This window comes from Dioscorea cayenensis, chromosome 6 (assembly GCF_009730915.1).
Source record: "Dioscorea cayenensis subsp. rotundata cultivar TDr96_F1 chromosome 6, TDr96_F1_v2_PseudoChromosome.rev07_lg8_w22 25.fasta, whole genome shotgun sequence".
Lineage (NCBI taxonomy): Eukaryota > Viridiplantae > Streptophyta > Magnoliopsida > Dioscoreales > Dioscoreaceae > Dioscorea > Dioscorea cayenensis.
The window spans coordinates 18,825,419-18,897,159 of NC_052476.1; the positions used below are offsets into that span (position 1 = coordinate 18,825,419).

Below are 71,741 nucleotides of genomic sequence, written 5' to 3' on the forward strand. Positions count from 1 at the left end.
ACCAATATCAAGAGTGCTTCTCATGGACTATTTAAAAAAAGAGAAACGCATTCCATTGCATTGAGGAAACGCGTTTTTCACATAATATGAAATAGGATATGACCATTTTAAATTCATATATACACATATATATTTGCTCTAGTTATATTTATATATATACATTTACTTATTTATTTAAAGATTATATATATCAAGAGCATTTCTCATAAAAATTTTAAAAAATGAAAGCGCGGTTCCCAGCAGTCAAATTTAAGTTAGGAAGACGTCAATAATTTGAAAGTAGGATATGGGGGAGACTTTTTCACATTTTAAATTCATATGTACATATATATATATATATATAATTTAAAATTAATTAATTAATTAATTAATAACTTATTAGGCAGCAAAACAGGAAAAAAAATGGGGAAACGCGTTTCCCCATCAGGGAAAAGGTGCTAGGCCGGTTTGGTCGGTTGTCTAATGGGCCCCCGTTGGGCCCATTTGCACAGTCCAAAAAGTTCCTTAAGTGAGCTCTTTTACCAAACTACCCTTCCTTTTTAGTACTATTTTCTCTTTATTCAGTCTTAAGTTTTATAATTATGTTATGTCCCATCTTTTACCAAAGTACAATTACTTAATTGGTTTTTTTTTTGGGGGGATTTTTATGTTTTGAAATAAATTGTATTAAATGTATACGGTTATGAATTTCATAAATTTGAATATGTGGATATAACTATGAAATTGGAATTTTAAATTATATAAATAAAGTTATTTTCATAACCTATTTCATTTTTAATTAATCTTGTTTATCCCTCCTTATGGTGAAATAAATTAAAAAATATATATATTTTTTTAGAAAAATATTTACAAAAGAGCCTCCTTTGATTTCTTAAATAAAAAAAAACATATGATGTATTTCTTAAATAGAAAACACCCTTGCATAAGAAATTAGATAGATATAGATATATTACTGTTATGTATGGCTTACATTAGTGATTTGGATTCTGTTTGATCTATTTTAAGAAAACATATGATGTAAATCTATTGAGAGAACTTAGGTGATTGTGTACTTAAAAAATGACACAGTCAAATTTGTTCAAAAAATTTAAGCTATTAGACCACACTTAATAAGTGACAAAGTTAAATCATAATTCAAATTAAATCTACTATTAACCTAATTTATAATTAACTTATTTAAATATACTTTAAAGTTTATTATGACGAAAAAACTTTAATGAACTAAGCTATTATCATTGCATTCATTTTTTAATTTAATGAAATTATTATTTTTTTTTTTTTGTGCGTACGTTTTTCAATATTAGATTTTTTTTACTTATTCGTTGTTCAAAAAATTTATGCAATCAGATCGCACTGGATAAGTGAAAGAGTCATGCCATAATTTAAATTGAATCTAGGTTAATTCAATTTATAATTGACTTATTTAAATATATTTTAAAATTTTATTACGTAAAAAAACTTTAATGATCTAAGTTGTTATGATTGCATTTAGTTTTGAATATAATGTAGTCATTTTTTTTTATGTTAGTCTTTTCAATATTAGATTTTCTATGTAAATTTATGTTTTTTTTAAAAAAAAATTTTAGTTATTATTAGTTATTTCTTTTGGGAGTGCACACATATAATTTGTGTGAAAATGAACCGGAATAGTTTTTGTTTAAAATTTCAAATTAAAGTCAGTGATTTTGATGAGATTCTAAGGTCATGTTTCATGAATAAAATAAACTTTTTACAGGATGGTAATGAAAGTTAAGGCTTTGTAATTATAAATCATGATGAAAAGTTAATTCAAACTCTTGCTTCATTTTGTCAAACACACTGATGATACCCATCTTGAATTATTGAGTTTGTCAATAGTTTCAAATTTTAAATAATTAATTACATTTGAGTTATCAGTAAAACAAAAGTGTATTTGGTACTCTTATTTTATAAAAAGTACATATAATAAAAGTTAAATTATTGAAATTATCAATTATTTGAAATAATAATTCAACTTTGAAATTGATATTTTGGAATTATTTTGCACTCAAGGAAGTGTGCTTCCAAAATTTTCTTTGCTTTCAATTATATATAAAAAGTTTTCATTACATCTGGATGAACTACATCCAGAAGTGTACAAATTATCTCGGGTGGACAGCTTTTGTTGTTTTTGTAAAAAAAAAAACAATATTTTATATAGTGGTCATTATAAAGATATGATAATTTAACAAAAAAAAAATAAATACAAAATGGACTTCTTGCTCATATAAAAAAAATAATTTTTATATTTTTAATAATTTAAAATATAGCTTAAAATAAGATGAATATTTGTATATGCTACTAATAATTCATTTTCAATATAAATAAATATAGATTTTCATAAATATTCAATAAGTATAAAAAAACATAAACAATAAAGAGAAAGAAAATACACTGAATACCCTTAATTCTACTTCATATCTTTTTATTCATTTTTCTCTATTTTTTTATATCTAATTTTAAAAAAAATTAAAGAGATATTTATAGTCATCCAAAAAATAAATAGATAATTATAATTAATTCGATCTAAAAATTCATAACTCATTAATAGGTAGAATAGTAATAGAGTTAGCTGTTAAAATAAAAAAAACATATAAGTGACTACTACAATAATGTCGGTTATCTGTATTAGGCATCCATTATTTTTATTGTATTAATAATAATAAGTTATTAAAAAAATTATTAAAAAAATAAATATGAAAAAAAAAAACCCAAGGGTATTACTGAATGAATCACCACTCAATGGCAAAAACGTAATAAAACTATAAAACATGGGCCAATATTCGTTATTACATTCCAAGTCCGAAAGGCGGAATTCCAAGCTGGCCCCGATGAGATCCTCCGCGGTATCATCACCGCCCACCTCTTCACCCTTTCCTTCCTAACTCCCCGCTACGCTCACCTCGGTGATCATATAAAAACATTCACCGCTCTCCGCCGTCCTTTATACTACTTCTTTGGCTTCTCTCGTCTCTTTGAAGCCAAAGCCAGCGAGAGAGAGAGAGAGGGATTGAAAGGGCGATCGGCTTTGAATCTCTGGGTAAGTGATTGGAATTCCTCAACTTGTTTGAATTCCTTGTGATCTCGATCGAATCTTTGCTCTTTTTTGCACTGAATCGAGGATGGATTGAGTTTTTCTCTTGCTGTGTTTGTTGATTGAATTAATCGACTTTTTGGATCTATCTCGGATCGAATATGCTTCGATTCTTTGGTTCATGAACTGGTGTTTTTTTCCACGGAGGTTATGTAGATCGAAGTGATTTCTCGCATCGATCTCATCTGGAAATGGTTTGTTTTTGCTTTGGTTCTCTTTCCCTCTGTTTCGATCGAACTTTGGATGATCATTCGGGAAAGAGAGGGAAACCAAGAAAAACGATGAAAATTTTCTATTTTTGTTTCTTTGCATATCTTTGTGTTCTTCTCTTTCCCGAAAAGCCGTGCTGATATATTGTTTCATTGCCTCGATTTTCATGAAAAAAACTAATTGAATTTATTGCTTAATTTGTTACAAATTAGGTATTAACATTTTTGAAATTTTATTCTTGTTCATGTGTTTATCCTTGTAGAAATCTAGGTTGTTGGAATAACAAATTCAAGGATTATTCCAGTTTTCTTTAAATCTTAACTAAAAAAAATCCTTTTTTTTCCCCGGAAAACACTCTCTATATCTTCCGGTTTTCCACTTGTCTGCAAACAAAAATGGCGGGCCATGTGTGTATGATTCTCTTTGTTCGCTTAGGTTGGTGGCGCACGATTTTTAAAGTTGCTTCTTTTATCATCTGATTAACAGGAAATCAGCAGACCCTTTGATCACTCCTCGTGATCAGCACTATATGCATCATACGGGTAGAAATGGAATTTCAGGTTCCTTCTCTGCCAGCTGTGACACGTGTGTGTCACGTGACATGGGCACCTCTTGGCTTTGAGGATGGCAATGGGTCCGATTTGTTTGCTTTTGTCTGTTCCAGGGTTTCATGCTTTAAGAGAACGCATCAAAACCCTGTTAAAATATCATGACATGTATGAGTGTTTGGTAGAATTAGTGTTTTATTATTTAAGAAACTGTAGTGAAATTATTTATATTAAATGTAGATCAGACTTATTTAATTGGCTTAAGCTTGCTGTTTTCGTATAAATGTAATTTATATTTTTTAATTTGGCACTAGTCAGTAACTTTTTTTTTATTGTAAAGTTGTCATGAGTAATCACAATCTGTTTTCTCGATTTTATACTTTTGGTTTTTCCAAAGCTATTGTCTTTTTCCTATTTATCAGCATATTTGTATGTTGATTAATTGATAAAAATCAAATTTTGAGGGGAAAAAATTAAAAGAAGCATGTAGTAGAGGTAGTGGTTATTGGTATTTGTGATGGAGGTTTGGAAATCTTATTCTTGTGAAGTGATTGGTTATTTATATTCAATTATAGAAATTCTTATTGTATTTTGTACTAAAATTGTGGTTTATAAATATTTTGAATCTATAGTTAGAAATTATTTACACAGTTTTTGCTGCTTCAATTACCTGGGCCCCTTTGCTTTAGGGGCTGGGGTGGGTAATTTAGTGTTCCCGTAGCAGTTCCATCTTGAAAGCTAAAGTTGGTTTTATATTGCTTTCTTGACTTTTGCTTTATACGTTATAGCATCTAAAGGTGATCAGTTTGATGAGAATGCTCTATAACTTCTTTACTTCGTTTTGAAGGTCTGGACTGGGCGTTTTAGTGCACAATTAAATGGAAGGAGAGACACAGGCTAGCTCTGCAGAGGTTGAAGTGCAGTTGCCCACCAAGCTTGAGGTTGAGGTAATGCATGCGTTCTTTATCTTAGTTGATGTATTGCAGCTGATGTGCATTACCAATATTATTTTTAAGCTACATTATGTGTCTTTTGGTTGCCAATTTGTTTGTATGTTTTATCTTATTATTGTGAATTTTAAAAAAGGCTGCGAATGTACTCTCTCTACTCTTCAATGTTTATTCATATTCATGGAAGGACGCTGATTGCTTTTTCTCTAGTATTGGTTGGGACTGATAGTTCTGTTGGTTTGCACAACTATTTGACTGCTGATTATGAAATCAAATGAAATAAACTGACCCACACTAACAACAATGTTATGAATTCTCAAGAGATATGAGATGGAACAATGTAAATTGTAAATCAAATGACAACTAAACATATAAATCAAACTTATGTTTCAAGACACTGAGTGCCACTTCTCTAGGATCTAATAGGTTACTCCCTTAGCTTGCTTATAATGAAGATTTCTTTGGTCAACTATATCTGATGCTTTTGATGCTAATTTGATTGGAATTGGATAAGGAGGACCATATATTTAAATAGGACAAGAAGGCTATAAAGCATAATGCATAGTTGTAAATTATAAACGCTATTAAAAAAAAACAAGCTCAAAGAGTTGAATGTTGTAGAAATGAGAATGCTCACATGATGAAGAAAAGTTCTCTATTAATCTCTCACTCATGTTGCTGTTTCTTGCCTGCCTCAAAAATGGGTTGCATGCTCAAATGTGAAGTGAACACCAACATATGCATGATTCTGTGAATGCCTATGTGAGTATGGAGCAACCAGTTGCAGACGCTATCGGTGATGATTGCATCTGATAGGTAAAACCAATAACAAAGTAATGGAAAATAGAATTTCAAATCATAGGAAAACCAACTTTCTCCAAGGCACAACAAATGGGAGTGGGCTTATGATGATACACAGAAAATAGTGAAGAATAATTAATTAGTTTGTGAACACTCTTGGAGGTTCTGTTGATTATCTCCAAAAGAGTCTGCTTATATGTGTTGCTTCCAGGAAAGAATTAACTTTGTTGGAGGAAAATTAGTTGTTGGTTATTTTAATGTGTTTGTGGGTGTATTAATTTTCTTGAAGTTGCTATTGTTGACAAGATGTTGACAATAGCTTTCCTTTTCTAGAGCTTACAGGGATTTTCATGTATAAATAAATGGATGTGTTGAAAAGTAAAAGCTACAGGAAATTGATATGAGGGACTGATACATAGTTGTAAGGTAGGATGTTAACGATTGGTGCTTTATGACAATATAAATAATGCAACTCTTTGATTGAGATATGATATTTTGCTTGTTTAAGCATTTTGCGAAGACGATATCCCAACAATCAGTGCACTTAAAACTATGTCTGTGATTCATTTTCTAATCTTGAAGAAAGGGACTAATTTTATCAGTGAAGTTGCTTCAGCTACTTCTGACTTAATAAATTGGCCTATAATGGTTTCCCTCGCCATAGACAACAAGGCATATCCTATGCAATCTTGTGTATTGGTTCTTTAGATTGACTTATGAGGGTTAGATACACTAGATAAGTCCTATGACGTTGGTCTGAGTTGTAATCATGAATAACTTTCTTTGGTCCAAGGTATTATTTTCTGATCATCTAAGTATAGCAAAGAGAATGTTTATTACATTTAGCTATTGTTAAGAATGATATAGTTAAAATTATGCTGCTGAAAAAATTTAGCTTATCCCAGGGTCAGGGATCTTCCTTCCCCTTTATACAAGAAGGATTGGCTTCTTTGAAGAATCCTATCAAGATCAATAAATCATCCATAAAAGTTAATTAAAATGCTTATAAGGTGTATATAATTGCTCAACTAAATTTCAAACACTATGCAATACATGTTGCCATTCAATAGTATTTAATTATACCTTACAGATATTTTCTTCCACAGGTTAGGAATTCCTTAACGTGTTTGAGTATGAAAATGTAAGAAACTCATGCATGCTAGGTCTGAATTAGCTAAACTTCATGATCACAGCTTTGTGATTCTACCATATCTACACTTGCCCTCTTAACAATGTTGAAGTTATTTATGGAAAGCAAATGAAGGTGTTTAGATCTTGTTTATTCATTCCTTTTATGTAAATTGTGTATAGATCAGAAACCATTCTGCAACAACGTATAGACTAGTTTTTGACCAAGGATTTTCAAAATTTAATGTCTAATTGTTGAGGGAAGTCGTTCATCCCAATATTTTATTATATTTAGCTTGATCTACTTTTCTGTCAGTTTTTCTAAAAGCAAACATGTCAGCATCTGTTAACACTTAACTTCCTTTATCCTTGTCTTCTTGAGGAAAGGCTCAATACCTGATTCAAAAGCTGATAGGTATTTGGGCATCTGCTGTCTTAAACTTAAATAACACAATTGTAATTCATTACTAATGCCTGCCTAGTTCAGCATGGAGAATTGTATTACAGAAAAAAGGATAAAAAGAAGAAAAATCATTCTTTTACTTTAAGCAGGTGCCATACTTAAACATGCTGTAAACTTGTCATGTAACAGTTTTTTTGTTGAGGTATTAAGTGAAGTGAGAATCTGAATTTCAAGCTTATTAATTAATGAAACATAAATTTTTAATTTAATTTTAGTTGTATTTCAATTGAATTCAACAACTACTCAGCTATTCAATAGTTTGTGACATTTCTAAGAACTCTTTACTTGCCATATTTGAAATTTGCAAAGTCATTAACATAGGCATGGTGCTATTTCTCTGATATACCATACAATTAGCTATTTTCATTGAAGGTTGTCTCTTGCAATCATAAACTTTCTTAGGTAAGACTGTTTATACACATGATGCTCACCAAATTGCAAGACTTCTTGCGAGAAACAGACAAACAATTTTCTTGCATATTAAGTTTGTGTAGTCTGTGCAGATGGTCTAAAATAGAACACTACTTTTGTGCCCCACCAAACAACTTAAATCAGCTAAAATTGCCTTTTCTGACAAGTACTCAATTACAGGTGGAGGGAGATGAAAATCTAGTCAATGGAAAGTCACACCTATCAACCAAAGGAGGTAGCAAAGAAGACATGGAAGAGGAAGTGACGTCAGATGATTTTATAAAGATAGAAAAAGAATCTATCGATGTGAAGGAAGTTCCGCATTCAGTCACACCAGTAGCCAAAGTGGATGAAATTCCGTCTGCCCAATGTTCGGATTCCAGCAATTTGGCTAAAAATGCCGACTTACAAGAATTTGATGAAAAAATTAAAGCCCTTGAACAACAACTCGCAATTGTTGCTAGACAACTGGAAGATTCAGAATCAGAGAAACTCCGATTCAAATCTGAGATTGGCCTTGCCGAAGAAAAGCTAGAAAAATTGAGAAGCATTGTGAGCAGCTTGAATCTGACCGGGTGAGCCTGAAAGATGAGGTTCTAGGAGCTGAACTAAAGTACAATAAGCAGCTTGAGTCACTGCAAGAGGCATTGGGGGCTCTAGAAGTGAAGCAGAAGGAGCTAGTTGATGTGAAGGAAGCTTTCAGTGGATTGTCTGCTGAGCTGGAAAATTCAAAAAAAGTGATGGAAGAGTTTGAATCAAAGCTGGTAATATCAGCAGCCGAGGCAAGAAAATTTGAAGAGCTCAGTAATGAGAAAAGCTCACATGCTGAGGTACAAGCAAAGAAGGCTTTAGAGTTTGAGAATATGCTAGAAGCTGCAAAACTTGGTGCCAAGGACATGGAAGATCAAATAGGCAATCTGCAGGAAGAGTTGAAGGGCCTATATGATAAGATTACAGAGAATCAAAAAGTCGAAGAAGCATTGTCTGCAACTGTATCAGAGCTCTCAGCTACCCGGGAGATGTTGCAGTTTTCAAATTCAAAAATAACAGATTTAGAGCAAAAGCTTGCTTCAGAGGAAAGCACTATTCATGATCTGACAGAACAACTAAATCTTCGGAAAGTTTCTGAAGAACAGATGAGAGAAGACATAATAGCTTTGGAAAGTCTGTTATCAGCCTCCAAAGAAGAGAGCCAAGCAAAGATTGCTAAGCTTGAGGAACTTGATGCAAAGCTTCTAGAAGAACTGAAGATAAGGCAAACTTTTGAAGAAAGCTTGAAAGCCCATGGAACTCAAACATCAAATCTACTGGAGGAGGTGGCTAAGTTGAGTGGAGAAAAGGAAGCTCTTGAGAACATCATTGCTGACCTAAACACAAATTTATCAATGAATAAGGAGTTGTGCAATGAACTAGAGGAAAAGCTTAATCTGGCTGACACAAACCTCGGCAACACAGCCTTACTCCTCACTCAGGCATTATCAAAAATTGAGGAACTCGAACAAAAACAGAAGGTCCTTGAAGACAACCTAGAAGAATCCAAAAAGAGTGCTGAAGCTGAAATTCAGAAAATTCTTGAGCTTGATGCTTTGCTTCAGGCATCCAAAGCATCTGAGGAAGATGTGAAGTCTCAATTGAAGGAGACTGAGGTGAAGTTGATGTCTACAGAGAAGCAGAGTACAGAGCTCGAGCAACAGTTAGCTTTGGCAGAACTGCGATTCACTGATGCAGATAGAGAAATAAATGAACTCAAGGAGAAAACAGCAGAGCTGACCACTTTGTTAAAAGAAGCTGATGAGGCAAAAGAGCTATCAAGATGCCATTTCCAGGCCTATGAAGAAAGAATTGGCCAATTGGAATCTTCTTTAGGTAGTTCAAGCACAAAGCACGATGCACTTGAACAAGAGTTGAAGCAACTCGCTGAAAAATGCACTGAACATGAAGGGAGGGCCAGTGAGACACATCAACGCAATCTAGAACTGGAAAATTTGGTTCAAGAATCACATTCACGAGCAGAAGATGCTGGAAAGAAAGCAAGTGAACTGGACCTATTGTTGGAGACTGCTAATTATCGAACACAGGAGCTCGAAAATCTAGTGAGTGTTATGGAGACAAAACATAGAGATGCTGAAGCAGAAGCAACGCGGCATGGTGTCAGAATTTCCGAGATTTCTGCAGAACTAGAAGCATTCCAGGCAAAATCAGCAAGCCTTGAAGTCTTGCTGCAAACTGCCAATGTGAAAGAGCAAGAGTTAGCTGATATGTTGAGTACCACTACTGATGAGAAGAAGAAATTTGAAGAACTATCAAAACTTTATGCAGAAAAAGTTGGCCATGCCGAGAATGTTGTTGACGTCTTACAAGGAGAATTAAAATCAGTGCGAGAGAAAGTGGAAAGTGTTGAAGAAGATCTGCAGGCTTTCACTGTGAGAGAGGCGGAGTTACTGGAAAAGCTAAGATTCACAGAAGAACAGTTAGAACATCATGGGCGGGCAGCAGAACAAGCAAATGCAAGAAGCTTGGAGCTAGAAAGCTTTCATAATTCATTTTCTAAAGAATCAGAACTAAAACTTCAAGCAGCATTAGAAAGTATTTCTCAAAAGGATTCAGAAACAAGACAGTTGCTCGAGGAAGTGAAGTCCCTGGATGAACAAGTTCTTCTATATCAAAACCAGGCTCTTGAAGCAACTGAAAAAGTTGCATCACTGAAAGCGGAATTGGAGGCAAATGCAATAAAATTTGTTGCTCTAGAAGAGACAATTGATGATCTCAAAAGGAAGCTAGCAGATATCGAAGGAAAAGCTGAACAGTCATCTTCTGAGAATGAATTATTGGCAGGAACTAATAAAAAGCTGAGGGAAGAGTTGGAAACTCATCAGCTCAAGGTCAATGAGCTGATGAGCTCCATTCACACCGAGAAGGAGGCAACTGCTGAACAACTAGCTTCCCACATGAAAACTATTGCTGAGCTAACAGATAAGCACTCCAGAGGCTTGCAAATCCAGTCTGAAACTGAATCCCGCGTGAAGGAAACTGAAATCCAGCTACATGAAGCCGTTCAGAAATTCACTCAAAGGGATTCTGATGCTAGGGATTTGAATGAGAAGCTGCTTGCTCTTGAAGATCAAGTGAGAATATATGAAGAACAAGTCAGAGAATCAGTTGCTGTTGTGGAATCTCAGAAGTCCAACCTAGAAGAGACTACATTGAAGCTACAGGACATGGACAAATTAGTTGATGAGATGCATTCCAAGGCTAAGCAATTTGAGACTGAGAACGAGACCTTAATCAGAACGAACTTGACTTTGACTCAGGAGCTAGCGGAGTATGAGGCAAAAATGAATGAGCTAAAAGCAGCGCTTGATGCAGTCAGTGCAGAGAAAGAACATACATTTTCACAGCTTGATTCTTCTACAAAAGTAATAGAGGATCTCAAGCAACAGATTGCTTCTGACAAAGAGAAACTTGACTCACAGGTTAGTATATTGAAATTTATTGCCTATTCTGAATACTCTATTGATGAATTGTTTGCTTGCCATTGATTGCTGTCTTATTCTCCAATTGTATTTTGAAATATTTTATTTCCCTCCAGAACATTTATGTCTTAGCTAAGTACATTCATCATCTTGGAAAAACTGTTACTGCAGATATCTTCTATCCAGGTGGAGAATAACTCACTCAATGAGATGCATGAAGCTGCGAAGCAGGAACTGGAAGAAGTCAGAGTTCAGATGGATGAAAAGTTGAATGAGCTCAAGGAAAGAGAGTCTTCTCTTGCAGTATATGGAGAGAAATTAGAACAAGGGCTATGTGAGAAAGCTCTTTTGGAGGCACGCATCACTGAACTTGAACAACAGTTGTTGGTAGCTGGAAGGAAATCTAATGAAGAGGTGCTTTGCAGTCCTTTGATTATCTTTTGTTAGATTTGTTCAATTTTGAAACTGGCATATGAAGCACTCAGTCATTTTTCAGATTCAAAGCAAAGAAGCAATACTATCTGCCATGGGGGAGCATGCAGCTGGTCTTCACAAGGAAGATCTTTTCCTTGAAAGTCCGAGGCACCTTCAGAAAGAGCAAGATCTCACTCAAAACACTATAGCAACAAAGGTTTGCACCTTTTTCTTTTCCTGAATCAATTGATGTCTGCATCATTTATTCTGGCAATTTTCATCCATTATCAAGAAATTTTCTGTTTTTTTTAAGGTAAGTAACGTGCTATTAAAAGTACTGATGCATATGATAAGATGAGACTTGAGATTCCCATGTACAGAAGCAGGAGTTTGGCCTTGCTATGAATGTGATGTAATTTAGAAGGTTGATATTTGGTCTGGGGGCATATGCCTTACAGCCAGTGTTTTCCGTACCATAAAACCCCTTTTTACATTTTTCTTTTTTTTGTTTTTGTCATGATACAAATTATTGGATGCATATAGCACAATTCAGTGAATGGTTTCATTCAATTCCACCAAGTGACCAGACTTGCAGGAATCTGCACATAGCGCATGAGCCTTGTATTGGAATATTGATTGCTTATGTAACTTGGGTTATTGATTAGAAACTAAGCTTGATTATGTGTTTCGCTACCTGCATATTATATACCATACTTAAGTTTGGACTAGATCCTTTTACTTAATAGAATGATTTAGTTTACATCATAAGCCACTGCATTTTCTATTAGAGGGATGAATTGGCCTACATAAAGTAATTTAATAATTGTTGATATGAACATGTAAATATGCGAGTTTGGGTTATTCATTGGAAGCTAGTGGAGTCAAGCCTGAGGATAACTGCATGATGGCATCTTGCCAATATGTTTCGAAGAACGGCATTGCCTTATGATATTTTGATAAGTAAATTGTTATTTTCATAATAATGTTCGAGTATGAAGTATAGAAATAAAGCAGATAAATAATAAATAAATGGTAGTTAAGTCTGTCTGGTGAAGTATACTTTGTTGATCAGATATTATATTCCTTCTTTGCAGCTGTGGTTTCCCAATGAAACAAAATTACCATGCAAAATTACAGTTGTCAACTGGATGGTAGTAAATATGATAATAGAAATCAATGAATTACAATTAACTTGTGCAGCATTGTTGGAAATTCAATGATAAATATGCTGCACAAGCCATCACGGCATGCTGGAAGACTATCATATCTGATTGTTTGTCATCTTGTTCTTGCCAAATGCTTGCAGGATAAGGATGCAGTAACAGAAACCACTGTTGGCAGTGTGGAGGTGAAATCCAGAGATTTTGTGTTGGGAACATCAACAACAACAAAAAGGAAGAGCAAGAAAAGAAGTGAGGCTGTGCCCAGTGAGACAATTCCAGCCCATGCATCGACCACAGATACTGCACATCATTCAGGCGCTATGGCCTTCAAGTTCGTACTTGGCGTTGCTCTGGTGTCCATGGTTATTGGCGTTATACTTGGAAAGAGATATTAGTATTGTGAATTCATTTATTCCATTGGATTAATATGCAGTCAAGAATGGTTTGCTATTGAATTTCTATTTACAGTCTAGGTCTTGGTGTTGCCAAGGGGGGAATGGATGAAAACCAGTTTGTTCCATTGAAGTTCTCTGGTTATGTTTGTAGTTCAAAAGCATCTGAGTTTGGGTTGGGAATTCACTTTTTTTTCTTAGTCCATTCCTAGCCAAATGCATTGAAGAAGCTGCTGCTTTGCTTGTAATTATTTTGCTGTATTTGAACATGTAAAACTTCTATGTATTGTAAGTAATTTGGATTTTGTGTCAGATAAAATGTTTTTATGTTTAGAGAGTGATACTGTGATACTGATAATTTCTTCATTCTTGCAGCAGATTCTCACTGAATTCTTTGCTTCTCTGATTAGTGAAGCATTGATTAGTGATTACGGCTGGATCATCGTCTTTCTTCTTCTGGAATAGAGAACTGGTATGACTATCAAACCTGTATAAATTTCTTCATTGAATTTTTGTGTTTAGAGTTATGACCAGGAATTTTTGGTTTTGAAAAACACTAAGTTCGCCTTTGATTGATGTAACTATTGCTGTTAGAGATAATAAACATTAAAATGTGTTCATAATGCTGACACAATTGAATCTATGAAAAATATGAAATTAGATTAGCCATTATTTAAGACAATTTGAGATACGCTTTGAATCTATTTCCTGTATACATGAGTTTGAGTAATTAAAGCTTGAAACAGATGGGTTATTTTTTCTTTTGGTGTACAAATGTGCACAAGTCACACCTCAAGAGTTTGCATTGATTTTTAAAATATATTATACGCCCTAGCGCTTGCCCTTACTTTTGATGCAGTGAAGAATTAACCTCTGGACTTTGTCCATACGTAGGGTGCTCGGTGCCAATAGACTAAAGTGTGATGATATTTTTATTATGTTTTATTTGGATTTAGTTTTCTGATGTGTTCTTCATATTGATTTTTTTTTTATAAAATTTTTGGGGTATTGTACTCTAATGCATGTTTGTTTTGTTTGGAATGCTTATTGATTTGATTTGTTTATGATGTAAAACCATGATATGCTAATGGAGCAGGCGCTATTCCTCCTTTATTTTACTAATTCTGATTTTTTTTTTTAATGGACAATTGGACATATATGTAAATGATGACAACATAGATAGATACCTTTGGGATGCACAACTAAGCCCAGGAAAGTTATTTTTCTCCAAATTTTTTTTTTCCTTTATTTATGCACACAAAGAAGTGTCTTATGTTTCACTTAGGTTTTTGAAGCAAATAATACGAAAATAATAATAAATGTCTATCGCCTCTCGATTTATTGGTACTGAATTTTCTGCGTGGGGTATTAGTGTTTTGTTGAGTAAATGGGTTTGAATTTTAGTTTAGACACAACTGTGCTGAAAAATTAACTTCATGTTTGAACATGTTACTTATGGTATGTCTATTTATTGTTAAATAATAATAATAATAATAATAATAATAATAATAATAATAATTCTTTATTTTATTTTTCTATAAATTATTTTTTAAAATAAATATTATTTTCATTTTTTGAATACTATAAATAATTTAAATAATTTAAACTTCAAAAATAGTATACTTTTATTTATTTTTAGATGGCATAAATATGTTAGCTCTAGTTTCTTAATTACATTACATAAATATTTTCTCAAGTCTACTTTTTCCTTTACATGTAAGTAAATTAAACACTAAAATAATTTTTTATATAAAAAAAAATAATTCATGAGATGAAACATAATAAAAATCAATTAATTGGTATTTCATTTTTTTCAAATTAATAACCGAGTCAAATTTATGACTTATATATATATATATATATAAATGAACGTCAATATGGTTTTTTAAAAAAGTGGATAAACCACAAATAGATTAAAACATCAATATGGTTTATGGTATGTGACATTAAATATAGTCATTTGTGATCAATGATTTTTTAGTCAATTGGCGTTCGGATATTCTAAGAAGTTGTTTGATAATTGACAAGAGATTAATTCTGTGGTATGTGGGTGCGTGTCTGAGAGCTGTGATTCCAAATCCCAAATTTTATATATGGGCTTCATGGGCTGCAGTTGAGGTACATGCCCGTCTCTGTCTCCCTAAAACCCCCAAAAAAAAAAAATAAAGGAATTTGTGGATGGCTCAGGTTCAAGTGATACACAAGGGATATATATATTTCTCCCCCATATGAAATGGGATCCAAGGAAATGCTACCTTTTATTTTATTTTATTTTTATTTTCTTTTTTTAATTAATTAATTAATTAATTAATTTAATCTTTTACATCACATGATTGGTGGTGTGCTTTGAAAATTGAGGCTATGAAATTGAGTCAATATTCCATTGGAATGTGCCAACTTTAGGGGAGCAACACCAAGATGCCCCCCCCCACAATTTCTCACCACTACCATATACTTTTTAGCATTTGTTGTCTATATTCTTTTATTTTACACAAATACCCCTCTACATGCATTAACATTACCCCTATTACTCTTGGTTTCTTGAAGGGTATATAAGTAATTATGAATTATTAGAAATATATATATTAAATATATTTAGATATGCTTTTATTATTAATATTAATATTTATTATTTATTATTATTTAATTTATTTAATGAATGAATGAATGAGTGAATGAATGAAAGGGAAGGCAAGGGTGGGGGACCCAAATGATAAGAGATACCCTCAAGTTGACAACACACACACACCCAAAAGAAAGGACAGGTCCTTTCCAGCTTGAATTGTCAGCCCTCAAATCCAATCTCCATCTTATTTACAGTGTTGCACTGCATCATCATCATATCATCATTTTATTATTATTATTATTATTATTATTATTATTATCTGAAGTTTGTTGTTGTTCTGCTCATTAATAGCATTTTTATTTTTATTGATTTTTTTATTGAGTTTTTGATTTTTATATATATCAATCAAACTTTGGAGTAATTCTTGGCATGTTACATGGTCTAGGATGCAAGGGTAAAATTGTCATTTTATTGAAAAATTCATGCGATTAATTGGAACTAATGAAACTTTCATAAAGTATTTACTTGGTTATGGTTGACAAGCACTACACCATGACACAAATGGGTGAAGTATTGCACATGTGTTTTGCATTTGTGTTTCTCCATATTTGATGTTTAATAAAATATTGCGTGTTAATCCAGGAAAAAATAAAAAATTAAAATAAAAATTATTATGATATTTTTTATATTATTTTGGTGATTGACCAGCGGTGATAACCGAATGATATTAGTGGTTGGTAGTCTGGTAATAGTCGAACAATATTAGTGGTTGATGGACGATCGTAGTCAAATAATACCAATATTCGGTTAATAGCGGTTGATGGTGGCTAGTAGCCTATCGACAACTGTCATTGATGACTAGGGTGAATGATGATTGAGATATCATTGTAATTTCTTATTTTAATTAAAAGTAATAATATTTTTAATTATTTTTTTCTCTCATTTAAACTTTTGTATCATGGTTATGATAGAAAAACAAAAATCAACTTGTACTATTCTTCACCATTTTTTTTTGACTCCCACAACATTTACAAATCCAATGAAGAAAAAAAAAAAGTGTTTTACTACTGTCCCCAATTTTTCTGGGTGAAATGCACCCTTAAGGTTTAAATTAAAATGTTATATATATATTGCAATCTTTTAATTTATCACTAGTTATTACATTAATTACTAGAATCACAAATATATAAGATTATACCTAGTATATCATAGTTGAAGTTTGGTATAATTGATTTTTAGAAGGATGCTAACTTTACTATATTAATAATGTTGAAAAAAATTTTCAAATTAAGTATTGTTCGATTATATTGTGTATTTATATAATTTATTTTAAAGTTTTGAAATAATAACTAATTAAACCTTATACTTTATATTTTAAATAAACCTTAAAAGTTTATGTAATTTGGGATTAGAAGTTTCAGTTACGAAAGCAAAACACAACTTGGAGTTCCTGAGACACCACACAAATATAGACAATTTCATTAAGGGTGTGTTTGTTTGGGTGTATTTGGTTTTACATGTAAAACCAAATACTTTATTTTATGAAATTCATTATTTGTTTGGGTGTATCTGCAAACCCTAATGTAATTGGGATTACATTACAATAGTTTTTTTTCTATTTGGTTTTCACGTCCAAATTGGGCATAAAACCAAATCCCGGGAGTTGAAAACCAAAGTATAAATGTACATACATGCATGCATATATACACATATACACATACATATACATTTACATATTTATATAATCATATATATGTATTTTTACACATATACATATATATATATACTCATATATGTATATATATAAATGTATATATGTATATATATATACATATATATATTCATATACATATATGCATATATACTCATATACATATATGCATTTATGCATATATACACATATATACATATATTTATACATATATATATATATACTCATATACATATATGCATATATGCATACATACACACATATATACATATATACATGTGTGTTCTAATTCCAGATTTACAAATCCTTCCAAACAAACATAAAATTTTATAATACATTAATTTCAGTTACATCCAACTAAACACAAGATTTGACTGCACTGTATTTTAAAACTAAGTATTTCCACTTACATTGTAACTGGAAATCCACTGCATTTAGAATTACATTCAACTAAACGCTACCTAAGGAAATAGTCTAATTAGGAGCTAACACGGTCGGCGTGCTTTTATCTCTCTCCACATTTAGGGCTGTAAACGAGCCGAGTATCACTAGGCTCGAGCTCGGCTTGAATATATTATTCGAAGGCTCGAGCTCGGCTCTAGCTCGTTTGAGCCATTTTTTTTGTGCTCGAGCTCGGCTCACTAAAAATCTCAAGTAGCTCGAGCTCGGCTCGTTTAAGCTCGAGTTAGGATAATATATGTATAATGTAAGCAATTTAATATAGTTATATAATTATATATTTTTATAATTAATATATAAATAATTTAATATTATATATATATGCTCGTTTAGGCTCGCGAGCCTCACGAGCTAAGTATGTTTGGGCTCAAGCTCGGCTCGATAACGTAAACGAGAAGCTCGAGCTCGGCTCGGCTCGTGAAAAATCGAATCGAATTCGAGCATTGACCGAGCCGATCTCGAGTAGCTCACAAGTAGCTTGGCTCATTTACACCCCTATCCACATTGTTTTGTTTGTTTTCGATGTTATATTTATTTATTTATTAATTTATTATTTAGTTTAGATGAACTACTTTTTTGTCATTGCTAGTTGGAGTAATTATATTTTCTGTTTGTCATTGATCAACTTCCACTTCAAGTAGACTGTTATTAATATGTTCAATCAGTTATCTAGTTATATTCTGTTTGTAATTCTAGTTTTTGTTGTCTTAACCTGGTTTATCTAAATTAAAAAAATATATATACTGAGTTATATAGCATGTGGCATAAGTTTTTATAAAATAACAATATTACCTTTGAACTTTCTACCATATAAATCTTGTTTGAATTGATTTATCAAAAAGTGTTTTTTTTTAGTTTAGTAGAAGTGCTTCTTGAAAAAAATGCTTCTCTAGAGTAAGTTAAACATTTTTTTTTTTTTTGTGCTTGAATTAATTTTTCTGGAGAAATAGAAGCTATAAAAATAAAGCTAGAATACAGGTTTTTTTTAAGAAGTTGGTCATGACTAGCTTATGAAAAAAAGTTGTTTATCTTTTTTTCCAAGCTTCTACTTTTCAGAAAAACCAATACAAACAACTTTTTTTGAACCTAGAAATGCTTAATTCATAAAAAAATATTTCTAAGTTTTTCAAAAATTAATCCAAACAAGCCCATAGACAATCATCTTTTACCATTGACTAATAAAGTTTATAGTTCAGTTGAGACAAACCAAAGTGAAAAGAATATTAGGGGCGTTTTGGTTCAGTGTAAATGTAAATACAGTGGATTTCTAGTTACAATGTAACTGAAAATCCATGGATTTTATAATACAGTGCAGTCAAATCTAGTGTTTGGTTAGATATACTGTAGATGTTGTATTATAGGATTTTGCATTTGATAAAAGATATTTATAAATTAGAAATTAGAAATTTGTTTACATTATAAATATTTTAATGATTTTAAGTATTGTATTAATTAATTTAACTATTAATTTTATTATTAAATTAGTTATTAAATTTATTAGTATATTTATTTATTTATTTTATTATATTTTATATTTTTTAAATTTAATTTTTAACCCAGTAAAAAAAGTATTTTGAACTTTTCATATATTTTTAGCATGTTATTAATGATTTTAATTATCGCATTGATCATTTTAACTCTTAATTTTTTTTATTAAATTAATTATCAAAATAATTATTAAATTTATTATTAAATTTTATAATTTTTCACTCCACAAAAATATCCATAAATATTTAATCATATTTGTTTTTCTTTAATTGGTCACATATAGGCATTTGAAGAAATTAAAAGATAAGGGATTTGGTTTTACGCCCAATTTGGCAGTAAAACCAAATCCCTCATTGGATGTAATATGAGTTACATTGGTTTTTGAAATCATGTGAACCAAACACTGGATTTCAGAAAATCCAGTAACTCAAGTTACATGTAACTCAAAACCCTCCAAACAAACTCTACCTTAGTGAAATATCCCAAATTCCATGGTACTATTATTATTATGATTAGGATTATTATTATTAGCATTAACATTATTGTTGGAGAACATTTCCTTGGAAAAAAATAAGGGTAATTTAGGAATTTTATAAATATACATGACAAGGAGAAACTTCCATGGACGAAAAGGTAAATATACAAAAGAAGAAGAAACTATTTGACAATTTAAAACTACAAATTTTTCATGGTAAAAAACATCCAGGATTAGTAAATAATTTTACCATTATTTTCCAAACATCCTTTTCTTTTATTATTTTTTTTTAAAAGGACAAAAACTGTCCATTTTCAAGATCCACTCATGTCTTTGTATTGGAGGTCAAGATCTTTATTTTGTAAGTATTCATTTATTCATTCATTTATTTTATTTTATTTTTCTATAAATAAGAGAAATAAAATTATGATGGTTTGCTCTCACGTGTTTCCATCTTAGGGCCCTCATAATCCTAATTTAATTATTAACATTGGACCCAATTGATATAGGATACAGGTTTGTTGTGTAATTTGGCATTCATTGGATGTCTAATTAAGGAATAAAGATGGTGGAGAAATAATCTCTCAAGTAAAACTATAGGGTGTTTTATTGATATAGGTTTGTTATATAGGTTATATTCAGAGAGCCAGATTAATATGATTTTTAACTGTTTGATAAATTAAAATAATGATTACCATATTTATTTATATTTTAATATATATGTATATATCATATTTTAAGAAATTATATAATTTTTTTTTACAAAGTAGTTTTTCTTTTCGATAATATAAGGTTTTTTTCAATTAACCACAAAAAAAACATATTAATTGTGTTAACTATTCCTTATTTTGCAGGGTAAAATTATTAATTCATTTACAAAGTAGTTCATGTGTCATGAAAACATTTTTTTTTTCTATTATTACTTCTAAAATTTCACTTAAAAAACTTTAAATTCTAGAAATTAAAGGAAATGTTGTTCGAGGTCATATTTTTTTATGCCACCGGATAAATTTTTAAATAAATTGACTCTGAAAGAAAAAAAGGATTAATTAATACCATTAACAAATTTTCTTTTTAACCATAGAAATCATATGTCCTTTAAAAAAAAAAACTGTATTTTTATTTCGCAAATATGTGAAATTATAAGTATTTTAATTTTCTCAATATTTTTTCCTAATTTTTAATACTAATTTTTTTTTATTATAATTCTAGAGAGAGATTAATATTTATAATTTTCAAAAAATATCACAATTATTATAATTCTAGAGAGAGTGAAGAGATACAAAGATACATACATATTTTCCATTTTTCAATATATACATAAATATTTATTGTAATTAATGTACAAAAAAGTACTAGCAGTTCCATGTTACTCTACTACATGAACAATAAATCCCTCAAATTTTATAAATCTCCAAAACGGTCCTCTGTGTTTTTGAAACTTTACTTTTAGTCCAACACAAGGTTAATTTACTATTAAAATTATAGTCAAATTCTAAAAAACTCCGACGGTAACCTTGTTCAACTCTACGCAAGAGATCTTGAGCTCTATGTGAACTAATTGGGAGTAAAAACTCACAATATCAAGAAAGATTAAGTGATGTCAGAAAATTCCCTCAAATATATAAGAATATTTTTAAGGATTCTAGATAATCTAAAAAGTATGATGAAATGTGAGAAAGATGATCCATAATGATGAAAAGTGTTAATGACTATAAGATAATTTTGTTCTTGATATAATTCTTGTGAGATGGATAAAACATTTATTGCAAAATAACATAATTATATGCATACATACATACACACAAAATGAAGTGGTTGAAGAGGGCTTAGTTAATTAATAACAGGTCTCATGTACGTGGTGGAGACCGGAGACCAGGGGTTGAATTCCCGTCGTATAGAATAAGAATGCATGGTATATTTAAAAAGCATGTGTATGTCCTTGGCACGTAGCTTATCTATATTTATAAAATAACAAATTATAACAGTAAATATAATTATAGAGGTGAAAGAAATAAAAATTATAAAAATATAAAAAATAAAAAAACCAAAAATAAAAGATAATGAATAAAATAAAATAAAATAAAATAAAAAAGATGAATAAAATAAGAATAAAAGGTATATAAAAAAGGTTGTTATTTTATTTGTCAAGAGAGAAGAGAGTGAAGGGTCCTCCTCCACTTCTTCCTTCCCTCCCTCTCTTTGGCAGTAGGCCTGCAACATGGCTTCCCTTTCTTGCTCCCCCTCCACAATGAGATTCCCCACAACCATCCTCCAAGTGTCCTAGAAACCCCTCTTCCTCTCTCCTCTTCATCCAAAGATTGGCCCTTTTTCCCTTTCTACCATCCTTTTTTCCTCCCATTTACTCATCCTCCCCTTTCAGCTTCTGCTGTTTCGGTGAGCTTCTTCTTCTTTTACTCTTTTCCTTTCTGGATTTTAAGTCAAGATAGGATTTTTATGTTGTTTTTTGATATTTGATTCTATGATTCTGTGATTTTATTCAGTATAGATGAGCTTTTTCTTGTGAATTTTTTTTTTCTCTATGAGTTTTTAGCTTGGTTCCTCGTGTTTTTGATTGATTCTGATGTTAATGTTGCTGGAATCCATCTCAAGGTGCTGCCTTTGGGTTTGGGTTGTTTGTTGGATGGTACTTGATCTGGATTTCTTTCCTTCTTTTTTTAGAATGCATTTGCATTGGACTTTGAGGGAAAAAGTTGTGATTTTGGGATTTCATCTGGTTGACTGTGGTCCCGTTCTTTCTATTTTTGTATCTATAATTGAGTGATGCATTTATTATTTGGCCTGGCATGTATAAAGGCTTCTTTCTTTCTTTCCTTCTTTTCTGATTCAAAATATGCATTTTGTTATTGTTTCTTTTTTATTTTTTTCTAATTTACCGCAATAGGATGTCTGAAAGTTCCACTCCTTTACTAGGCCTTTTTTTTTTAATGCCTTGAAGTCTTAAAGTCATTATCTTGTTGTGGTTAAATTGGCAGACAAGGTTCTTAGAAAGTAGATGTTCATTTCAATGCATTGATTTTGACCCTTTTGATTTGGAAAGTGGATATGTGTAGTATTCTTCAATTCTTTGATATGGAACCAGGCTATACATGCTCTGTATCTTGTCTCTTTTACTGTAATTTGTAGCACATTTCTTTCTCTGTTGATGACTTGCAGTCCTGTTCCTTTCCATCTGTCCAAATGGATGTTTTTTCTTTTCACTATTTTCCTTTTGTGCATACTTCCGCATTTCTGCTGTTATTAATTCCTTAGCTCATAGCTCTTATATCACCATTTCTTTCACTAGATTCAAACTTTATTGTAATGCAAAGCAGACATGACTTTTGCTGTTACTGTATTCCTTTTAGGGAACTTAGTATTAATGTTATGGATGGTTCTTTCTCTTTTAGCATTACTAACATCAGAAGCCCACATTGTGATGATTTGAATGAGGGCCAGGTGGCCACACCATCATGCACTTTGTTTCTTTCTTGCAGTCACATTATTAAATCTTTTCGATTTTAACATAACAGTTGTACAATCTTTGTCTTTTACTCACTTCACAAGTTTCCAGTTGCTGAATCTGAACTTGCTATGCTTTCTCACATCCTTACACTGTCATTTCCATTGTTGGATTCTCAAGATTTTTAATAAGGTTGTTATCCCTTAACTTGTGTGCCTCATTTTGTCGATGACCCTCTGTTGCACAATCTTTTCGATTTTAACATAACAGTTGTACAATCTTTGTCTTTTACTCACTTCACATGTTTCCATTTGCTGAATCTGAACTTGATATGCTTTCTCACATCCTTATGTCAATTCTATTGTTCGATTCTCAAATTTTTAATAAGGTTGTTATCCCTAAACTTCGGTGCCTCATTTTGTCGTGTTTCGATGACCCTCTGTTTTCTGCATAACTTTCTTTATGGTCTCATTTTGGATTCTAACTGATGATATTAATGTTCACACATGCTTGTATGCATGTGCATTGCTACTGGTGAATTTTTGTGAATGAAGTACTAAAAGTGCCTTCTTTTTTGGTCAATGGATTTTTCCATCCATACCTTTGGAAGGGGCAATGGATTTTTCCTGCATTTGCTTAATATAAGCTCTTCAGAAACTTATCATTCATAATTCCTGTAATTTACCTTATTTACTATGCTTCTGTGTGTCCCGATTCTCCATTGCTTTTATCATAGAATCGTATAAAAAGCACCATCATTGTGTCCTTCCTAGAATTTTATGTGATTCTTTTGTACCATGGAATCTTAAGAAAAGGATGGAGTTGAGCTTTAGTCACTTTCTTGAATGTATTTGGACGTAGGCGTAGTGAATAACAAGAACGATGAGCCATTCTGGCATTCGAGGTAACCGTGCAGGATCGATACAATCGGAGGAATCAGCCTTGGATATGGAGCGAACTATTTGTAGTCATGCAAACCATCCTTCTTCCAGTGCATCATTACAACCAATCACTTCAAGCGGTCAGCATTCTGAAAACAATGCTGCGTATTTCTCATGGCCTACTTCTACTCTATTGCACGGTGCTGCTGAAGGCCGAGCTAATTACTTCGGAAACCTTCAGAAGGGTGTCCTGCCAGGTCGTCTTGACGAGTTGCCGAGCGGGCAACAGGCCACCACATTGCTCGACTTGATGACAATAAGAGCATTTCACAGCAAGATCTTGCGTCGTTACAGTCTTGGTACTGCAATTGGCTTTCGTATTCGGAAGGGCAAATTAACAGACATACCGGCAATTCTAGTTTTTGTTGCTCGAAAAGTACATAGACAATGGCTCAACCAGATTCAGTGCCTGCCCACTGCCCTTGAGGTAAGAAGCTATTTACATTCTGGTTTGACTTTATCATTCATTATATTTGAAATTCCAAGGTCTGATTGGTTGTGTAGCCCTGAATTTCTCTTTGTCGTTTCTTGATTAGGGACCAGGGGGTGTGTGGTGTGACGTAGACGTTGTGGAATTCTCCTATTATGGTGCACCGGCGGCAACTCCGAAAGAGCAATTCTACACTGAGCTTGTGGATGGGTTGCGTGGTAGTGATCCATGTATTGGTTCTGGTTCTCAGGTACTCTGTTGGGCAACTCACCCCACTTCATATTCTTTGTGCACTCTTTGTTTATGATTTAGATGTAGAATTTGAAGTTCACTTCATGCCAGTGGAAAGAAATTTTTGTTAGTGGCGAAAAGGCAAGTGTATCATTTGAGTCATATAATCTTCTCCCCAAAAGCTTCGGTAAATTTTTATCATGCAAGGCTTATAACTTGTGCAAAAAATGTTTCTAACTTATCAATATTTCTAATTTTTCATAGTACAAACTCAAGCTTTTATGTTCAGTTACTCTGTGAGTTTAATTACTTGAGCTTTGAAAACTTTTGATCATCAGTGTTTACCTTCTGAGCTTCAACCGTTGAATTATAACATATATATTGATAGATCATCAGTGTTTTTCTACCAGCCAAGAATAATGTCCCTTTGTTGTGCCTTTTAACTGTTTAGGTGGCAAGCCTCGAGACATATGGAACATTAGGTGCAATAGTGAAGAGCCGAACTGGCAGCAAGCAAGTTGGTTTTCTAACAAACAGGCATGTGGCTGTTGATTTGGATTATCCAAACCAAAAGATGTTTCATCCACTGCCACCTAACCTTGGTCCTGGTGTCTACTTGGGTGCTGTCGAGAGAGCAACATCCTTTATAACAGATGATCTTTGGTATGGAATATTTGCTGGAACAAACCCAGGTAACAAAATTCCAACTCATCATTTCATTTGATTTCCCTATGTTGCAAATCATCGAGCATTGATTTAGCAATTGATGTTTGCCAAATAAGAAAATAATTCAAAGTTCTTTACCATTCACGACATAACACAAGTGATAATACTGGTTGAAACTTGTGTTCTGGTTTGAAGAATGCTTTTGTTTTCCAAACCATTGGTTGAATGAAGGTGTAATTTGATGAATGTGCAGAGACATTTGTGCGAGCTGACGGGGCATTCATTCCATTTGCTGACGACCTTGACTTATCGAAAATCACCACTTTGGTGAGGGGGGTTGGCGAGATTGGAGATGTAAAGATGATAGACCTGCAATCTCCAATAGGTAGCCTCATGGGAAAACAAGTGGTGAAGGTTGGAAGGAGCTCTGGCTTGACAACCGGGACTGTCATGGCCTATGCTCTCGAATACAATGATGAGAAAGGAATATGTTTCTTCACTGATTATCTTGTTGTGGGTGAGAACCAACAAACTTTCGATCTTGAAGGTGATAGTGGGAGTCTCATCATTTTGACAGGACAGGACGACGAGAAACCTCGTCCTATTGGAATCATATGGGGCGGAACCGCTAATCGAGGAAGATTGAAGCTTAAATCAGGCCAAGATCCTGAGAACTGGACTAGTGGAGTTGATCTTGGCCGGCTTCTTGATCTTTTGGAACTTGATCTCATAACAACAAATGCAGGACTCGAAGGTATGTATATTTCCCGCCAAACTCATATTGTGTTGCATTTTATACCGATATTTTAACTTGTCGTTTTCAAATCATTTCCGAGCAAAGAAGCTTTGCAGGAGCAAAGAATGGCCTTAGCCGGAGTTGATTCTATGGTTGGGGATTCATCTCCAACGGTGGCGAATCTCCCAAAGGAGAAGACCGAAGAAGTTTATGAACCACTTGGTCTTAACCTCCTGCCATTACCCATTGATGATAATCCCGTCCAGGAAGTGAATCCTCCTTCTATTGATTTCGACTTTAAAGTAGATACTCTTGATGTTGCAACTGCTGTTGAAGAGCATCAGTTTATTGTGAACCTCAATTATTCGCCTGCTCATCCAAACCAAGATGATATCTCAGAATCAAGATCTCTCTCTGCTTTCAGAGGTTCACCAGATGAAGACCTCTGTGTTTCTTTACATTTGGGTGATCGCGAGGCTAAAAGACAGCGGTCTGAGCCCGTGCTCGGTGTCAATTCTCCTCCAAAATGATCCATTGGTTTACAGACATGTTCAGCATACCGGCCTATCAAAGAGCTCATGCTTCCAAACCCAAAAAATTCTCATGGATTACTAGTTCAGTTTGGAGTTCTGGTTATCATGGAGCTTCATATATTATGCAAGTAGGATTCTGAAGACGCCGACGACGCAAACATTTAGCCATCCAAACAGTCATTTGTCCTGCAATTTTGCATGTTTCAAACAATGATTTACTTAGCTTCAATCTAAAGCTCCATGTCCATAAGTTTTTAATTATCAGAAGATTTTCTTGAATTGGAAATGAGAAATATCAATGCTGTAGTTTTTTTCTTCTTGAAATTAGTTTGTCTTTGAATCTCTTGTTATGTTCTTCCAAGTCCTTGAAGCATCTGCAATAGTTCTAAATTTCATCTTTATTTCTGCTCTTTTTTTTTTTTTTTCTAAAAAACTAGATTGAAATCCATCAATACAAAACTTTTAATTATCACCAATAAACTTATAATCATCAATTAAAAATAATGCATCTACCTTTGGAAAAGTCCATGTCTGTTGAAGACATTCATTCAACATCCAACAGAAATCAGACATATGTTTTGCATATCATTGCAAACATGTCTCATCAATCAACTTCTCAAATTGGACTAGACAGTTGACACTGACATTTTGAATCAAATTCCATTCTTTACTTTATTTTTACTAATACCCACCTCAATATTCTTCTTCTTCTCCTCCTCCTCCTCCCCTTCTTCTGCTTCTTCTTCTTCTTTCTTCTTAACTTTTTATCATCACACTTTATTGTGTTCCCTAAGGTCTAGACAAGTACTGTATTTTTGTTGAATGTATATGCCCATTATTCTTCAACCTAATCAAGCCATAATACTTTTCTTGTCAAGCATGCTCAACCACAAACTTCATACTTTTATAAGAAATACATTTTATCGATATTTGACCATCCCTATAATTAATTGAAGATGTGATTATAAGGTTGAGTGCAAACAAAGAATTGAAAGAATATATATATATATATATATATATTTGGTTTGCATCTAACATGGTATCAGAGTTCATTCATATGATAAGTGAGTTCAATCCGCTCATCCTATATAATATAGGATGAGCGACCAAACTCAGTTATCATTCACTTGATGATGCTCATAAATTAGTGTCCTTCATGATTAGAATCCCAAAGAGATGGTGACGAAAAGCAAGGTGTTTAAAGTTGCAATGAGTTATATATTTATGTCCATCATCAAGTGAATGAAAGTGAGTGTGAAAAGAAAAGCCTAAAGTTTAGGCACTAGAAAGAGAGAAAGGATAATTGAAAGAGTAAACCATTTGTTGCTTATTGCCAAACTCTTATTATCTTGTTGGCCAACACCATCATTTTGTTAGGAGAAAAATGATTTCATCCTTGGCTTGTTCCATTGTGACCACATATTTTTTTTTTTAATTTTCTTTTGTTCTTGTTGATTATGATGGATGAGAGTTATTGCGACATTTTTCCGTTGCTGTTGTCGGAATTACTAACTCTTGCTTAGATGCAAGGACAATTTTTTTTTCCTTTCCATGTTTTATATATGCAATTAGGGTTTTATGATTTGTTAGAAGGTGAAGAATGATTTAGATTTCTTCTTTTCTTTGTTAGAAAACACTAAGAAAAGTGAAACCAAACATCAAACAACGTTGGAAAATTTGATGGTGATATTTTGCAAAAGTAGGAAATTATTTAGGGTTTGGCCAAGCATGATAAAAGCTAATGATAAAGAGATGGAAATTAGGGTTTTGGGTTTAAAGGTTGAAGTTGATGCACAAAATCCATAAAAGCAGTGGAAAGATGAGTGTTATTGATGACGATGTTTTGCAAAGATATATAGAAGCTTAATTAGGGTTTCGGTCGCAGACAGAATAGGAGTTACTGAGAAAAATTGTTAGGGCTTTAATTTTGTTCAATCATGCCAATCCAATAATAGAGAGATTGTCTTTCACGTCATGTTGTTTTTCTTTCTTTAATTTCTTGCTTTCTTTCTTGCTTTTGCTTTTTATATTTATCTGAATGAAAATTTTTTTTTTGTTATTTCAAACAGAAATTTGCAGAAATGAATTAATGGAAAGATTTTCACTTGCAATCTGCAAATTAATAATCAATAAAACTTGAACCAACCAATCTTTCATTGCATGCAAAAGATATTAACTAAGTCTGCAGTTAATTTACTGCAGAAAAAAAAAACAAAAGAACAAATTCAGTTTTTCATTGCATTCAGAGAAATTAATCTCTCATGAAGTTTACAGCAGAAATGATCAGAAAAACAAACTTGTTATAAAAAAAAAAAATTCAAACAATGAACAGATCAATATTCCTCCAATTCAATCCTGCAAAAAACAACTTGCATGCAATTAATTACTGCAGGGGAAAAAAAAAAGAATTAAAAAGCAGAGATGTGTTCAAATAAATCAATATTTGTGTGAATTTCTGTGTAGATGTTGATCATCAGCAGACAAGCACACATGGTTGCAAAATAATGCCATGGTCCACAAACTATGTACAACAACAAATTAAACTGAAGAAAAACAATGAAACAAGATCCAAGATCATATGTAGATCAAACAAAAGAAAAGAAGATAAACAGAAATGAAGAAATAAGAATATAACAAGATCGAACTGAAAGACGATGAAATAAATTAATATTATGTTTTTAGTGCATGCATGTATGCATGCATGATTAGATCACCTGCCTCTTCTTGTCTTTGCACATTTCATCGATGATTTCAATCTTTTGTTTGTCAGTGGTTGAAGCTGCAAGATGATCTGATCATGTTTATGATCATCTCTTTCTGTTTCTCTCCTTGTATCTCACTCATTGATGCATGTAAATACTAAACCAGATCATGCTGGCAGCTTCAACCTCTAAGACAAACAAAGAAAAAAAAAAGAAAGAAAGAAGAAGAGAGAATGAATTGGCACCAATGTATGAAAAATCTTTATATATATATATATATATATAAAAAAGATTGATCTATTTTGGTGTAGCACGAGGCATGCATGCAGGGTGGTAAAAAGTAATTAATTTGAGATATGATCCACCACTGTTGCTTCTCTCGTGAACCACTCCTCTTTATCTAATTAATGCACCTCTTGCTCTTTCAGTTATATATATAGTGAAGTAATAATAATAAAAGATAAGGTTTTTCAAATGGCACTATGTATGGTCTGAGGAGTAAGAGTGAAGGAAAGAAGATAACCACTCTCTCTCTCTCTCTCTCTCTCCACTTTCATTTTTGACCAAACGAATAAAAGACTACTTTACAAATAGGGACCAACAAAGAGATGTGTGGATTGTGCAGGGAGAAAACTCATACTATTGTTTGTTTTTTTCTTTATCATTAATTTAGTTAAACAATTTCTTAAATAGTCGACAATACTTTAGTATATTGGCATTGGGTTCTTTACATGCAGCTGAAGACCAGTGGTTAAATTTTCTACTGCATTAGATAAAGGAGCATGGTATATTTACAAAACTCATTCACATTAATAATTTGAATCATTTGATCTCTGATCATGAGTAAGTGTTTCTATAAAAAAAAACATCTTTTGGATAAGTTTCATAACATGGGTTTTTCTTAATAGAAGAGACATTCGATGACATGTGACTTGTCTGCATTTGTCAAATTTTCTTTTAAAATATTAAAATAATAATAAGTGATTGAGGATAAGAGAATTTTGGGAATGCGAAAATAATAGCCATAAGTTCTCTTAATTTATATTTAATTAATATATTTATAATGTATTTATGAAAATTAGCATATATTAAACATTAGAAATTGATCATGTTTCATACCATTGAAATAAAATCTTTTAATAAAAATAAATAAATATATAATGACAATGAATAACTTGCTTGGGACAACAAAATTCTCCATCCACAGAAAATATCACCCTTTCAATTTTCTGGTAGGGACAACAAAATCCTCATTTTCAAGAACCTTGCTTTAAGAAGATGCAACAAGTTATCTAAGGTTGTACCTATGTCATTTGTCATGCGGACCTGGAATCTGTAGACTACCTCTTCATCCACTGCTCTTTTGCTAAATCAATTTGGTTCCCATTTTAACCGGACTCTCAATTCACGGTGTCTTCCACATTCTCTGAGGGATCTCTGGGGCGTCTGGAGCAAAATTATCAATCACTCGCATAAGGTCTTTTGGGGCCTATTATCTAAAGCTCTCATTTGGAATATTTGACTATCTAGAAGTGACTATATGTTTCATTTTAAATTACCTAACTTGCATTCAATTAAATTGAATATAAATCTAATTTTTCTCTGTTGGGTTTCAATAGTTCCTAGATAACAAGAGATAGAAGTTGGACTCTTCTATGAATGCAGTTAGACGGAGCATTCAGTTCCCATGTTTCCCCAATAGAGGAGTGTGATCCTAACACTCAGGCACCTACCCCATCCGTCGGCTAGACCTCATAAGCACTCTGTTTGTCATAACCTTCTGGGTGGAGACATTTTAAACTCAGGGGATGTTATCTCTTTTAGTAATGTCTTGTTGATTCCTCTTTCCACTTCTAATGGACTCTCTGTGATGTTGTGCTTGCAATTTGCATTTTTTTTTTTACTTTTTAAAATAAAGTTAGTGGTTTATCCAATAGAATCAGCTGTAATAAATACTCAATGTCATGATATTAATAGGAAATATAACCTTATTAATAAGGTAGTATTTGACATTGAAATTATTATATTTTGTTTCAAAATATAACTTAGATTCTAGCATACTATTTTTATTCTATTGATTTGATCTATTTATGTAAACAGTAAATTAATATTATATTATTTTATTTAAATTCTATATGAGAGAGAGGGATGGCCCTTTGACATACTTTGTGTTTACTTAAATTAATCATGTTATAAAAAAAATCATGGTAAGATTAATCACTTAACAAACTTTATTTATTTATAGTGAGACCCACAAGAAAACAAAGTTATGAATATGGATGGCCCTCCAGTTATAAGAGTATATATTAATTAAGAATATATATTAATTAGTGGGAGACCTAATGACATTATTGTATATAGTTCTCTCTCTCACCCACTTACTATCTAACAAACAACTAACATGATCTATTTAATTATATATATACATATATATAATAAGTGTTTACCATCATTCTCTTGATAATTAGTTAGTGTGAAGCAAGGAAGAAGCACCAATGCAAGTAGTAGATAGTGTCATGGGATTGCCAAACAATGACATCATTATGACAAGATTAATATTTTTAAAGACATTCCAATTATTTCTTATTTTAATTCTCAAATTTTTAACTATTTCAAGGTATTCCAATTTTTTTATAAATTTAGTTGATTAATTAATCATAATTAATATTGTCTTTTATTTAGCCACACCAGTTTATATATATAACAAGGTAGCTAGAAATGGTAGCAATTTTTATTTTTTTTATTCTTTTGGAAATTTTATTTGATTATATATTTTTCTTAAAGGAAACCAATTATTAGTTAATTAATTTTAAAAGAAGAATGGTTGTTGAATATGAGTGGAAGTGGGAGAGTTGGGAGTTGGTCATGAGAATCTTAAAATTAATAATGGTTATATATAAATAAACAAACAAATAAATAGATCTCAAATGATGATGGGAAACTTCTTAAAAAAGTACATGGGCACAACGCTAATCCATCATCATTTAGATGAAATTTTTTATTAAAAATAGAAAAATATATCTCTTTCCTCTAAGCTTACATTATATATATATATATATATATATATATATATATATATATATATATATATATTAATACCATGTTAGTTGCCACATCAACAAAAATATCTTTTTTAAAAATCAAAATAAAATTTTAATTTAAATAAATAGCTCAAAAATCAAAGAATAAGTTAAAAATAGAAAAAGCTATATAAAACTACTAGTATAGTATTATTTCATTAGAATGGTGAATGAGCATGAAAACCCCATTACTTATCTTGTCATGTCATTTTTGTCATGAAAAACTACAAATTGACCTTCTTAATTAAACTTGTTTTCAAACTTTTAAAAAAATAAAAAGCTTTCATTTTATAGCTCGTGATATGTAACACCATACAAACATTAATTATTAATAAAAATACAAATAGAGTTCATAATTATTTAAGAGGACAGTACAAGGAAAAAGTAACAACATAAAATATTGATTATTATTGAGAATTAAGTATTATTCTTCAAAAGCAGCAATCCAACACACAGCAACAGCATAAAGCAGCAAGGCTACATAATAATAATAATAAGACAAGGTGTTGAAATATAAACTAAAATACATTTATAATTTATGTAAATAAATGTGTAATCAGTTGCATATATGAGTGCAATTTGATTGCTATATAAAAAAATTGCTTATAAGGTTCTAAAAGTTGAAAAGATTTTTTTTTTTACAAAAAATGAAAATTCATGAAAAGATCTTATACTAAAAACTACAATAATTTGGGACATTAATAAAAATATAAATGTCTTAATTTATTTACTAATTTTTAGCGTTTTAAAATTTTTTTTAAATAAAACATTAAAATATCCAACCCATACAAAACCAATAAATAGTTTTTTAAGAAAAAAACTACAAATCATTTTTTTTTAAAAATTACTAAACAAAATTATCTCACCATCCTTTCCAGAAATTATCACCACGGTTCTTAGTTTCAATTGGCATTGTCTGTTGATTGGTTGCAATTGCTACTCTATCATTCATAGGATAACCTGGTGGAGGAGGAGGAGTTGTATAACCATCTAGTGCAAGTGAAGTAAGGTAAACTATAAACACAAATAAATATTATTAGCTCAAGTATGTAGATTGTAGTAATTTTAAGGATACATTATTTTTTCACAATTTTTTTATAAAAAAAATGTAATTATTTGTAACCTAAAAATGTACTAATTGGTCCCTCTACTTTTCTCTCTCTTCTATTTTGGTCCCTCTACTCAGAAATGGTCCCGACTAGTTCTTCTACTTTTGAAAATATGCCCACTTAGTTAGAAATGCTCCAAACTAGTCCTTCTACTTTTAAAAATGACCAAATTAGAGGAACTAAGTGGGTACATTTTTAAAAGTAGAGGGACTAGTTGGGAGCATTTCTAATTAAATGGACACATTTTCAAAAGTAGAGAGACTAATCTGGAATATTTTTGAGTAGAGGAACCAAAAGAGAAGGGAGAGAAAAATATAGGGACTATTTTGGTAATTATACCAATTAGATAAGGGAAAAAAAAATTAGATTCTCCACTAAATTTTGCAGTCATTAATATTAGCCAAAAAATATAAGGAAAATAATAATAATACCTTGAGGAGGAGCATGGTTGTCATTGAACTCACTCATGGTGATATGCTATTCTTCAAAGTGATGAAGTGTTTGAGAATAGAGAGCTTCAGAATTGCCACCATTTTAACCAAGAAAACTATAAATGATTAATTGTTTTTTTTTTTCTCATTGGGAATTTCAATAATGAATTAAAAGTGTTGCATCTTAGTGGAAGAATTCAATCCATTCTTTTAAAGAAGACATTGGAGTTATCAGCAAATTTTAACAACTCCATTTGTAACAATAGCATGGTCCAATTGACCTTTTCCTGTATTTTATTTATTTTTATTACAATAATATTATTTATTCATACATTTTTTTAATATATATTATGATTCATATATTTGTATGTGATTGTATGACAGCATTATTAATTAGATTTGAAGGGGGAGTTCAATATATATGAATATTTAATAGAATTAGAATTAAAATCTAAATTAGATATGTTTTTTTGAATAATAGGCATACAAAGTCGCTCTTTTTTTATGAATAAAAAGAATATTAAACAAGATCTTGAAACCCGGGATGTCATAATATATGTACAGTATAAGAATAATATAAGAATCCCGGGTGAGCGATTGTATGAACAAAGACAGTGAGACAGTGATTGTTGAGGGAGAGATTTGAACCCATGACCTCCCTTTACACTTTGATGTCATAACGTAAATTAACAAAAACATCAACTAAGAATGTTTATAGATAGTAGAAAGATAATAGAGAAGAGAGACACATATTTTAAAAAAAACATTGGTAGTAATATGACCAATGATGAAAAACAGAATTGTATTGTTTATAGCATATGTAAAGTTATTTGCGGATGTCCCTAGTAGACTGACCTATATATATACACACACACATTTGATGCTGTTTTGTAAATGGAATAAACTTTTAGATGTGAACAAGGAAAATTTGGAGTTTTTAAACAAATAGCAAACATTTATACAAATGCTTTTATGGATTTGTTTAAATAAATATTTGGGGGAGTTTTACATAAATACCGATGCAAAACCCCTAAAATTACATATATATATATATATATATATATACTCTTGTTGAATTTTCATTTCATATGTATCTCGAAAAAGTTCGATAAAACCTTTTATAAAGTTGGGTTCATTTTTAAATTATAATTTTTACATTTAGCAAGGTTATATACTAAAAAATTTGTAATTTTTAATTTTTTCTGTTTTGTTATTGGTAACATATTGAAAAATAATGAATCAAGGTATAGCCTAGTGGTCTTCTACTTTGCTTGTGTTTGAGAGATCTCAAGTTTGAAACCTTTCAAGCACAATGCAAATAAATTAAAAAGTGCTTGTCACCAATTTGTTAAAAAAACAATAGCTAAAAGTGATTAATTACTATTTAATTCCTATTACTCAAGTGGAAATTTAAACTTTAAGTACTTATCTATTCTTGTTGGGTTCACCCAATCTGATGGGCTTCAATAAGTAGGCTTTATGCCTAAGAATAGCCCAAAAAACAAATTAAAAAAAGTTACTTTGCATTTATTTTAGCACTCAATATTCAATAATGGGATTGAAATTATTTGGGGCAGCGTTTAAAGGTACACATGGTGACACTCAAGTTTATAGGCAAAGTTATATTCATGTAAGCGGTTGTATGAACCATTATGCCTACAAACTACACAATTATGCTTGCAAATAGTAACAAGTATAAATTTTTTTTTAAGCATTGTGTGGTTATTTTCAACAATTTTGATTGTAAAATTATGGGTAATCAATTTTTTTATTTGTATTTGGTCATTAATTATTCGGTATCACTGAACTTATGAATATTAGTACAATGAAAAATAAAATACATAGTATTTTGATCTGAAATGTTTAATCAATTTCAATACAATATCTGAACAAATCTCAACCGTTAAATACATTTTACTACACCTACAAAAATTCAAAAATTCAAAAATTAAAACTAATAAGTTCTACTAAATTCTAATTAGTACTCACTGTAGCAACCTAATTGTTGCTGTGATCAACTATGAACATTCATAATCCTAATTAGTACTCACCGTAGCGACTTAATTGTTACTGTGTTGAGCTGCGGATCTTGTACATATATATATATATATATATATATCTTTAAAAGTTTGTTTCTTTTATATTTTCGTCTTTTTTGTGGGAGCATATGATTGGTTAATTAGAGTTAGTGGAGTTAGGTTCCATCTTTTTGGTGCTCAATGATAAAGATTATATATATAGTTTCATTAATTTATAATTTTCAATATTTATGGGTCAAAGTCAGAACCTATTATAGACAATTCACTTCTTATTTATTTCTATTAATTTATCAAATAATTTGAAGTTTAAAATTTTGTTTGCCTTCCCAAATCACATATTAATTGCACTGATTAGTCAAATATTCTACCTATGTTGATAAATTTTTATGGAGAAACATTTAATTGCACCGATTTTTTGTTTTTATGTATAATATTTTAAAATCACACATATATACATGTCAAATTTCTAAAAAAAATTATGATTTTTATACACATATCATGATCTAATAAATATAAAATAAAATAATACACCTTTAATACCTACTTTTATGGCTCATATTTTTAGCATTTTACATGTTATCTTATATATTTTGATTATTTTAAAATAATATATTTTATTTTATGAGGGTATATTTTAAAATTTTTATAGTATATATATATAAACCCTTGGTTTTTTTATAAATATTTTTTAAAAGAAATTTAAAAATAAGCAAAACTGTGACTTGTGAGTTGTGACAGTTGGTTTGAAAATATTAATAAAAAGTTTAATATCCTGAAATTATAATTTACATTGGTGGTAAAATACCCTATTTAATCCCTCCAATATAATCAATTTATTATTTTAGTCCCTCTAATATCTAAGAAAAACTTATATTTTATAACCTCGGGACAAATTATATTAGATGAACCAAAAGAATAGATACTATATTAGAGGGACTAAATAGAATATTCTACCTAGAGACAAAAAAAAAATTTATAATTGAACCTAGATTGTAAATATCCGTAAACTCGACCTTTTTACATGCAAATTTAATTTACATGGAAATTTAAGTTGCGGAATGAAAATAAAAATGAAAATTCTAGGGGGCTAGATGAAAATATCAAAGTAAGGGCTGCTTTAATAAAAAAGAAAAATCAAAGGAGTTGCATATAAAATATCAAGAATTCATTAATTATTTGCAAATAACAACGATTAAGGGGTTCATTAATAAAATTAAAAAGATATATTATAGTGGAAATTTTACATTTCTAACCATACAACTTTTTCACTTGATTAATGCTAATTATTAAAAAAGCTAAAGATCTATTTGATACCCAAGATTTTAAGGGATAACACATGATAATTTTTTTTATTATGTGTTTTATTTACAAATATAGTAGGAGTATAGCACATACCATCAAATCGATATAAACGCAAATTTCCTAATTATTTTTGTACCGTCAAAATCATAGTACAAAGTTTTTTTATTATCAAAATACAGGATAATTTAATCACAGAATTGTCTCTATTTAAAATAAAAAATTACACTACTATATTACAAAGATGATAGCATGATTTATTTATTATTTTTTTTTTCTTCATTTTTTCATTTTATTTATCTATTTATTTATTTTTATCTATTTGGTTTTTAGATTTTAATGAAAGTTTGTTTGTTATGGATTGATTGTTTTTATAATTATGTTGTATTTGGATCTAAACCGACTTTAGTTGATTTTCTAACTTGTTGCTATGTTGTTGGCCTTGTGGAATTTGATTAGATTTTCATAAAAATATTGTTGTAATTTTTTAATTATAAAACAAATATAGAATAGTAAAAATGTATTATTGTAACTTTAATATTTGTGTTCTGTATTTATGCAAATCAAACACTGAATAACAAAAATAATTGGTCAACCGTATTAACTCCTCCTTATTTAGTTAAAATTCTACCCCATGATATTAAAAAACATGATTTGTTTTAGTGAAAATTTTGGGAGGGATGAATCAAAAGAGAAAAATATATTTATATACTATATGAGCCGGTTTTCAAATAAAATACTGATTTTATTCTTACTAAATAATGAAAAATTAAGACTATTAATAATTTTTTTTAAGCTAAAGAAACTATATAGTTTAAAAACCAAAAAAAATTTCTCTATCCTTCTTTAGGAAGATTGAGAAACCACAGGGTTTGTTTTGAAAATATTCCTAAAACAAAACTTCAAGGACTTTTCCATAAATAGTATATTTATTCACAATATCATTTAAACAAAGGGGGGTAAACGCAAAAGAGATAGCCTCGCTGGCACTAATATGCCATGCACTCTGAGAGCTTGCCACGTGTCCCCATCTCGCGGGGCCCACTACCCTTCTTCCTCTTCTCTCTTTTTTTCTCTTTGCTTTTGGCGACGTGCTCTTCTCCCTTCATTTGCGTGCCCTAGCGATCAATCGCGATCGCACTGTTGATCGATTCCCAGAGCTTCGAGATCGGGAGGAAGCGCCATCGAATTTTCTCCGACTTTCACACAGGTAGCCCTTCGATTTCTCTTCTTGTTGATACCCTGATCTCCCTCTGAGCTTCGGTTTTCTTTTTTCCATTTGATTTTGATCTTGATCTTGATCTCTTCTTGTTCCTTGTTTTTGGATAGTGTTTCTGAATTAGGGTTTTAAAGGCGTCGAGGTTTGCTGGAATCCACCCTTCATGTGATTGGTAGCGGTGATCCACTGATCCTATTAGGGTAGAAGTTTCTAATTTATTCGCTAAAATTTGAATTTTTTTTGTTCTTGTTTGTTTATGGATTTGAGAGGATTTTTATATGTTTTTTGATATTGGGTTTGGGGTTGAACCCTAATCTTTTTGAAATGATTGGGATAAAAATGTGTTCGTAATTTATTGGTCAAGGTTTGAATTGTGGTGTTTGATGATCTGTCCATTTTGGAGAATGTCATTTTTTTTTTTTTCTGTTTTAATTTGGGATTGGGGTTGAACCCTAATATCAATCTGTGTGAATGATTGGGATGGAAATTTATTCTAAAGTTTGAATTCTGTTGCTTCTGATGATTTGTGGATTTTAGAGGCTGTGATGCGTTTTTGAAACTGGGATTGTGGTTGAACCCTGATATTTGTAAAATGGTTGTGATAGAGATTTGTTTGTAATTTATTGGCTAAAGTTTGAGTTCTTGTGTTTTTAGTGGTGTTGAGCCCTAATAATTGTGAAATGGTTGTGATAAAAATTTGTTCATAATTTATTGGCTAAAGTTTGAATTCTATTCTTGATAGTTTATGGGTTGTAGAGAATTTTATGTGGTTTCCTGAAATTGGGATTGGGTTGGACCCTAATCTTGGCTAAATGGTCGCGGTGGTAATTTATTAATTTTAGAGCATGTTTTGTGTTCTTTTTAAGAAATTGGGATTGGGGTTGAACCCTAAAATGTGCGAAATGGTTGTGATAGGGATGTTTTGTAATTTATTGACTAAAGTTTGAGTTCTGTTGTTTTGATAATTTGATTTCCAAAAATGTTGTGTTTCTTGGAATTGGGGTTGGTGTTGAATCCTAATATTTGTAAAATGGTTGTGATAAAAATGTGTTCATAAGTTATTTGATACAATGTGAATTCTATTATTGTTCTTGATAGTTTGTGGATTTTAGAGAATGTGATGTGTTTTTAGAGAATGTTTTATGTGTTCTTTTGGAAATTGGGATTAGGGTTAAAACCTAATATTTGTGAAATGCTTTGTGATAAAAATGTGTTTGGCATTTATTGGCTAAATTTTTGAATTTGTTGTTTTTGATAATATGTGGATTTTAGTGAATGTGATGTGTTTTCTGAAATTGGGATTGGGGTTGAACCTTTATCTTTGTGAAATGGTTGTCAAAATAATTAGAATTTTCTCCCATTGTGGCATTAAGGGGAGAAACTGAGGAACCAGCTTTGCCGAATTGTATATTTTTGGGATTTCTTTAATTCTTTATTTACCTTTTGAAGTAGTGGGATCCTTTCTCTGTGATGCTGAGGAATATTGTGTTTCCTGAGTTTTTGACAATGATAATTTCCCTTGCAGTGCTTAACACATAGCAAAAGATGTCTGGTGGAGAAGTGCGGAGAGTGTCTCATCAAGATATACAACTTGTGAGAAATTATATTTTTTTTTGGCATTCTTATAGTAGAGCTTTACTCTTAATGATATACGTGATAAGGAGGTTTTTGGTATTTGCAAATAAATTCTGTCTGATTTGTTGTTATTTGTTGTTATATATGTATCATGTATGTATGTATGTATGTGTGTATGGAATTATTTGGTTGCCACAACTTTATATGTATATATATATATATATATATATATATATGTATGTATAAATCTTTTGAAACTATTTGCTCAATGTGCTGCATAAATGTTTTGGATATATGTTGGTTTTCTGATATAGAAGAACTTAAAGTTGTTTTATCCTTTCCGGACTTGGTTTACATATATTGTTTATTGGGTTGTCACTGGCAGCTTTTGCCGTCATTTGGGGTAGTGATCATATTTTATCTATGATTCCTCAATATTTGTCTTTGATGGTACACTAGAAACAGTACACACCTGACTTTGATGGTAGGCATTTGATATTGATTTTCCTCTTACAGTTGCATTCCTACCATGTTTGATTTTATGCTTCTTATGCTACACTAGAAATAGTACACACACTTATTATTAGCATCTTGAAGTTTTGTACATCACGAACACCATGGAAAGTTTTGCTGCATTGTGTCATTCTGGATGGAGCATATCTTTTAATTGGTTTAATTCTTCAAATCTTATTACAATAGATGCAATTGTATGATGCATAAATTTGGACCTTGTTTATTTTCATGTTGTAGTTAGTTCAATTGTTCAAATACATTAACATGCATTTTGAGAATTGCATAATGCATATTTTTCCTTTAAAGATCTTGTAGGGAACATTTTTGACATGTCACCTCATTTAATAAGTTCATGAAACAAGACTTCTTGCTTCATTTTTTTACATTCAGCATTTCTCTTGAAACATCTCTTTCTTAAATTATATTGTATGCTATGCTCTTTCGCTCCTGTTGGAGTTAGAAATTTTTTAAATTGACTCTATTCTGTTGAATTCACATAACAGCTAACACATTCTTAGAGTTCATTGTTTTGTTGTTGTTTTTTTTTCTTCTGCCTTTTAGGTCAACATAGTAGAGGTTAGATGTTTAATTCTAGTAGCCGGCTTTGTACTAGCCTCAATTATTTAGAATTCTCTTCACTTTGTGTGACACACAATTCAATATAAAGCATTTTTTAATTTCATCGGTGGGTCGTCCTTCTCGTTTTATTTTTATTTTTCAATTTCTTGAAAAACGCTTAAATTTTTTGTATTGCTAGAAAGATATTTCTAATATTAGAACTTAATGAACAATGATATGGTTTTTGTTGTTAAGGTGGCCAGCATACTAGATGATTGGCATCTATGCCTAAATTTTTTTTTCGGATGGATTCTATTTGTTAAATAGTGTAATGGTTTTTCTGATCTTGGAGGTTTCTAATAATCTTCATCAGAATTCTACAGAGTATAATTTTCATGTTCTCTTTGGAGGTATACCAGATGCTTATTTGTGTTATTTCAGGTACAAAATCTTATTGAGCGATGTCTTCAGTTGTATATGAACCAGAGAGAAGTAGTGGACACCCTTTTAATGCAGGCCAAGATTGAACCTGGTTTTACAGAGCTTGGTATTAATATTCATATTATTTTTTTTTGTCTTTAGTTGCTCTATTCTTTGTTTACCTTAAGATGTATTTCAGAATCTTACTAGTGTTTCCTGTCTGATTCTTTCTCAAAGTTAAAGCTTTGCTTCTTAGCTGTAATCCATGTTTCCTTTATTTTGCAAGCTGTAGGTATCAAATAGAGATAAAAGGGAAATAATAATATCTGGTGCTCATGATTATGAGTTTTAGTATATATTATTAAGATAAATTAATTAATGTACTACCAGTAGTGGCTTCTTTATAGTACATATTTTAATTACCAATAAATGATCAACAGCGCTCATGTATTACTGCTGATACATGAAGAAAAGATTCAGCATAAAGATTTCTGATAATGAGTGATATCTGATAGCATTTGCTTTCATGTAATTGTTGATTACTGTTGAAAACTGGATTTATGATGATATATCGATAGAGTTTGATTCACAAGGAAAAGTTTAGTCAGATTCAATGTTTGAAAAAATGCATGGCTAGCTATACTGAAGAAAAAAAGTTATGCAAATATATTCAGGAAGTGGGATGAACAAAAGTTGTAAAGGTGGTAGCGTTAGGGTATGTGTGTAGAATGTTGAGGATTAGGAATGTGGCAGTCGAGGGAGCAAGATGGAACAGACAGAATCCGTCACACTTTCTTCTCATTTGGGACAATGAAGGATCAGAAATAGGTAGCATTGTGGCACACAAGCAATGGGAGTGAGAACCTGGATTCATGCCAAGTAACAAATCTTATATTTTAGTCACTTTGTGTAAGTGTAAAAACTAGATTAAACTTTAATCACTTCCATTTAAAGAAAAAATGAACTGTCCTCAAAAACTTATGGCAATTTATATGATTCTCTTTTTAAACTGAGTGTAAAGATAATAGCCCCATGTCATATTAATATACTCTTTAATCCAACGAGTCAGAGAAGCAGTGAATATCTTCGTAATGTTGAACACCAAATAACCACAAACCTTCTGTTATTGACTTAGGAAGAAATGTCAAGTGTTTTGAAAATTGTTTTGTGATAGAAGCATAGAATTGCCTTGTTTTAGCATTGGAGAATTCTGTATCCAGTACTCTGATGACCTATTATTCTTTTCTTGATTGACAGTTTGGCAAAAGCTGGAAGAAGAAAACCGAGAATTTTTCAAGGCATATCATGTCAGACTCGTACTTAAGGACCAAATACAGCTTTTCAACAAGCTCCTTGACAAGCAGGTTGAACTTATGCGTAAAATATGCCCATCTGGTGTGGGTTCTGTGTCTCCTTCAAATGGCACTAATTCTTCAACATGTATGGTTACTTTGACTTTTTCATCATCTTTTCATTATTACTGTGATGAACAAATAACTCCCTGGTTTTGTTATTCTATCATTAATTCAGTCCAATAAAACCTTTTTGTTTCTCTGTGAAAGATTATTCTTTTGAGTGAGATATGCATTCTGTTTTTGATGACATAGTTTTTTGTGCCATCCAAAGCTAGATTTCCAAAGAAAAATGCAATATTATCTAAAAAATCATTCTCTATTTAGAATTAAATATGCTTTGGATAGAAACAGTTACCAGTATTACTGGAAGTGAAATGATGCAATTAGTAGGAACTTAAAAGGTATTGGTGTGGAAATCTTAAATAGTTTTCTGTTGTATTCAGACTCCTCAATGTATCTTGCATACCATCGACTTCACATGTCTGGACTTCATTATTTGAAACTCCAAGTTACATGTTTGGCGGTAGGATTTTGGACCACTGCAGCTGATTTTTTCAGACTGCTTAACCACTTAAAATTATAAAATGTATGCATATCATGCATGCTGCCAACTTGTTGCCACTTGCCTCACCTGTGTGCTGGCAAATATTTGTTGTCTATTTATGTGCTCTGGATTTTGTTATTTGAAATTCATGTTTGGGACTAGGATTTTGGACTGACTTCAGCTGAATTTCTTCTGGCCATCCTTAGCAAGTTGTCCAATTTTGTAGTGTAGAAGTGTGTATATGGATCACTAATATCTTACAGTTATATTTCCTTTCTTTTGCGAGTGTGACACTTATTATGTTTTTAGATCAATGCTAGAGCTGAATTTGTTCCTCATCACAGTGCATCAAACTCCATACTTTGTCAATGAACAAGCTTCAGCCTCAGGACCAGCTAATCTTCTTTGCAGTGGAGATCCTACTAGTGCAATGCTAAATGGTGGGTCCACAGGAAACCAACCAATGCAGGTGAATAATGATGGTCCATTCTGTGCTGCGACGGACATTTCAACTAGCATGCTGTCAACTCAGAATTCTAACATGGGAATGCTCCAAGGAATGAATGGAACAACGATTAAATCAGAACCATGCTATTCAAATGGTGCTGAATTTGCATTCTGTGCAGACAATGGTTTCCTGAATGCTCGCTCAGGAATTGAAGATGCATCTGTTGCATCCTTTGGCAGCTCAGATTTGACAGGACCGCCATTAAATGAGACACTCTTGGATGTTGATCCATCAATTGGATTTCTTAGTCAGATTCCTAGGAGCTTCAGTTTTTCAGACTTAACAGAAGACTTCACTCAGTGCAATGGTGCGCTCTCCCTCCCTTGAAATATAATTTTTAATATTTTCTTCTTTTGTTCTATATACTAATATTCTCCTTGTCTTTGCTGCCTTGTTTATTCATATTTCTTTTTATATCAAGATATACTGGAGAATTATGGTAGGTCTCCCTTTCTCGCATCTGAAGCAAATAACTTCTCTGACTCTCCCTTAGGTGACTGTAAAGGTTAGAATCTCTGAATGCCAGTTTGCCATATATGATGAGCCTTTTACCAATTTTTTCTTGACGTGGGTACAGATGAGACTAGACGCTTGGGCACCATTTCTGAATGCCTAAGTCATGAGGATTTTGGAAGTGATTGACTTTAAATCTGACTCTCTTTGACAAGGTAAGTTACTATTCTTCTACAACTTCTGGTCATTCTCACCTCTGGCAGTGGTAGATCATAAAGTTGGCAGAGACAAAAATACAAAATAAAATTTGACTATACGGAAGATATTTCTATAAATATTTCTCATAAGTATGCAAAAACAATTTCTCCTTCAAGAATTCTTAAAATGTACATCATGGTCATGTTACACTGAGACAGCCCCTTGTTTTCGGGGAAACCTTAGGGGACACCCATATTGTTCTCAGTCAAAAACTATGACTACATGTAGGTATTAATGCAGTAATTTGTTATTTCTGTTGAGATTTAAGTTAATATTATAGTGAAATGAACTTTCAATATATATTTAACAGCAGATTTTGTTGCCATGGACTAAATTGTGAAATTGTCTTTTATTTATGACTTAAATTTTGGTGCATTTGGTTTGGTGCTGTGGCAGGTTTGTTTGACTGGGGAACATAGATAAAAACCATTGTACATAACATTTGGGGATTGCCAATCTTCAAGCAACAAGATGTTGAAGCTTTGTATCTTCTGGAAGTGGTTTCATCCTTGTTGGTGGTTTGGCCTATGTTACTGATAGTTTTTGTTTGATTGACCCAAATAGTCTGATAAGTGGTATAACCTTAGTATGTATATGTCATTGCCCTAATAATGATGTTTTCGACATTATATATATATATATATATATATATATATATATATTATGTGGTGAATGGGTTGTGTTGTCAGTGTGGCATGTAATTTCCTGCTGAATAATTTTATGAAGAAAAGAGTTTGCCTTTCAGATTGTATAATCTCCAAATTTTCTTCAGATATGGTTTTATGTTTTAATTGGTTGGAAGTATTGATCTTGTAAATTGTATTGTAATAATATTCAGATATGATTGGTTCTGTGCAGTGAATACTTTTTTTATTATCGACATTTTTATGATGTAAGTGAGGTCAAGACAGGAAATATATATTTTTTTTTTTTTTGAAAATTTGTACTTTGTATTTATATGAATTTAAATATATTAAATAAAATTTTCCAAATATTGTTGTTGCATAAGTGAAAATTTGTTGAAATCTTAACAAATCGATGTGCCAAATGTAGCCCTCTCAATTACATTTTTTTCAAATCAACGACTAAGTGATTTATTAGTAATTGGGTTTTTATCAAAATTTTTCATAATTGGTGAGAGTTTGAATCACTAGTGAATTTGAATTTGAATCATGATTTTGAATCATGATTGAGGGTATATTTCTAGAAGTTTGAATCATGATTGAGGGTATATTTCTAGAAGTGAATAGTGATTGTGTGCGGGTGGTTTCAGCGTCCATGTGTGCACAGGATCTATCTCCACTTGCAAGGCCGGCTCAAAGGTAAGGCCAATGAAGCAGTTGTTTCAGGCTCCAATATTTTTCAAGGCCTTATTTTTATATTTTTTTAATAATAATTTTAATTTTAATGCCTTATTTTTTAGATTTTTTTAATAATAATTTTAATTTGAAGGCATCATCTTTAAATTTTTTTAATAATAATTTTAAAAACTTAAAATTTTGAAGAACTCCCAATAATTATTGTAATAAAAAAATATTTAAATTTAATATTTAACCAATATTATATAATCTTAGCTAATTTTTAAATTTAAAATAACACAGTAAAATGTTAAATATTTTTATTTTAACATGTCTTATTTAACTAATTTTTCAAAATTATATTTTGTTTCTATTGTCTTTTCTAATGCATTTATTTCTTCAAAATTAATAAAATATTCATTTCTTTTAATTATAAATAAGAGTTTGTGTATTTTTTTTTAATATTGTTACATTTTTAATTTTATGAGTTTTGCTCATAAATTTTAAATATATCTCCTTATCTCAAGTTTAGTAACATGGAGAAAAAAACAAACATGCATTTATTAAAATAAAATCTAAATAAAATTTAATTTTTATAAATAAATTAGAGGGTTTATTCTAAAATTTTGCTTTAGGCCTCTAATTAACTTAAGCCGCCCCTATCCACTTGTTCCGCTGAAGTTTGTGCACAGCGGCCTAGCCGTGCATTTTGGCAAAAAAATAATAAAAAATTTACATTGTCCCAAAACACTTATTTTACAAAGCTGCGTTACACAACAGATGGATAAATAGATAGATAAATAGAGAGTAATTAATCCATGAAGAATTATGCCACCCTTGCAATTACGAGCCTCTATTCCATACATTCCAAACTTGTACTTTCCATGTAAGTTTGATACAACAGTGAATTTACAGCCAAAAACTTTATGCCATTTATTTTTCTGGTATGCTCCAAAGTTATCACTAATCTTGATCTTTTTGTTTTGACCACCTGGAGGTGATATTTTGAATGAAACAGGCAAATTTTGCCACCCAAATGCTTCTTTAAATTTTATGACATAGAACAGTTCATAAGTCTTGTTTGGTGACAGGCCTTGTGTTTTTGCTAAGTCTAGTTTCCTTTTTGCTTCAAACAAACAAACTTTACGCAGCTCCATTCCATTTGCATAGTTTAACTTATATATATATATATATATTAGAATATGCTTTTTTCTCACGTAGGTTTTTTTCTTTTTCTTCTTTTAAATCTAAAGACATTTAATAACAGTTAAATTAAATTATGATCTAACAATTAATATTTGTAAGATATTATACAGAGTTAGCTACTATGTTATAACTAGACCTATCCATGGGCCAGGTCAGGCTGGGCTGAGTCCATAATTAATAAAATTAGAGCTTGTTCAAGCCTGCTCGGGCCCAATAATAAAAACCTTCATTCTTTTCAAAGCCCGCATGAATTTTATGGTCTTTCACCAAGGGCCATTCAAATAGACTTTTTCATCAAATAATAAATAATTTATAAAAAGATTAACAATAACATTAATTTGTGAACATTACCCAATATTATTTTATAAAATAAATTAAAATAAAAAATACCAAATGTACATCTTTGTTTAGTCACAACAACTAAAATTCAAACTATTATAACCTATTTTTAAAAACTAATTAATAAATATATTATATAATTCGGGCCAGGGTCGAGATTTTAACAATAAAAATCAGACCCAGCATGTTTTTAAAAACATACTTTATATTTTGTCCATGATTTGGTTTTATATATTTGTTTAAACCCTCTCAATTTTTGAGCAGGCCTTCGAGTTTGGGTGGATAGCCCAGCCCTGAATAAATCTAGTTCCAATAAGGGTGTTAAGTACTATTATCAATGGATAATGCAAACCTAGATTTCAGATATAACAACATCCATAAATGGCGCACTCTAAACATGTATATACAAGATAGTGATTATTCACAGTGGTGGTTTCAGAATTTTTATTTAGTGTGAATAAATTTAAAATAAAATAAAATAAAATAGCTATTAAAAGTGGCAGCTGGTGAAAAAAAAAGGAGGTTTGTCATACCATTTTCTATCATCTTTCGGATTTGAACCTCTTTCCAGTAATTCTGATCATCTCCCCAAGCAATCTTCAAGCCTTTTGCAGGGAAGGAAATTGTACTTTCCCATGTCTCCAAAACGTCAAACAAAAAAACCAAATAAATAAAAAGAACTCAGATAATGAATACATAATAATCAAGAAAAATAAAACATTAAGAATAAAAAAAAGAAGAACAAGAGGATCTCTTTCTATAATTAAATCTTGATAGAAGATGGATATGTATATAGCTAGCACAACAATGTATGACCCTTTTGAGTCATATTTATTAAACAAATAAATATACAAATATAACTATATATATATATGTATATACACATATACATATAGGATATACATACATCAAAATATAAATCTAACAAAATACTCTAACACGGCTCTTCAAACTCACGGTGGGTCATAAATCGAGAGTTTGTCAACTAGAAATTGAAACCGAAAGACAGTATGTGCCTTAGTGAAAAGATCAGCAAGCTGCTGTGTAGAGACAACATAAGGAAAAATAATGCTGCCAACAAGATAATGATGGCGAACAAAGTGAATAGCGATCTCAAGATGCTTCGTACGTTCATGAAATATAGGATTGGAAGCGATTTTAATGGCACTCTAGTTGTCACAGTATATAGGAGTAGGAGTAGAGACAGAGACACCAAAGTCCATCAAAATCTGTCGCAACCAAAGAACCTCCTTAGCAGTAGAAGACATAGCACCATACTCAGCATCAACAGTAGAAAGAGCAATAGTAGATTGCTTCTTGCTTTTCCAAGAGATAAGAGAATCTTAAAAAAAAAATGCAGAAACCAATAGTAGAATGTCGATTAAAGGCATCACCTGCCCAATCAGCATAAAAAAACTAAAGGGCGAGATATAGTGTCACGAAGATAACGGAGAACTCAAAAGAGGGCAACGTAATGAGTAGAGCGAGGAGCACTCATAAACTGACTAAGAACACGAATAACATGTACAATATCAGGCCGAGTAATGATCAGATAGATAAGACCACTAACAAGTACACGATAGCGAGTAGGATCAGGCAAAGGTTCACCATCAAAAGAGGAGAGTCAGTGATGTAGCTCAATAGGAGTAAAGGCAGCATGGAGATCAGTGATATCAACTCTTCAAAAAATGTTAGATATATATTTTTGTTGAGACACTAAATAAGCCCGACGAGAATAAGCAACCTCAATACAAGAAAGTAACGAAGAGGACCAAGATCTTTCATCTGAAACTCGGGGCCCGTTTGGTATGATGTAAAGTTGTTACTTTCTCTGCAAAGTAAGAGGGGTGAATCTATTTCAAGCGTTTGGTTCTTAAAAATAATATGGTCTCCTTGTAATCACTTTCCACTTGACTAGGGAAAGTGATTCACAAGGGGGTGGTGTGAAAGTGTTTACACCGTTAGATGGGAAAGTTTGGTAATTATCAAATTACCAAACTACCCTTTATTAAATAAAACTCTTTCTCGTTTGTTTTGTCTTTGAAAAAACCCTAACGCGATCATATTTCCAATTCGGCGGAGAGTTGTCGCTTCTTCTGAATCGGAGAAATCCCGGTAATATTTTTTTCAAGTTTGTTAGATTATTTTTGTGTTAAATTTTTTTGTTAAATTTTTTTCTTGTTGTAAAAATTCATATTTTAAATGGATCAAAGATAAATAAATTTCATATTTGTTTGGATAAAATTTTTATTGGAGAATTTTTGTTTTGATTAAATCAAATCTATGTTGAAATAATAATCCAACATGATAAGATAAGAACTTGAGACATATATATTTTTACTTGTCCACGATTGTTTTTTTAATTCCCTACGAAAAAAATTGTTCAGTATTTGTATTGAATCAAAGTTTTTAAAATATATGAGATATATAAATAAATATTAAGTAGAAGCATTCAAATCAAAATATTAATTCCTTAGTTTAACAATATTATTTCTTGTCTCTTTTATCATGTTTTGCATAACATATATTTTTATTTTTATGGGATTTTATTGTAGATATAATGGTGCAAACTTTTTTCTTATGTTCACAAATTCCATATTTTGCTAATTTTTGTTAACTTGGTAAAATTTATGTAAATGAAAAAGGATGCCTTTTGATATTTACAAAATTGATGAAATTCAATGTAATTCATCAACATTTTAGGGTTTTACTTGCGAATTTCATACATTCTTTTGAAAATTGGTTTATTGAACTTCATATATCTTCTTTTTTTCCCTTTTTTTTTTAAGGTTTATGTTGTTGTAATAGAAAATCTTGAGTAATAGATATGATGTAGATAATAAAACTACTTTGAAAACAAAAGTAATGTGAACTAGTGTGGATAATCAAATGGTTCTACTTAAATAAATATTAAGTAGAACCATGTGATTTTTTTTTTAATTTATGAAGAATAGGTTAATTATTATTTGGACTAAGTTAATAATATTATTAGAGTTGAATGAAAACCCAAATTTAGTAACTATAACAACTAAGGGCAAAAATGAGAATAAACCTAATTTTACATTGAAAACAAGTTCATACCAAACGTGGGAATTAAGTTTGCATGCAAAGTAATTACAATTTTGATTGGGATAACCAAACGTTGTAATGTTATTTTGCAGGTAAAGTAATTGCATGCAAAGTCTTTCCCTGCAAAGACTTTACATGCAATTACTTTCCCTGCAAAATGCCAAACGGGCCCTCGGTGTATAACTGTTGTTTAAAGGAAAGAACAGTATTAACATCATCACTAGTAACAACCATATCGTCAACATAAAAAAGAAGAATAGTAATGCTTCGAGGAGTCTGCCGAGTGAAGAGGGCATAATCATGAGAGCTTTCGGTGAAACCAAGAGTAAGAATCACATTGCGAAACAGCTCAAACTAGGCACGATGAGACTGTTTGAGCCCATAGATAGCTAGACGAAGATGACAGACATGCTGAGGAGTCATATAAATGTCCTCTGAGAGATCTCCATGTAGGAAGGTATTGTTCACATCTAACTGATGAAGTGGCCAGTGATAAGCAGCAACTATAGATAAAAGAAGACGAACAGTAGCTAATTTGACCACAGGAGCAAATGTCTCCTCGTAATCAATGCCATACTCCTAAGTAAAACCACGAGCAACAAGACGCGCTTTGTGGCGTTTAATACTATCATTGGTTTGGGTCTTAACTCGATAAACCCATAGACAACTGATAGGAGTAACACTAGATGAAAGAGGAACAAGATCCCATGTATGCATGTGCTGAAGAGCATCAAGTTCCTCTGACATAGCCTGTTGCCACTGGGGATGTTTTACCTCCTTATGATAAGACTGCGGCTCTGAATATGAGTGAATAGTAGTAAGAAAGGCTTGAAAATCAGGAGAGTAGGTAGATGAGAGAGAAAGGTCGTACCGAGCAGGAGGACGGCGAGGACTGCCTGGGTAACAACGGGGGACAATAGGAGCATCTTCAGGAGAGGATGGGTCGGCAGAGAGAAGAGATAAATCACCACAATTATCAATGCACCCAGAGGAAGGGGAAGGAGGAACAACGAAAGTGTTAATGGAGACGTCTGGAAAGGGTACAGAATTAGGAGAGGTGGTGGAACTCGGAAAAATTATGGAGGGGAGAGAAGAGGATGCATTAGTGGAAGACTGAAGAAAGGAAAGATTTGGGAAGGATGAAGAGAAGTAAGGGGTATCTTCAAGAAAAGTGACGTGACGTGATATACGAAGACAGTGGGAATAGGGATCATAATAGCGATAGCCCTTATGTTTAGAGCTATACCCAAGAAAAATACACATTGTAGAACAGGGAGAAAGTTTGTTTCTCTCGACAGTGGGCAAAAGAACAAAATAGGTGCAATCAAACTTGCGAATATGACCATAGGAGGGGGGAAGGGAATACAAACGCTCATAAGGTGTGATATCAGAGAAAGTGGAGGCAGGAGTGCGATTGATAAGATAGACATAAGTAAGAATGGCTTCAACCCAGAAGGGTTGAGGGACAGAAGAGGCAAAGAGAAGTGCACAAGCAGTGTCTATGATATGGTGATGTTTGTGCTCAGCGACACCGTTTTGAGCAGGTGTATAAGGACAGGATCGCTGTGGAATAGTGCCATAAGTGGAAAGTAATGTGCAAAAGGATGTAGAGAGATACTTGCGTGCTTCATCGGAACGAAAAATCTTAATGCGTTTACCAAATTGAGTATATACCATTTGCGTAAGTTGAGAGTAAATAGCAAAAACTTCAGATCGGGAATGCATTAAATAAAGCCAAGTATAACGCGAGAAATCATCAACAAAGGATATAAAAGAGAAGAAACCACCAAGAGAAGAGAAGGATGCAGGACCCCAAACATCAGAATGAACTAAATCAAAAGTAGATTCAGAAATAGATTCTTGTGAAGAGAAAGGAAAAGCAGTGGGTTTAGCGAGTTTACAATCCATACATGGATGTGAAGGAAGGGAAGAAACAGAACCAAGATTACTTGAACTTGTTAAAAGTTTCAGGTGAAAACTAGAAAAGTGACCAAGGTGACTGTGCCAATGATCAAGAGAACATACAAAGGCGACATTATCAGATGATGGAAGAGCGGGAAGATGAAGAAAATCTAAGTGATAGAGCCTGCCAACTCTACGCTCGGTCCCAATACTCTGGCCTGTAAGATGGTCCTGCACAAATAGAGGAAGAAAAGGTAACTGTGAGACCATGATTAGTGAGCTGACTAATATAAAGAAGGTTGAGAGCTATAAGCCAGGGACATGATGGACATCACGAATGTAAAATGAAGTGAACTAAAGATGACCACACTACGTGATAGGATGAAGGCTTCCATCAGCAGTATGAACACCAGAAAAGGTATGAGGCATAGCAATAGAGACTAGGCTAGAGGTATCAGCAGTTATATGATGAGTGACACCATAATCTAAAATCTAAATGGAGGAAAACATACCAGAAGCAACAGACATAGCAGAGAAAACACTAGAGGGCAAAGCGTACTGCATGGCATGAATTTATTTAGTAAGCTGAGCAACCTGAGAAAGAAGATCAGCAGAGGAAGGAGAATCTGAAGCTGAGACAAAAGCAGCATGAGGGGAGGAAGCAGGAGATCGAGGCGGAGGGTGAGACTGTGATAACTGCTATTGCTGTCGTTGTTGAAGCTTCAGACACTGATTCTTCATATGACTAGGACGCTTGCAGTAATAACAGATAATAGAAGATCGAGAAGAGGTTGATAAAGCAAGAGCTGGTGGTACAGAAGGATCGGAGGGTACTCTAGTGGAACGTGGAGAGGTTACAGCAAGAACTGTGTTAGTAGGGAGAAGCCGTGGAGATAATGTGCTGAGACAAGTTTCTTCAGCAATAACACTGTGAATGACATCATCAAATGGTGGAAAAGGGTCCCGATTGAGCAGTTGACTGTGAACAACCTCAAAATCAAGATGAAGACGCATAAGAAATTCGAAGGTGCGCTGTATGTGGCGAGACTGAGTGCGAGTTTTGCAACATGTGCATGTTAGGCAAGTGGACCCCTCCAATGAATCAATTTGACGCCACAGGGACCGCAGGTCATTGACATACTCTTTGACGGAACGCTTACGTTGCTGGATGTGAGTAAGATCCTGCAAAATGGCATATTGACGAGCAAAGCTGGAATGCTCAAACATATGGGCTAAGTGTTCCCAAATTGGGATGTCCAATTTCCATACGAACATCAATCTCACAAGACTGACAGATAATGGTCATGGTACGACGATCAGCAAGTGTCCATGATGCATCAGGGGTGGAAGGTTGGGGAGAAGTACCGTCGATATGGCCAAGTAGATACATACTGAGTAAAATAATGTGAACGGTAGTAAACCATTCTCTATAATTGGAACCATTTAATTTGATGTTGACTGGAGCTAGGAAATGAGGAGCATAAGAAGATGATGCCATTTTTTTAATGGGAGTAGTCGAAAACAACAAGAATTTTTTTTTTGTTTTTTTAAATATATATTATATATTGTATATTATATTATATTATATATATGTATATATATATATATATATTCGTACTGAGAATCAAAACAAACACAAAAAGACAGAATCTCGGGACTTGAATTATGGAAATTCCGTTCGTGGAATTTCGTGTTGGTAGTCTGGTCCAAGAAGCAGTCCGCTCGTCGGTTGAGAAGAGATGGAAAGACAGAGAACTAGCAGTGAAGAAGTTGTGATGATCCGGTGACCAAGGCTGAGCAAAAAAGCACTTACAGTGAAAAAGTAGTGATGGAGATGATCTGGCAGCGGGATTTGAGCGAGGGACTGTGATGATCACGATAACGGGATTTGAGCTAGTGACTGTGATGATCACTGCGGAGGGATTTAAGCAAGTGGCTGTGATGATCACTGTGGTAGGATTTAAGTGGATGGCTATGATGATGGCTTGTGGCAACGTGTACAAAGGTCGTCAGTACATTGGCAAGAATTTCAAATTGAACCAAGCAACCGAGGAGAAACAAAACAAAATGCTTGTCGGAGAGCAACAAGAACAAACGGACTGATCAACATTCCAGCGAGATCGGCCGGTGGCCGGCATCTGATACCATGATAGAAGATGGATTTGTATATAGCCAGCACAACAATGTATGACCCCTTTGGGTCATATTTATAGAACAAATAAATATACAAATATAACTATATGTATGTATATACAGGATATACATACATCAAAATATACATCTAACATAATACTCTAACAAATCTTACATATTCATGAGAACCAAGATTCTCCAAAGTCAACTCATAATTCATTTTGCTTCAAATGCTACCACAATTTTTCTACTTAGATTCCTCAAGCTTGAAATGGAAAGCTACATTTGGCACATCCTCGGCCAAATGTAGCCATATTGGGAGGGATACATTTTGGTGCATTTCTTTCACTGTCAAACAAAATCTTGAATGAAGTTGCCAAGTATACCAATAGGTATGTAGCCCAGCGGTACCCCTAGTCCTCTCGTTGAGAAAGACACGAGTTCGATTCCCCTTGACTACACTCCACAGTTTCAAGAGTTTCAAGAGGGTGAGGACGTTGTGGTAATTCCCCCATCTGCGTCAGTCCCTGATAGTTGACCCTTGTCATCCTACCTCAAAATTGCCAATTGGTGCACAATGTCAATGGTGGTGAGGATGCTGAGGAATCAAATTCTCCAATAATGTCCAGATTATATTGGTAGTGCTTAATGTGGAGGAATCACAGATAGACGCCATTCCTTTTATGAAGATGCCTCAAATTGTCGTTTCATCAATTGTCTAGATCAACCTCTTAACCTTTATTCTTACTCTTTGATCATGTTACATAGGGATGTCAATTGGTTCTGGCCCCGACGGGGAACTCGATTCCCCACCCCGTTGGGGCCGGGGTCGGAGAATTTTTTTTGGGGGTTAGGGCCGGGGCCGGGGAATATCCTCCCTGCCCCACCCCGGCCCTGAAATATTAAATATTTGATTTAAATTATATATATATATATATATTATGTTATAAATATCTAAATAAAAATTGGGGAAAAAACCTATATATTTATTTATTTAATTAACAAATTATTAATAATTAAATGAACATTAGTATAAAAATTAAATAAAATTTTAAACTTATATTAACTATATTATATTTTTAAAATTTTTTAAAATTTGCAAGTAATTTATAATGATTGTGTATGTTGATATTTTGTATTATGTCATATTTGTAAATGAGTTTCTCAATTATTAAAAATTTTTATGGTTTTTTAACAAATATTTTATAATATTTATTTTACATAAAAATAATTTTTAATTTATTAATCGGGGCCGGAGAATCCCCGAACCCGAAAAATCCCCATGGGGACGGGGACGGAGAAAAAAAATTCCCCGGATTCGGAGCCGGGTTCGGGGATGGGAGTATGATTTTGGGGTCGGGGCCGGGGAATGTATTTCCCGGTGAATCCCGGCCCCGTTGACATCTCTAATTACATCGACTTTTTAATACCAAACTTTGCTCTAGAACTAACATTATGACCACAAATTAAAACTTACATGTTTATATTGAGGTATCATCCGCCATAGAGTTATTGGTCACGATGAAAACTAGTTGTGATCGATAATTTTTTATGTTGTTTTCCTTTGCTTTTATTCAGAAAAAAAAATTCTAGTATGCTACCAAAATCTAATAGCTTGATGCTTGCACTGTTTTATGTTCTGTGTGATATTGTTTGATGCTAGTTGTACTTTTCTCAACTCTTATCATTTTGACAGGACAAGTTTTTAGAGTAGTGTTTCATTAAGTTAATGATCCACTTGATTGTTAATATGCCAAACACAAAATCTCCTTCTGCCCCTACTAAATGAGTAACTACTAATATGGCCTTGTAAAAAATTATTTTTGTTTATATATTCCCATAGAACATTTCTAATCTATTTGTTTATATATTCTTATGAATAGAAGTTCACCCAAGAAGTTTATGTCAAAAAGATTGATCCTTAATTTTTACATCAGTCTTCAAATGAAAGTTCTTACTTAGTTTATTTGTTTGTCAATGGGGTATAATATATATATATATATATATATATTACAAGGGTATAACAGTAATTATTCATTTTTTCAATAATAATAATAATAATATGAAAGAGGGTTGTTTCATATATATGCCCATACAGACTCTTGATATTACATAATTATGTCAAGTTTCCATTTTTCATACAACTTGCATATTATAAATCCATATATTGTTATAGTTGATGTAAATATTTAATCATTTGTGAAGATAAATGCATATGTTTGAGCTTAGTTTATTATTATTATTATTTTTTTGTCTTTAATGGAATACCTCAGAATATAAGGATTTATATAATCAACTTCAAATAGCTGACATTAGCGATTAGCTTTTATTTTTGTTGGAAATAAATACATCAGCATGTAATAATTAAATTTTATAGGGTTGTTATGGGGAAAAAAATCCAAGCTAGAGCTCTTAAAATTTTTTAAGCCATAAAATTATCAAGGATTTTATAATTGACTACGTGCTATTTATTTATTTATGTATTTATTGTGAATATGAATTGAATAATAAAGTTCTGAAAAGCACTTTTTTGGCCAGAACAGAAAAAACATTTGCCTTTTTTTTTATTGCGGGTGGACCATGAACAAATGTGCCCTAAACATTTTTTGTTCTTTTTATATATTCTTATTTTTTTAATAATTTAATTTAATTTTCTTTCATTATTTTATTATTATATCCATCCACTTGTGGGTGTGTGTTTTTTTCGCAAATTTTCTAAAAAAATATTTTATAAAATAAATGGTGTTTGCGTATGTTTTCTCAGAAATAAAAATTTAAAATTATTTTTTTAAAAAACATTAAAATAGCATTTTACACTCAGTACTTACGGAAAACATAAATTAATCATTTATATAATATATATATATATATATATATATATATATATATTGGTTTTTAATCTTTTTTCCTAATTTTCTGAGATATGTTAAATATAAAATAAATAAATAATGAAAAGTTCCTCTTATTAAACTTAGGAAACTAAAATCATGCACACTAAACAGCAAAGATGGTTCTTTTTTTACTGTGTTAGGTTCTGATTAATTATTTTCTTATTTGGAGCTATTTATGGGTTTTTCATTCCTTGTTTTTTGTTCTATTTTATTTATTAATTAATCATATGTTGTCCGAAAAACCAAAAAAAAAACAAAGAATGCTTAATTTAGTTGCTCTATGAAACTAGTAAGAATAAAATTTCATAAAAATAAATATAAAATAAAGAAAAACTAAAAAATAAAAATATTCTTTTCTAAATCCATACTTGTTTTTACCTAGTTTGAATTTTATCTCTCTGTGTATACATACTCATCGAATATACCTGTTTTACAATCATATTTTTATTAATTAAATAATAGAATCCGAATCACAAAAAATAAGTAATAAAATTTTATATATTATTCAAAAAGAGAAAAAGAAAATGCTTATTTCCACCAAGGCATAAAAGAATAAATCAGGTTTATCACACAATTGGATTCATCATTGGAAAAGTATGGCCTTATTCCAAATGCTTTAAATGTGTATAAAAGCTGAAGAAGTTGTTCATGAGTCTAACAAGAAAGAGTGTCTTCAATTTTCACACAAAATGAGCCAACAACAACAAGCTTCGGACAATCATAAACATGTAAGTTTTATAAAAGGAACTCTTCTTTTGTGGATTTTTGAGAAATGATGATAAGCACTGCCACACAAAGAGGTATCAAGAGACAGACAGATATAATGATGCACCAGTTACGATGGGTTAATGACTCCTAAAAATTTATCATGTGGAGTAGGCTAACACATGGGGCAATTATATCTATCACGTGTGCCCAAAATGATATATTATGAACTGTAACCTATAATGATAAATCCCCCGTCTTATAACTTTGGAGGGGTGGAGAATATAGCTTCCCTTACAGGGGATCCAGTGAACAGTGGATGACCTATGATATTGTTATTCTTGATTTTTTTTCATGTTCATTATCCAAGGGATTATTTTATTATTATTTTTAATTTAGTTTTTGTTTTAATGTTTTGTAACAGTGGGATTGTTTGGGTGCGATTTGCATCTCTACAAAAGGTTTGGACATTGTTTGGGGAGAAGATTCGAGATATTGGAAGCAGGTTCAAATTCCCAAAGATGATGGAACAGAGTATGATAAAATTTCCTTTTGTTTAATTTTCGTGTAATAAGCTTGAAAATTTGTTATTTTTTTGTTTGTTTGTTTATATTGGTTTAATTGATCAGTGATCTAGATTTTTCATAGGTTATCTCTAATATAGTGTTGCATGGTTTTAAAGTATGAAGTAGTTGAAAAATTCTGCTCCTGTATACTTCTTCTTATTATTATTATTGATTTTCTTTTATTCAAACCTATCATGTTTTAAGGAAAAAAAAAAAGTATATTTAGTAGATATTTAAACCAAAACCCATATCGAGACTTCATTTTAATGGTAACCACAAATGTTTATAATTTATATTGCTGTGACCACAAATATATTTTTTGTAATTGGATGGTGACATAATTTTTATTCGGTAGCTCAAATGGCCATAAAGGCTTGTTTTGGGATTATTTTCGGCAACTTGCTGACATGGAGGGGCTATTTCCAGTAATTTGGCTGACATGGGGAGGTTATTTCCGGTGACTTGGCTGATGTGGAGGAGTCATCGGAAATAGCCTCTCCACGTCAGTCAAGTCGCCTGAAATAGCCTCCAAATAAACTTTTATGGCTACAGGTGCTACTAGAAAAAAGTTATGTGGCCATCCGATCTACAAAAAAACATTTGTGACTACAACGATATAAATTACAAATATTTGTGACCACCAATGAAATGAACCAATCGTATCTTTCATTTGCTAAGTATATATGTAGTTGAATATCTTGCAATAAAAATGCGATAAAAATGTGTACTCACATGTCTCAAAACTCAAATTCAAGTTGACAGCTGAAACTGTCATTAAAATATAGCAAGAGTGCAAGACTCATATATATATATATATATATATATTTTATTTGCTCAATATCAATATTATTAACATTGTATATAATTATGTACAGATTAAATTATGGAGAGGGAATGGAGTTGCTTCGAGTGTGTTGGTTGGAAATAAGAGGAACACTAAACTTAGAAGAAACACATCTGTTACCAAACATGACTTATAAATTATTTTACATCATAAAGTTCAAAGTTGGTGCTTTTGGGTGGGATGAGGGCCCTGTTCCACTTCATTTAGTAACTCCAGATGGTCACCAGATTAAGAGAAATGACAACTTTGGAATATACCTTAAGAATAAATGGCACAAAGTTTTTGGTGGTGAATTCACTGTTGGATCAACCAGGAAGGGAAATGTTAGATTTGCAATAAATGGATTCAACACTTCTTGCTGGAAGGGTGGCATGGTTCTTCATGGTGTCCTAATTGAACCCAAAAAATGATCATTTTCTATATATCTATATATATATATATATATATATACTAGAATAAATTGTGTGCTTCATGTTGTGTTAATGGAGCTAAATAAAACATGTGTTATGGGACAATAAGCATATAACTTTGTTGCTAATAATGTATGTCTTGACTTATTACTCAACTTGTCTCATTTGGTAGATAATAATGTTAATTATGTATTTGCTAATAGTGTTCATATAGGTTTTCAATTATCATAATTTTCTACTATTAAAGTTATATGGAATTTTTTTTTTAAAAAAAATTATATATGCATGATAATTATGCCAAAACTATCAATTGCAATGATAAGTATAAATTGTTCTCCAAAATGACTCCTTTTATACAAGATTTTTGTCCTAAATTAAGTATGTTGTAGGATCAATTAGCGTGCTTATAAAGCATTGAATTGCAAGTAAATGTGGTATTTTTCAAATATAGAAAAAACAATGTTTGACTTCATCGTTGATGGTGTTGAGAGAAGATTTTGAGTCTGTTAAGAGTTTTATCTTACATCACATGCCTTACCTACTGTTAGTGTAGTCACGAGTGAATTAATCAAAGTAGAGACTAGTTTTGCCTTTGTTTTCCATCTATTGTACTAATAAATCTCAAATTTCATCTATTGTTAATTATTACTAATACAACTTTATTCAACTCAAGACAACTTATTTCTAAAATCATTTAATATGAGTAAAGCTATTTCCATGAGGCATTGAAAGAATCCTTATACACAACTTCTAAGATATGATCGTTGTAACATCCCCAAAATAAATACCCTAACTAAATTCACAATTATAAATTTTTCTATTGTCCATATTTGTACAAAAATAATGTAATTATTAAGTAAAGAAATTTTAAATAGTCATTAATTAGTTATAAGGGTTGAAACAAAAATAAAATAAATGTTAGGGGTTAATATGAAAAAGGAGATAATATACAATCTATACATACTATTAAAGTAGATGTATAAACTGTTCTGAGTGATTCAAAGAATAATTTTAATATTTTCATTTATATTAAATATAAAATTTTTAATTAAAATTTTTAATTGCATAATAGGCATTGATTTGCATTAAATCAATTTTATATTAAATATTTAATAGGATGTTCTAATGGAAACGGATGCTAATATGATTGAAAAGAGTTTTAAGGAAGATTTTAAAAAAAAATTTACATAAAGTGCCATTAAATTCATGATGCCCATTAAATCGGTTTTATATTAAATCCTTCATATATTTTTTTAAGTTTTGGTTTAAAAAATATTTAACAATATTTATTTGGTATTATATTAAATATTAAAAATGCAAAAAAAAAATATAGGAGACTAATAGATAATATTATTATATTAAATAAGATCACGGATGATAAAGAGGGTTTCAAGGAAGATTTTTAAACTCTTTTTTAAAGAAATTTCCTCATTGCATTATAAACATTGAAGATTTAATGGAATTGATTTTATCATAGACATTATGTCAGTTTTATATTAAACATTTAATAAGACCTACTCATGGTGTTTAATTATATTATTTTTATAATTTAATCCAAATTTAAATTTTTAATTATATTTAAGTTTTTATTTATATTACTTATGATATTAATAGCAATAAATTTTTAATTATACATATTTATTTATGCAATAAATGTACATAAGACCTTTGAAATCCAAAGTATACAACATTTTTTATTGTATGAGTTGTTTAATTATATTATTTTTATAATTTGCTCCTAGAGTGATTCAAAGAACAAATTTAAATTTTTTTATTACATTTAAATTTTAATTTATATTACTTATGATATTAATAATTGAAAATTTTTAATTGCACTTATTTATTTATTTATGCAAAACTCCGATGCGAAGCCGGGGAGAATGCCTAGTTAAAGTAAATCCTATTGATCAATGTGGATAAACAAATATCTATATATATATATATATATATATATATATATATGTTTCGAACTCTAAGTTATTCTCTTATTTTTCTCACAAAGTCGTCGATTTTTCCCATCTTAAGAGGGTTAACAAGAGAGAAAGATAATAGTGAAGTAGAAGGTGCACAAACTTTAGTTTAGTATTGAGTGAGAGGTGAGTATTTTATTTATGCTTATATGGGATTGTATGTTTGATTATATTGATTTATATATCTGATTAAATTATTGGATTAAACAATTGTTTTAAGTACTTTATTTATGGTTATATGGGATTGTATGTTTGATTATGCTAATTTATATATCTGATTGAATTATTGGATTAATCAATTGTTGTAAGTGCTTTATTTATGCTTATATAGGATTGTATATTTCATTATGTTAATTTATATATTTGATTGAATTGTTGGATTGAGTGATTGTTTTAAGTGCTTTGTATGTGAATGTATGTTTTATCATGTGCATGTATATATATATATATATATATATATATATATATGATGATGATGATGATGATGAATTTATTTGGATTGAGAGATTACTTTATATGTATATATATATATATATATGATAGGGAGAGATTGGTTGGATGTTATGGTGTGAGATATGTAATAATAAAAAAATAGTGGATGATTGATACTTGTCTTGTTTGGGTATGTTCTTTGGCCTAATGTTGTGTGTTGTGGATTTTCTTGCACCTATCCATATAGGAGATGATAGGATGATGACACCTATTTATATAGGCTATGATACGATCTCATGGTACTATGTCTATGTAGGTAACGATATCAGTACCTAAAATTGATGAGACTGTGATGCGTGCCCCTATAGGCGATGATAGCACATGGCGGGGGAGAAAGATATGACCATTAGACCATTGGACATACTTAGACTAAGACAGCATGGCCCCAATAAATCAAATGGAAGAAACTAACATTTCAAACTAGAAGGGAACCATTCAGACATGAATATGGGAATATCTAAGGATAAGTGTACTAATATGGCCCTCCAAAGTTGAGCAATGTGCAACAATGCCCAACCTGAACAGATTACGGTGGTTAGCAGCATGGATACGAAGCACTTGAACTAGCATATGTTGAACCTGATTGCGAACATAGTGGAAGTCAAAAGCAAGGTGTTTTCATTCGGCTATAAAACATAAGATTCTCACATAGATATATAACTCTAGTGTTGTCACAATAGATAGTTGGTACCTTTTGGAGAGGAATGTGTAGTTCCAATATTAGATTCTTGAGTCTCTTGTTGTCTCAGTAAACACACTAGCTACGGCTTGGTATTCAACTTCTGTAGACGAACGAGCAATAGTGCTTTCCTTTTTGGATGACCAACTGATCGGATTAAGACAAAGAAAGAGCCAAAGGTGGACATGCGATTATTGACAAAAAAAAACAAAAATGAAAAAAAAAAACTAAAAACAAAGAATCTTTACTTGATTGTCTTCTGAAACAAGAAAAACTTTTATAAAAATAATATATCTCTCTTTCTATATATATTTATTTACAAATGCCGCAAGTGCAATACACTAGTTTTGTTTTTATTTTTTTAATTTTTTGTTTATTTCTTATTTAATAAAATCAAAATTTCCCTATTTTTGTTAGTTTGTTGATTTGTTTGTTTATTTTCATTTAGTTGATGATTGATCAATATTTTTTTTTATTTTAGTTCTAGTGAGGTCTTGCATGATTAAAAATGAAAAGTATGAAGGAGATTCCTCAAAGTAATTAGCAAGATGAAATTTTGTATTCATGCTTTGATAATTTTTTTTTCTTGTTCTTTTTCCTTTAATTTTTCTCGAATCGAAGCCTATCTTTATGAGGAAAGCGAGAACAAGAAAAAGAAAATACTAGTTATATTGAGAGCTTGAATCATTATAATTTATTTTGATTCACAACTTAAATTTCTTTTTTTTTGTTAGTTTACAATATTAGCATCTAGTGATAAGATTGTTTTTTCTCTTTTTTTTAGGCGACAAGTGTCACCTCATAAGAAGGTGTCAGGGACAAATAGGTACGGTAGTGCACCAATTACGGTGACCATCCAATCCTGGAAGGGAGAGAATTGAAATGCTTCCATATAGAATTTATAAACATTAAATAAACATTACTGCTGGAGTATTAATTATATTGTATTCTATAGTGTATGCACAACATTGCAATAGTATTATCGATTCAGGGATTCGACTTTGGTCTGTCCATTCATCATTTTCATAACATTTCATTACACCATGTAGTGGTTGTTTATGGTGATAGGACTCATTCGCATATTATATACCTATATAAATATATATGTATATATATGACACCCGTATCTATATTACTTGATTTGAATATATATATATATATATATATATATATATATATATATATATATATATATATATATATATATATATATATATATATATATATATTATCACAATAAAATGTACAACTTACAAGCGCAAACTCAACATTGATATTATTGACATTGTATATGCATATGTACAAGTTAAATTATGAAGATGAAATGGATTTTATTCAAGTGTGTTATTTGTAAGTAAATGCTCCGATTTCTCTGAGATAAAAAGTATTAAATTGACTTTTGTTTGAGAACTATTTCTTTTTTTATTCGTTATTTTTCTTTTTTCTCATTATTATTAAATTTTGTATTGAAAATAGAGAAATTGTTTATATCATCCTTCCAAGTTTCTTACTTGATCAAAAAATCCGTAGGTATTTACGTATTCCCAAAAAATCCTTCTTTTTTATAACATTTTACTTTTCAGTCATTTTGTTAGAAAAGTAGACGTTGACCGAAATGCCCCTCAGCTTCTTTAAATGAGAACATATAATATTGAATGAGAAACTAAAATATTAAACATAAAAAACAAAAATTAAACAAAAAGGTAACATATTAAGTGAAAACTTATATGGTTACACGAAAATACGCAATGTTAAACAAAAAAAAAATATTTAATAAGGAGGAAGAATATTTTGTAAGCGGGGCAAAATTGGATATTTAGATAAAATAAACTGACGGAGTGAGTTGCAAGGACTGAAAAAGAAGTAAATTGCAAAGGAGGGACTGCAGAGGATATTGAAATGTCAAAGAGACGACAGAAGACATTTGAAAAGTTGCAATGACTAATAAATAGTTTTTCCTTGAAAATACTTAATTTATATTTAAGTATTAAAAAAATTTCATCCATGAAATAACTCAGTTTAAAAGCCCATGAATCAAATCTTACTCGTAGTTTGTCTGTCATTGTTAAATAAATAAATCTAATAATTAAAATAAATGTTATTATTTAAAAAACAATTATAGGTCAAACTCTACTTGACTCAAAATTTAAGGGCGAGTATAATAAGTACACAACATGTAAAAATAGGGTAAAAATTTGGGTAGATCACCGTACTTTGACCTTTTGTCAATTAGGGTATCGGATTTCGATTTGTATTTTTTTGGTTACCAAACGCCAATTTCTTTTCACCGGGAGGGTTCCGGTTAATTTAATCTTATGTGGCAACCGGAATAACACGTGGGCTGTTGAGTTGGCCGACATTTAATCTAACTGTACATGCCACGTCAGAGTTTGCCCACATCACTGGGTGTTTTACCACGTCATTGGCCCACATCACCCCCCTTTGTCCACATCAGCTATTCCCCACTCGATCCCTCCCATTTTCCCCTTTCTTCATCTCCATGAGAGCATGACTGAGAGAGCAAGAAACCCATTCATTTAGGAAACAAGGGGGCAAGTTAAGATAAATTATTTTTTGATGATGGTGTTCATGGACGGCTTCTGCACGTGAAAGAATCCCAAATAGGAAGAAGGTTGCACGACCTTCGTGCACACTTTCTTCCAATTCTGTGAATCATTGTTGTTCTTAAGTTTTTTTTGAAGATCTGTAAACTTCTTCAGAAAAAAATGTCTATTTTCTCGAATGCTTTTAATTTCCCATGATAGAATGTTGTAAAAGAATGTTTTAAATTTGTAATGAATTTGAGATGGAAATATTGCCTAGTTTTTGTAGTCTTCGATGATGTTGTTAAGTTTTTCAATATCTGTGAACTACTTCTTGTTATATGTGTATTTTATAATTATGTAATGAACGTTTTTAATTATTTCCATTGAAAGAAGGCTGGAAATGAATGTGTCAAGTATCCGCCATGCATGCCTGAATTGGTTTTCAGCTTACTCTGGTCTTTGGTTTCTTCACTGGTTGCTAAGGTTTTCGCACTGGTTTCGGTAATGGAGACCTCACATCAACCCCTTGGCTAATCTTATCAAGACATGAAGAATAGGGTTTTGAGAAGAGATAGAAGAGTGTGGAAGAGAAGGCTGAAAAGGATGCTGACGTGAGAAAAGACGGAAGAGTGTGAAAGAGATAGTTGAAAAGCTGGATGATGACATGTGAGGCTGCTTGACGTGGCATGCACACGTGGCTAATGAAGTTGTCGAGTTGGCCAGAGTCTAATGTGCTCACGTCCACATTGGTTTAGTGTGTTCCGTTTCAGTAGTCCATGTGTCATTCCGGTTGTCACATAAGATTAAATTGGCCAGAATCCTATCAATACCTTCCGGTGAAAAGAAATTGATGCTTGGTAATAAAAAAGATACAAATCGAAATCTGATATCTAAATTGAAAATAGGTCAAAGTACGGTGACCTACCCAAAATTTTACCCTGTAAAAATATAGGTATTTTCATAAGGATAAATATTTGAAACCCAAAACAAAGTGGGTCAAACTGAACCTAGTTTGGTTTGAATTGACTGGTTTTTTTATAAAATTAAAATACTAAATAAATAAAGTTATTACTTAATACTAACAAAATCTATATTCAAATTAAAATTAATTAATTTAAAGTTCATTTTAAACTGGTTCATTCCGGTTCAAATTAACAGTTCAATTGGCTGACTATTCGATTTAGTTGTGTTGGCGATTGAGCCGACGTCATTCATCCTTTTAATTCGTTTTGGGAGTATGTCTACTTTTTCCCTCCCAAGTAAGGTTTGTCCATCTTTCTCTCTCAAAAGTGCTCGTCCTTCGCACCATCGCCGAACCTTAAACCACGGACGATAAAAACGTACAAATTCTTTTCAATTCGGTCCTCTGTAGATACTAGGAAAATTTCTCTTTTTTTTTTTCTTTCAATTTAGAGACATGACACATCCTCTGCCAGATACTGGGAGGGCTACATTTGGCACATCCTCTGTTAGTCACTTAATGAGGAAAAGCCAAAATGAAGGATAACAGCTGTAGTGACCATTAAATGACATGCCAACTAGGCATGCCAATGTGTAATTCAAGTGCTGACATAATCTTTCCGGCGTCCAGGTCATCATAATTTGGCAATCAAAATTTCTCAGGTCCAGGTAACCGCCATGTTTCACAGAATAAAAATTAGATAACGATTTTTATTCCAATTGAAGTTTGGACTCCAAAATAAATTCAAGCCATAGTTTAGTACTATCTCAAAAAAATTTACCACCTACAACCTTGCTATGAAAGGAATAATTTCAACTAGAACTTGATCAGCTACTTCCTTTCTTCATTCTAATTTTTGCTTTACTGAATATGACAGTCATCAATTTACTATACAACAACAGTAAGAAATACAAGATTTAACTTCCATTTTCAGAAATGGCATTCTTAGTTGTCAGTTCAATGGTAAAATGGTCAACAATTCGGACAGTGTTGACAGGGTCAGATGCTGAGGCAGCTCTCCACTTGCTTGGGTATTTCCGGTAATGGCTCAACTGCAGCGGTCTCTTCAGCTCCTCATCCCAATCAGGATCTAATTTCCAGTCTTTCGGTACCTATTGATCATCCAAACATCATTAGAAACTTATTCAAGTTTCAGAGTAAACGTATTTTGATTATATGTCACAATGTCGATCTTCACAAGTACACGGGAAACACGTACTATGAACTAGATCAATCAAGATGATACATAATAAACATTTACAAACAGTGCTTACTGAACAAGTTGTTTTAATCAGGGTTCTAATCATGAATAGGAGTTATTTAGGTACCTTGTCTACTGCAAGAGTGAAGATTTCAAGGTTGCCATTTTCGGTGATATGGAACCGGGTAAATGACTTGTAATTTGCGATCCGTAGGGAAGAGAAGGCTTCATCGAAGTGTATGTGGAACCAATTGATACAGATGTACAAGTAACTGCCGAATATCAATGATACAACAGGGGTTGACAGGACCCAGAAATAAAGGAAGACGGAGCCGTAGTAAATCGTTGCACCACCTCGGGAAAGGGATTCCATCCCTTTCTTGCATATTCGGCTTCTGGTGACAGCCATAACCTGTGCAAAATAATGTTTTATGATCTTTCCACAAGACATGCCAAACATGAGTTATACACCAAATTGTGGAGAAACAAGCAATTACCTCAGGAACATCAAAAGCAGACATGAGGTACTTTATACATGCAGGATAAAGCCCAAATGTCCATTGTTCTATTCGTGCTCGAAGTCCAGTAGGATCTGGGAAGTGTTCCCGCTCCATAGACCGATACCATTCGTATAAAGTATGATAACCTGAAAAAAAATTATTAGCTATTAATCACCGGGCCTCTTAGGAGATGTTGGATGATGGATAAGGAGAAAGGGATGAGCAGTGGCCGCACCTGAAGTTGCCAACAGCCGATTTCGAATGCATATCTCAATGCTCAACTCCAAAAGCAGCATAAGAATTACTGCTGCAGTCAGATGTGCGAGAACATGAAGAACTCCAACTGTGATCCTCTTCTTTCTTGACAATTTGGGTGGCACAAAGAATATTGATGCCATTATCAATACAAGGGTTCCTATTAAAGACACATGAGAGCTTTCTAGCATGTATACAAGAGCATCCCACATTGTACTAAAGAAACTAGAGAGGCGGCCAGACCAGGAGTCTTGATGCAAAATTTGGAAGAGATTGCACTGCAAGGTCGGCAGGTAAATAGCACTCAGCATACACCATCGCAAAAGGAAATTAAATCAACAAATTGAAAACCTTATCTCATTGATAAAAGATAAAAACGAAAGGTTACACATATCAGTTAAAAAAGGAAAAGTCGAGCAGAATATTTGTTGAGAAAGAACGCTTTAAGAAATAAATCCAAAAGTTTGTACGCACGTATAGGTATATAAGACAAACATGTCTTTCAGTAATTCTTAGCATGTTGCTCCACTTAGACAGTCACCATGAACATGGTTAACAGCTCGAAAGTTAAGGGCTTCTAGCAGACAAAAGTAATAACCAACAATAATCAAAATTAGCTTATTGATTAGAGCCATGTATGGTAACAAGACGAAAATGTCCAAAATAAGGTGTGAAAGCTCTCCCACTAAATTTTATATCAAACTGCAGATTGTTTATGTTCTCGATAATTCACAACTTTTCTAAGAAAAATTGCACTCACCAGCAATGATCACTGTGTGACAACTAACAAGATACGATTTTTTGAATGCATATATCTTGTAGTGCCTAAAATAAATGTGAAAGACATCACGCATGCCCATGTTTTGATTCATGGGAAATAACCATAAAGTGAGATGCCCCACCCATTTCCCCATTTTTTAGCTGAAGTCCCACTTTCATATTTGATGAGATGAATTTAATTATGTTTGGACAAGATGTAAACTTAAACCACCTTAATAAACTACAATAACATTATTTCAATAATTTTAAATATGTTGAATCAAAATATTTTATTTAATTACTTGACCCAAACTGCCCTCCTTCAGAACCTTGATGTTATTTACACAGAAACTATAAGTTGACAATTTGGGGAAGTGTGACTTCCAAGGAAATGACTCTTCAACACCTTTAGACTTGCGCCACACTTTGAACATCCAAACACCTCTAAGCACTTTCTCAAAGGATGTCAATTGACTCAAGTTTAGTCATAACAATTTGAATCTGAGAAATTCACTGCTTATGCAATATAATCATATTTCCTAAAAAATATACACAATTAAACAAGATATTTATACAAAGATCACTAAACAAAGATAGCCTGATCTTCAATAATTAGATTATCGGAATATCTAACCAAAATACTCAAGGCTATCACTCTAGGCCAACATGTAGCAACTTCCATTTCACTACAAATATAAAGAAACTGGATCTAATCCAAAATAAAAGGGCTAAATAATTGAGAGAACATATCACCTGAGGCAACATAGAGAAGACCAAAACAAAGTATATAATCCCGCCAATGAAGTCAAATTGCCAATTCTTCTTTCGGAACTTCAAAATATTACCGAGCGCAATCTGTAGTGGATAAATAAATCAACTGGCACATTCTCAGAAAGGAAGATGTAGTTGAGGCAATAGAGAAGTAAAAAACAAGTTAAGATTGAAAAGATATGGAGGAAAATACAAGAAACTTAGAAGCAGCGGGGAAAAAGAAACGCATTCTAATGTGTCTTCATCTGATTATAAATTTCATTTTCTCCATCCAACCAAACACAGGAAAATATTTTGCCACTTTCTATTTTGGTTTGTCCCTATATATTGCTACAAAATCCTGAGATTCCACATGCCTTTCATTTTTACCAGAAAAGTTCAAATTCATACACAAATACCCCTCATGTCACAAATCATCACTTTCGGTCAACTTGACCATAATCAACAATGGCATGCTACATTGAGTCATTTAATAGTTTAGGAAAAAGACCACTGTCTTTTATTGTTCAGATGTTAATACCTAGCCTTTAAATCTCTGTTCTTGATTAGTGTAAAAATGTAACAATTACATGGATAATATATTCAAAAAATATAATTAATTTTACAAATGGCTAAAATGAAAGAAAAATACAATGTGCAAATATATATATATATATATATATATATATGAGCTATAATATATATATATATATATATATATATATGAGCTATAATAGATGAAATTTAAAAATATTGAGGGAAGTGTATATGTAAATGGTTTAACTGATATTTTACCTATTTTCATCAAGTATATGTAAATAGAGATTATCCAGATAACAGAAACTTAGAAAACACCAAATTTTAATGAAATACAAAGAACTTTTCTGGTAAAAATGAATGGCAGGGGGAGTATGAAAGAAGAATCTTCCCAATGGTACATGTGTACTTGAAAGATTTCCAAAGTTATGTGCGTACAAAATACCTTTTCCTTATATTTTCCTCCATGTTCCCTTATTCCAATCACATCTTTGAAGAAAAAAAAATGTAACTAACAATGGAAAACACATAATAGGTTTGCTGAACTTACCCTGCTTGAATCATCATAAGATGGATAAGCTGCCTTGCTCTCATAAGAAGCTCCACAGAACTTGTTGAAATTTTTGAAGACATGCGTGGGGTGCAAAAAGGCCCCACCACAACCATTGACAAGTAAATGCTGAACATGCACTGGCTTATCTGATGGAACAACAGAATGTCGCGTGTAATGGTGCAAGTCCCCTGCCAGGCGAAGTTTGCATCGTCCTTTAAGGTATTCATGAATCAAATGAGATACATTTTTCCCGCTAACATCATTCCAGTACCAATCAAGAAGCCAATTTGGTTCATGTGTCATAATAATCACAGAATCATTTTCTCCAACCTGCAAAACTTGTACCAC

At 31.8% G+C, this 71,741-nt stretch overlaps 6 protein-coding genes and 1 long non-coding RNA gene across 12 annotated transcripts in view; 4 read left to right on the forward strand and 3 right to left on the reverse strand.

The window, feature by feature from the left end:
* Positions 1–4,748: 4,748 nt before the first annotated feature.
* On the forward strand, positions 4,749–13,402 carry LOC120263219 (golgin subfamily A member 3). Its single transcript, XM_039271092.1, has 6 exons — positions 4,749–4,817; positions 7,804–7,993; positions 8,134–11,096; positions 11,268–11,510; positions 11,593–11,727; positions 12,817–13,402. The coding sequence occupies exons 1-6, from the start codon at positions 4,749–4,751 to the stop codon at positions 13,066–13,068; spliced, it is 3,852 nt and encodes a 1,283-aa protein (XP_039127026.1). The 3' UTR covers positions 13,069–13,402.
* An 8,522-nt stretch (positions 13,403–21,924) lies between these two features.
* On the forward strand, positions 21,925–27,025 carry LOC120263535 (protein NARROW LEAF 1-like). The gene is made up of 6 exons (XM_039271485.1): positions 21,925–22,161; positions 24,089–24,595; positions 24,705–24,848; positions 25,281–25,521; positions 25,749–26,249; positions 26,337–27,025. Exons 2-6 carry the CDS (start codon positions 24,110–24,112, stop codon positions 26,759–26,761), a joined length of 1,797 nt encoding a protein of 598 aa, XP_039127419.1. The 5' UTR covers positions 21,925–22,161; positions 24,089–24,109; the 3' UTR covers positions 26,762–27,025.
* A 1,956-nt stretch (positions 27,026–28,981) lies between these two features.
* Positions 28,982–29,849, reverse strand: LOC120263819. The gene is made up of 2 exons (XR_005537142.1): positions 29,479–29,849; positions 28,982–29,119 (listed from the first exon to the last, which is right to left on the reverse strand). It is a non-coding gene; the product is annotated as an uncharacterized LOC120263819 (long non-coding RNA).
* Positions 29,850–32,846: 2,997 nt separating this feature from the next.
* On the reverse strand, positions 32,847–34,241 carry LOC120262841 (cysteine-rich and transmembrane domain-containing protein WIH1-like). Its single transcript, XM_039270741.1, has 3 exons — positions 34,087–34,241; positions 33,413–33,560; positions 32,847–33,023 (listed from the first exon to the last, which is right to left on the reverse strand). The coding sequence occupies exons 1-3, from the start codon at positions 34,121–34,123 to the stop codon at positions 32,978–32,980; spliced, it is 231 nt and encodes a 76-aa protein (XP_039126675.1). The 5' UTR covers positions 34,124–34,241; the 3' UTR covers positions 32,847–32,977.
* A 4,247-nt stretch (positions 34,242–38,488) lies between these two features.
* On the forward strand, positions 38,489–45,602 carry LOC120263717. 4 transcript variants are annotated; one of them, XM_039271687.1, is made up of 9 exons: positions 38,489–38,634; positions 38,754–38,843; positions 40,169–40,236; positions 41,731–41,836; positions 42,967–43,149; positions 43,953–44,423; positions 44,538–44,621; positions 44,694–44,784; positions 45,224–45,602. In XM_039271687.1, exons 3-8 carry the CDS (start codon positions 40,189–40,191, stop codon positions 44,756–44,758), a joined length of 957 nt encoding a protein of 318 aa, XP_039127621.1. In that variant the 5' UTR covers positions 38,489–38,634; positions 38,754–38,843; positions 40,169–40,188; the 3' UTR covers positions 44,759–44,784; positions 45,224–45,602. The 4 variants fall into 4 exon arrangements, with proteins under 4 accessions (XP_039127621.1, XP_039127623.1, XP_039127624.1 ...); XM_039271689.1 differs by having other exon boundaries at positions 38,754–38,821; XM_039271690.1 differs by having other exon boundaries at positions 38,754–38,815.
* A 12,700-nt stretch (positions 45,603–58,302) lies between these two features.
* LOC120263356 (protein PHLOEM PROTEIN 2-LIKE A5-like) lies at positions 58,303–60,295 on the forward strand. The gene is made up of 3 exons (XM_039271219.1): positions 58,303–58,393; positions 58,795–58,904; positions 59,812–60,295. The coding sequence occupies exons 1-3, from the start codon at positions 58,355–58,357 to the stop codon at positions 60,188–60,190; spliced, it is 528 nt and encodes a 175-aa protein (XP_039127153.1). The 5' UTR covers positions 58,303–58,354; the 3' UTR covers positions 60,191–60,295.
* A 7,353-nt stretch (positions 60,296–67,648) lies between these two features.
* Positions 67,649–71,741, reverse strand: part of LOC120263426 — a 10,010-nt gene continuing 5,917 nt past the window's right edge. For all 3 annotated transcript variants that reach the window (XM_039271323.1, XM_039271324.1, XM_039271325.1), the window contains 6 exons: positions 71,391–71,723; positions 70,307–70,408; positions 68,775–69,072; positions 68,537–68,685; positions 68,167–68,451; positions 67,649–67,950 (listed from right to left, as the gene is read on the reverse strand). In XM_039271323.1, coding sequence (XP_039127257.1) covers positions 67,756–67,950; positions 68,167–68,451; positions 68,537–68,685; positions 68,775–69,072; positions 70,307–70,408; positions 71,391–71,723 — 1,362 coding nt within the window. In that variant the 3' untranslated portion in view covers positions 67,649–67,755. The remainder of the gene's footprint in view (positions 67,951–68,166; positions 68,452–68,536; positions 68,686–68,774; positions 69,073–70,306; positions 70,409–71,390; positions 71,724–71,741) is intronic.

What these genes read in the sequence shown, in the direction of transcription:
- LOC120262841 (XM_039270741.1), bottom strand. Translation starts at nt 34,123, where the DNA reads ATGAGTGAGTTCAATGACAACCATGCTCCTCCTCAAG. An exon ending in CAACCATGCTCCTCCTCAAG is followed by an intron (nt 33,561 to 34,086) that starts GTATTATTATTA and finishes TTGTGTTTATAG; the next exon opens with TTTACCTTACTTCACTTGCA. An exon ending in GATAATTTCTGGAAAGGATG is followed by an intron (nt 33,024 to 33,412) that starts GTGAGATAATTT and finishes ATTATTATGTAG; the next exon opens with CCTTGCTGCTTTATGCTGTT.
- LOC120263356 (XM_039271219.1), top strand. Translation starts at nt 58,355, where the DNA reads ATGAGCCAACAACAACAAGCTTCGGACAATCATAAACAT. An exon ending in CTTCGGACAATCATAAACAT is followed by an intron (nt 58,394 to 58,794) that starts GTAAGTTTTATA and finishes GTTTTGTAACAG; the next exon opens with TGGGATTGTTTGGGTGCGAT. An exon ending in CCCAAAGATGATGGAACAGA is followed by an intron (nt 58,905 to 59,811) that starts GTATGATAAAAT and finishes AATTATGTACAG; the next exon opens with ATTAAATTATGGAGAGGGAA.
- LOC120263219 (XM_039271092.1), top strand. Translation starts at nt 4,749, where the DNA reads ATGGAAGGAGAGACACAGGCTAGCTCTGCAGAGGTTGAAGTGCAGTTG. An exon ending in CCACCAAGCTTGAGGTTGAG is followed by an intron (nt 4,818 to 7,803) that starts GTAATGCATGCG and finishes ACTCAATTACAG; the next exon opens with GTGGAGGGAGATGAAAATCT. An exon ending in AAAACACTATAGCAACAAAG is followed by an intron (nt 11,728 to 12,816) that starts GTTTGCACCTTT and finishes AAATGCTTGCAG; the next exon opens with GATAAGGATGCAGTAACAGA.
- LOC120263535 (XM_039271485.1), top strand. Translation starts at nt 24,110, where the DNA reads ATGAGCCATTCTGGCATTCGAGGTAACCGTGCAGGATCGATACAATCG. An exon ending in GTATTGGTTCTGGTTCTCAG is followed by an intron (nt 24,849 to 25,280) that starts GTACTCTGTTGG and finishes TTAACTGTTTAG; the next exon opens with GTGGCAAGCCTCGAGACATA. An exon ending in AACAAATGCAGGACTCGAAG is followed by an intron (nt 26,250 to 26,336) that starts GTATGTATATTT and finishes TTCCGAGCAAAG; the next exon opens with AAGCTTTGCAGGAGCAAAGA.
- LOC120263717 (XM_039271687.1), top strand. Translation starts at nt 40,189, where the DNA reads ATGTCTGGTGGAGAAGTGCGGAGAGTGTCTCATCAAGATATACAACTT. An exon ending in ACCTGGTTTTACAGAGCTTG is followed by an intron (nt 41,837 to 42,966) that starts GTATTAATATTC and finishes CTTGATTGACAG; the next exon opens with TTTGGCAAAAGCTGGAAGAA. An exon ending in TCCCTTAGGTGACTGTAAAG is followed by an intron (nt 44,622 to 44,693) that starts GTTAGAATCTCT and finishes ACGTGGGTACAG; the next exon opens with ATGAGACTAGACGCTTGGGC.